The 72089-nt window shown below is 26.5% G+C and overlaps 3 protein-coding genes and 2 long non-coding RNA genes across 8 annotated transcripts; 3 read left to right on the top strand and 2 right to left on the bottom strand.

The window, feature by feature from the left end:
* Positions 1-15245: 15245 nt before the first annotated feature.
* On the top strand, positions 15246-15959 carry LOC122851979. Of its 2 annotated transcripts, XR_006373781.1 has the most exons (4): positions 15246-15315; positions 15390-15472; positions 15632-15714; positions 15875-15959. It is a non-coding gene; the product is annotated as an uncharacterized LOC122851979 (long non-coding RNA). The 2 variants fall into 2 exon arrangements; XR_006373780.1 differs by lacking the exon at positions 15632-15714.
* A 571-nt stretch (positions 15960-16530) lies between these two features.
* On the top strand, positions 16531-17520 carry LOC122851978 (acylglycerol kinase, mitochondrial-like). Of its 3 annotated transcripts, XM_044151520.1 has the most exons (4): positions 16531-16562; positions 16704-16969; positions 17058-17176; positions 17241-17520. In XM_044151520.1, the coding sequence occupies exons 1-4, from the start codon at positions 16559-16561 to the stop codon at positions 17413-17415; spliced, it is 564 nt and encodes a 187-aa protein (XP_044007455.1). In that variant the 5' UTR covers positions 16531-16558; the 3' UTR covers positions 17416-17520. The 3 variants fall into 3 exon arrangements, with proteins under 3 accessions (XP_044007455.1, XP_044007454.1, XP_044007453.1); XM_044151519.1 differs by lacking the exon at positions 16531-16562 and having other exon boundaries at positions 16614-16969; positions 17265-17520; XM_044151518.1 differs by lacking the exon at positions 16531-16562 and having other exon boundaries at positions 16614-16969.
* A 1650-nt stretch (positions 17521-19170) lies between these two features.
* LOC122850916 (transcription initiation factor TFIID subunit 11-like) lies at positions 19171-19596 on the bottom strand. The gene is made up of 2 exons (XM_044149966.1): positions 19421-19596; positions 19171-19344 (listed from the first exon to the last, which is right to left on the bottom strand). Exons 1-2 carry the CDS (start codon positions 19577-19579, stop codon positions 19171-19173), a joined length of 333 nt encoding a protein of 110 aa, XP_044005901.1. The 5' UTR covers positions 19580-19596.
* Positions 19597-26095: 6499 nt separating this feature from the next.
* On the bottom strand, positions 26096-29321 carry LOC122851977. The gene is made up of 5 exons (XR_006373779.1): positions 29203-29321; positions 28954-29043; positions 28711-28793; positions 28228-28550; positions 26096-28068 (listed from the first exon to the last, which is right to left on the bottom strand). It is a non-coding gene; the product is annotated as an uncharacterized LOC122851977 (long non-coding RNA).
* A 13264-nt stretch (positions 29322-42585) lies between these two features.
* LOC122850914 (uncharacterized protein F54H12.2-like) lies at positions 42586-44437 on the top strand. The gene is made up of 4 exons (XM_044149965.1): positions 42586-42907; positions 43126-43133; positions 43184-44015; positions 44094-44437. Exons 1-4 carry the CDS (start codon positions 42586-42588, stop codon positions 44435-44437), a joined length of 1506 nt encoding a protein of 501 aa, XP_044005900.1.
* Positions 44438-72089: the final 27652 nt, after the last annotated feature.

Here is a 72089-nt window from a genome sequence, read left to right as displayed (position 1 = left end):
ATATCTATGTGACATGCAAGTAAAGCAGCAACTGACTTCTAAATTCATGCGCACGCACTTAAAAAAGCATGAACAATATATAGATATACTGTCACTGTAGTATAAGGCATGGGGACCCATATGGTTGTTTACATATTTTTGAATGTAGAACACAAGTGTTTTAAAATATTTTTATAAGAGTTAAGACATCGGTAAATGACACTTAACATTAATAAGATATTATTCAATGATATTTTGAATACTTATTATTAAGTTTTCCAAACTCGTAAAAGTTATCTTTTTAACTGGAGCTATAATTTAAATATAACAATTACTATATATGTAATATCATTTCAATATTTTTCAATTTATTATTTTATTATTATTATTATTATGATTATCGTATTTTCACTTTTATCAATGTAAATATGCGTATAAATAATGTTATTTTTATTTTGAATACATTGGAGTTGATTATCATTTAATATTATTATTATCATTATTATTGATAGTATTATTATTTATAAGCATCAAAGTGAGCTCTTTATGAACTAAGTCTATAATTCAAATATAATAATTATGTTATTATTATTTTGATATTCTGAAATGCTTCATCATTCAATATCATTCAGATGATTATTAATAGAGTTACCTCACCAAACTATATTTTTCATTTAGATAAAATAATTATTACATATCTGATATTTTTTTATTATTTTAATATTTTTAAATTCTTATCATATGACTTTGTGTATATGTGCCATCCCTCACTCAAGTCGGAAGATACTTGTACACACCATGCGACGAAAAACACAACTAAATGTCTATAGTAGTTTATGAGAGGTAAGTGTTAGTGTTCAGGAGTGTATATACTGTGTAGTGAGGGGGCGTACATATAGCAGAATGTACAAATTAATGTTTTTCATTATCACTTTCATATAATTCATGTATAGATGTACTTACATACCTATGGTTAAATATATATTTTTATCCCTTTCAACTAGATGAAATTTAATCTGATACTGAAGAATGTGATTGTTATTATATATTTGAATATTCTTAATTATTCTTTTTAACAATTATTTTTTCTTTTCTGATAGATATGTATGGGAAATATTTACAGACACACACACACACACACACACACACACACACACACACACACACACACACACACACAACGTGTATTCACTTGTTTGAATTTTTGAATAAAATAATTTTAACAATTTTTATTTATTACTAATTATTAAAATAAATTGCTAAATATTTTTCAAGTAATTAAAAGGTGAAAATAAAATTCACTACGATTATTTTTTTGTTATATTATATTTATTGTTATTATTATAATTGAAATATATTTATTATCATATCTACAAAATTCAAAATGAAATTAATTCTTATATTTGGAAAAAGAATTCACTGTTTTTACTTCATAAATTTCTTAATTTAAATGCTTTATAAAAACTTGAATAGAAAAAAAAAAAATTTGTTATTCTTAAAATGACTCATCTTTACATGAGAGAAATTGATATTATTTTTATGTAATGAAAAATTAAATAAGAAAAAACAATATTCACACTTGAAGGAAATCGATATTATAGACATGATATTTTCATAGATTAATTTAAATTTTGAAAAAAAAAATCAAATGAAGAAAAATATTTTCATAAACTACTTGTTAAGAGAAATTAATATTACCAACATAATATTCCATATATTAATTTAAATATTTTACAAAATGAAAAACAATAAATTATTATAAATTATTACTCTCAAGAGAAATTGATCTTACCGACATAATACTTTCATACCCTAATTTAAATGTTGTACGGAATTCAAATAAAAAACAATAAATTTTTATAGATTAATTATCTCAAGAAAAATTGATATTACCGACACACCGATTTTTATATATATATAATCAAAAAAGTAATACAAGAATTAAACCAAACACAATAATCATTTAAAAATAAATTCCTTATTTATACGTTAGAAATAAATATGAGCATTTTATCTGAACATATATTGAAAAAAATTGAAATATATTTATAAATATACCAGCGTAAAAAAAAAAAAATTATTATACATTTCTATTTATAATACCTTCTATTTGAATTTGTTAAAAAAAAAAAGTCAATAACCAAAATAATGATTCGTTAAAGAACTTATGTCGAGCAGCTGTCATTGTTTGATTTAATATCAAACATGTTTCATTATTTTATGATTCTTCAGGTTTATTATTTACAAGTTTAAAATCAAACAATTATTTTATAATTGTTATTTCACTTGTATTACTTTATTATCAACAATTGTTCAATTCATGAAATGTTTATTATGTAATTGTTTATTTGTTCAAATATATTCACTTGAAACTTATAATTTTCAAAGTATTAAAAAATTAGAATCAAAACATATTAAGTTTTTAATATTCAACATTGTAAACTTTTATTTCAATTTTGTTCTTACTTTTTTAGTAAAATCGTAAAATATTTATTCTATAATTTTCATAATGAAAAACCATTCACTAATAATTTTTGAAGGAAGAAAGAATTTATTATATTTATAATTTTTATTTTTACTTTTTCAAAACAATTTTCTTTCAATTTTTAGAAAATAAATTTACTATAATTATAATTTTATTTTTCAATTTTTCAAAACCATTCACTAATATTTTCAGAGAATAAATTTACTATAATTATAATTTTCTTTTTTAATTTTTTAAAACCATCCATTAATATTTTCTAAAGAATGAATTAAATATATTTTTAATTTTTAAAACAATTCAGTAATAATTACCAAAGAATAAATTTAGTTTTTTATTTATTTATATTCAAAAATATTATTTCTAATATTTTAAAAACATATATTAATATCTTCTCGAAACGATTTACTACCGCGATAATTTTTATATCTTTATTTGATTTGAAAACATTTACTTATATTTTTTGAAGAAACAATGAACTACAATTGTAAGTAATCTAGTTTTACTTTTTTATAAATGAAAAATTTATTTTCAAAATAAAAAAAACTACAAGTTATATTTGAAAAAGAAAACAATTTACTACAGTTATAATCTTTATATTTTTATCTGATGATATCAAAATTATTTTTAATATTTTAAAAACATTATTAATACTTTTTTAAATACAATTGTAAAAAAGTTTATTTTTCTTTCTTCACATTAAAAGATATTTAATATTCGAAAAATCGTTCACTAACATAATTCCAAAAAAAACTATTATTAAAATAAAAAATAACTAAAATAACAGTAAACAATTTACTACAGTTAATTTTTATATCTTTATTTGATATCAAAATTATTTTCAATATTTTAAAAACATTATTATTAATATTTTTTCAAAGATAATTGTAAAAATGTTTATTTCTCTTTCTTTACATTAAAAGATATCTAATATTTGGAAAATATTTCATTAACTATCACTAACATATTTTTAAAAAAATATTACTAAAATAAAAAATTTTTAAATGACAGAAAAAAAATAATGAAACATTTTACGATAATTCATTCAAGCAGATACATTTTAATCTGATTATGCATTTAAATTCAAATACTTGATAGGTATTGGAGGTGGACAAGGTTTTGGTTCTTGATTTAATTTTTTAATTTTTGTTAATGCTAAATGAGCAGCTTTTCTTTTTGCTTAGTAGTTTTAGTCTTGCATAGTAACTTGATTAAGTGGATAACGGATCGGATAAGTTACTTTTATTGTAAATAATGGATCATGCTGTGGACCTTCACAATTTAATTGTTCATATTTTGGAAATGAGATTTTTTTATGACAGTATTCGTTCAATACTGAAACAGGATTATACCCCAAGTAACTATCATTTTCATTTCTTATTGGGTGTTGATTTTCATTTTTGTCTTTATTAATTAACATCTTTATTTTATCCATCATCTCTATACTGGCTTTTTCCATTACTTCTTCTGTTGTATTTCCAACCACAGTAACTTCTATTTTTCCAATGGGTAACAAACATATAGTTCTTTTACTTCCATTACGCATTGCTTCACCAATCTCCTTACGTAATTTAATGTTGTTGAATGAGCGAAATTCTTTTAATAGGTTCCAGCGTCTGTTGTTGTTGTTCATCTATAACAAAATAATAATTAGTACTACGTCTTAGTATAGCTTACAGTGATTTTATTATTTTTACAAATGCCATGCTCATGAAAAATATACAAGTAAACTGAACTAGAAAAATAAACATTACCAAAAACTACGCTCAATTTAACATTCTAATTTATAACAACTATTGGATAACTACTTTTTCATTTATTTAAATATGTAACGCTCAAAGAGAAAATATTTTAATATTAGCGATTCTATTGTAAATATGAATATATTTCATATATAATTAAATGAGTAAATTATTTTTATAGTTGAAAATATAGGTAGTGAATAAAATATTCACTTTTTTTATATATTTAAGTATAGCAATACGTAACTGAACGAAGTATCTTTATTGTTACATTGATATTTTTATAAATAAAAGTTGGATTCAACAATTAATTTTTAAAGTTCAAAGAATATACCTACTGAATCAATAATTTTTTATATCATAAATATTTTATAATGAGAACAACTTTATTATATTATTATATTCGAATATACACAGTCAAAGAAGAAATGATTTTGAATGTTACTGTTCTTACATTAATATATTCCATATACAATTTATTTGAAAAAATTAATTCTTAAAGTCAAATGATTGACACTTGTAAAAAATATTTTTCAATAGAATTATGAACTAAACGTATATTTATTATAAATAAAAAAATAGAAATAAAAAAACAATTAATACTTTACATAAAAATAACCTATCTACATTCAAACTTATAGTAGTTTTCGTATGTTTCGAATCTACCTTCCAGCATTTGAATTCTAAAGTATAACTATTATAAGTGGTATACTTTTATTTTATTTTTTTTTATTTCAAATATGATTAAGTTTTTTAGACTATTATTCTTTATTTTAAAATCATTTTTGTCTAAATTATTATATTTTATTAGAGCTATATACTTAGAATTATAATTTATTCATAATTATTTCTTTCAATTCATTCACATATTTTCAACCGATTATTATTTGTTACATTTCTTTTTCTATTTTAATTGATTTTAATTTCATAAAAAATTTCCTTTGGTACTTATTCATTTATAATTATAATTTAACTATTATAATACTATAAATTTATTTTCTTGTAGATTATTTTGATTCAAAAATTGCAATAGAAACTTTTTTATTTGAGAAATTTTATAACAATTTTATATTTATAAAATTTTATTTTATGCAAGTAATCATAGTATTATTTATAATAAATTATTATGTCATTTGATTTTAAATTAAAAAATTATTTTTTATTCTGAAATATTTCATTCAAAAATTTTCTAAACTTTTATTTCAATCGATTAATTATTATTTGGTTAATACTGATTAGAATTATTTATAATTTATAAAAAATTATCTTTAAAATATTCTTTTTATTTGAGAAGTAATAATTTAGTTATCTTTTATTAATTTATCAATAATGTTATAGTAAAAAGATTTTCTCGTTATTTATAGATTAAATTTTAAGCAATACGTAACTGAACGAAGTATTCAAGTGTTTAAAAAACTGATAAATTGAAAAAGATTTTGTATCTGTTTAGTTTTAATGATGGACCACATTAATTTATAATAGTTAATATTTTGAGTGATGCTTTCGCGAATAAATAAATATTTCTAATAATATACATACAATCTACGTTATAGCTACTACATGAAAATTTATTCAGTATAAATTGATAACAATTCAAAAGTAAATGTAAAATATATCTTGTAAATTATATTTAAAGCTAGCAACAAAAATTTCATTCTGTAAAATGCTTTACTCAAAAAACAATTGACTAAAGAATCGATTTTTAATTTGTATTATAACCAAACAAAATGCAGTGCAAGTTTATTCTTAAATATTTAATTTTTTATTAATTGTTGATAATATTTTCATAAAACAATCGAATAATTTTTGTTAATCATTATCTAATACCTTATACTCTGCCACTTTTATTATAATTATAATCCTACTATTAAATTTATTACAGAAGACCATTATGGAAAAATATTTTTATGAAGGTAATACTTTTTAAAATAATAATATTTCCAGCAAAAAAACTTGAAAAAAAAAGTTTATAAATAAAAACACTAATCCTATAAAAATTTTTGAAAATAAAAGAAAAAACATTAAAAGTTCCCGAATGTCATTTAATTGAAAAATAGATACATTCATAAATGTCAAATGTAAAAAATTAGTACTTACTTTTGATAATTGAACTTTGTACGATAACACACTGATAACTGATAGTAACTTTTTATAATTAAGTTAATAGATATATGAAATAAATTAATTGATATTTAGGAATTTAAAATAACTTTGAATTTACGTGTGATTTCAAGTAAGGATAATATGTGACTACCATAGAAAGGTCAGTTACGAAGTGCAATGTAAATTGGGGCAGGTAGATAGGTGAGTAGTGGGAAAAGGGTCTAGCTTATTGAGACTGTTTTATTGGAGAGTATACAATACTTTTTTCTATGATTGGATGGGATCTACCATTGAATTACACGCCTTCATCACATGCTTAGTATATTTCTCATGTTTTCGCAAAATAAGTTCAATTTATGTTTTAAGAATTTGTCATTGAAATTATTTTAACGTTGAAAATAAGTTGATCTATTCCGATAGATTTTTATTATACCTTTTGTTTCATTTTTGTATAAAAATTATCATAAAATTTTTTATATGAATTTTATATTATAAGTTTTTTTATTATATTCAATTATTAAAATTATTATTACAATTCATTCTTAACATTAACTATTTTTTTAACTTTTGGTTGAGTGTTAACTATATCAATACATTTTTTATTTTTTTATTTATAAAATTATTATTTTTTAATATTTTTCTATACAAAATATCATTTCTATTTCTTTTATCAAAAAAATTATTATTATTATTATTATTATTATTATTATTATTATCTGATAAAGATTTTCATTTCTTGTTGGAATTTTTTAATATGTGATTCGTTGTAAGCTTTTAGCTTATTACGAAAATTAATGATATATATTTAGTTACTTTTAAATAATAATTTTAGCTTTTGGATATACATTTATTTCATTTAGTTATTCAATTCCAGTTTTTTAATGAATAATTTTTATTATCGTGAATTCAACGTAGCATTTTAGATATTTACATTATTGCTACGGCCCTTTACATTAATATCTTTCTTTGTATATATCTATATTCTTGTGAATGAGTGTCGATTTTTCTATGTATAATTTAATTATGTAACATAGTTGATTTTATTATGCTAACTATTATTTGATAAAAATTATATCACACAAAGATATTTATTCAGTTTTTTAATAATAATATAACAAAAACTTGTACATTTTTCACGATCAAATAAGCTACATAATTCCATAAATATATTAAATTATTGAATTCATTATATATAAATATATTAATCATATTAGATTATATTATATGTTATACAGAGATGAAAATATACTAATGATCGGAAGGAAAATATCACTTTATTACTTTTTAAGAAATTTTTAACAATAAATATATTGTTACGTCTTGGTATAAGTTAGAATTAATAACCAATAATAAATAATAATTTAATAAATTCAGTAGATGCAAGATGCCGAACAAGCAATAAAATTTTTCTTTTTTTATAATAAATTATTTATTTTTATTTTCACACGGAATAAAAACTCATATTTTGCATTTTTATAAAACAATTTATTTTTATATTTTTTATATAAATTTTGGTAAGCAGTTTTCAAAGTCACCTCTGCAACGCGAGATGCCACATCCGTTGAAGTTGCTAAATTATTATTTATTAAATGTTTAAACAATTAGAATATGCTGACTACTATGGGAACCATTGTATTTCATTGGTGCAAGAAATGGTACCACTTTTCATCCCTACCTAACAATTAAATTTTTATGGGGATAATTTTATTTTTAATTTTAAGGAGCGTCACTCTCGTGATAACTTTTATTCGGCCAACATCTAACTGAATTTAAAATCATTCTAATTGAATTAAATACTTAGTAAAATTTCATAAATTTATATTAAAAATTATTGATCATTTTAATTGATAAAAATATAAATAAAATAAATTTAATTCATTTAAAGAAATTAATAACAAATAAATAATATTATCAGTGCATTAAAACTTAATTAAATAACTGTGACAAATAATTATTCCTACAAATTTTACCTTTCCTAAATCCTAACATTGACTGTGAAATTTTCCGGGGTGTTATTTTTCTGTGCTACGAGTTGTGTTACCTATTGGATTATTCTAAATTATCAACATCATCAGGCGACCATCTGGATTGACACGCTCTCTATACTTTAATTTTGGATAAACCACAACAACAAGGTAGAATCTACAAAAATTACACATTCCCTCCTAACCCGTTACCCTGTAGGGAATAACAAAACAAGAGGATTATAAAAATTACGTTAAATATCAGGCTCATTAATTTGTATTATTGCTGAAATATTATATTATTATTTTTGTTGTTTAACATTCTTTCTTTTATTTTGTTATTTCATTAATAATACAAATTAATTAACCTGGTACGTAACAATATATTAAAAAATATATATTCGATATATTTATCCACATAAAAATATAAAAATAGTTTTAATGGAATTTATTTACATTTAACTTTTTAAATTTTGTAACAACAATTATTTATAACAAATACACAAAACTAAAATATTAAAGTTTTAATTATATGTCTTTAATAAATTTAGATGAATAGACTGCATTGAAAAATTATATCATAAAAAAATGAATAGTTTAAATAATTTATATTTTTATTATTTTGATAAAATATACAAAGTGTTATTTAAATATATATATATATTTCTAATAGAATAGGTATTTAAAAAACCTAAAAAGTAGTGAAATAAACTATCTCAAATATAGTACAGAAAACCAAACGTTGTTAAGTCTTTTCTAAAACACATCAAGAGATGTCAGAATAAAAGACTATTGTTCAGAAAGCCATAGATACGTAATTCTAAGCCCACCATGAATTTCCACTGAATTTAGCATTTCTAAATTATTCATATAAAGAAACTGAATACATCTTTTTATGATTGTATTTTATAGTTTGTTACATTTTTTATTCTTAATGGAATATTAATACTAGAACTATTATTCTTTTTTTTCATCTCTATATATTTATGTAGTATTTTTTGTTTTATATATACAGAACATTATGAAAAAATAATATTCTAAATTTTTTTTTATTATACAGATTTTATAAAATTATATACACATTATTATTATATTTAACTTTTATTTATTTATTTATATTTTTAGGTATATTTAAAGATTTATTATATATATACATCTTATATACATTCTATTATACAGAGATATTCATACTTTTCTTATACTAGTGTAAATCTGAGATGTAAACAAGTTTCATAAATAATTGTAACAGTTGCTTTACAAGTGTGTGCGTGTGTGTGTGTGTGTGTGTAATTGGAGATATAGAATAGACTCCAATAGCAGGTGTTGAGAAATATATACAATGTATATAATATGTATATATGGGGCATTCCAGGTCAAATCACCGAGTCATTGGCCTGACCCCTACCAATTCACTTGGAAATTTTTTTCTAGGTGTATTTTGGACCAAAAAACGACCTTATTTTTTTTCAATTTTTTTCCACCATTTTTACACCATAAAATAATTTTTTTTTTCCTACTATCGAGTATTTCTCAAATTAGACCAGGTTTAAAATTCTGAAATTTTTCCTATATCATCTTGAGGTAAAAACAGGTCACCCATAAAAATTTGGGAATGGGCCGAGAATAATTACTAATTTTTTTGCAAACTATCTAATTTTAGAATAATCTAATAATGGTTTCTTGTAGAGAAATCAAAAATAAAAATAAATGATATCTGGGCAAATTTTGGTTCTTTCCATATTTCGAGGTTAAAAGCTTCAAAAATTGAATTTTAAGCGACGCAGTTTTTCTATCTTTCCATTCTTAAATATAGGGAAAAACAAAATTCATCAAAATATCATTTATTTTTACTTTTGATTTCTCTACAAGAAACCATTATTAAATTTTTCTATTTTTAAAATTCGTAAAAAAAATTTTTTTTAATCAGTTATAAAAAAATTAGTAATTATTCTCGGCCCATTCCCAAATTTTTATGGGTGACTTGTTTTTACCTCGAGATGATATGGGAAAAATTTCAGAATTTTAAACCTGGTCTAATTTGAGAAATACTCGATAGTAGGAAAAAAAAAATTATTTCATGGTGTAAAAATGGTGGAAAAAAATTGAAAAAAAATAAAGTCGTTTTTTGGTCCAAATTACACTGTAATGTCCTGCGGTAAGCGCCGAACTTTTTTATTTTAGATAAATTGTATTTTATAAAATTATATATTCAGGGTCCAATTGGATACCCCTAGCTCCATCTTATGAATTATAAGGGTAACATTTAAGGGAGCAAACGCATCCCCGAATATTCCCGACCTACCCTACGGTCAGCTTGTGCCATTGACCCAGGATATCGATCAGTTCACTGGAATCTCTGATCCTGTGACTACCAGCTCTAACTGCTTTAACTGCTTTAATAAGTGTTTTACAAAGTCTTAGAATAATTTTAAGAGTCACCAGCCGAAAACTGTAAGTTACATTTATCCAATATTTCATTGATTTATTTTGCTTAAATATTTTTAATTATCTTTACGTAATATTTGGTTACGCAAATTATTAATTTAAACTCATTAAAATCATACTGGATATAACTGGTAATAAATTCAGACCGCATGGTCTAAGTTGTCTTGTTCTTTTAAATTAAATTCAAGTGCATACTTTTTGTGTTAAATTATTTAATCAAATAAATATTGAATAAGGTAAATTATAGTTGGCCGATTAAAGCAAGAATTTGCTTGTTAAAAATATTTAATTATTTTAAATATAACAATCAACGACCTCGTGGTCATGAATTTGGTCTTAACTACGACCTGTAAAGTATAGTAAAGCGTTTTATGTAATTATTAAATCAAACAAATGTAAAAGTGAACTTCGTTATAATTTTTATTGTAAATTCAGTGTTACACAAGTGCGTCAATTATCTCAAGGTCCACGTCGGTCCAAATTTGAATATGTTATACTCAACATCAATACTATTGGTAGACTCGTGGTATTTTCATAATAAATTTACCATTTTATTTAACATTATATGTTTTGTGTTTGACTCAAGTTCTTATAAATTATTTGTGTTTAATTTGTGTACTATTCTCGCGTATTTTTCAGGTTCCTTTGTACCTCAGTAGAGTATAAGGAGAGATAGCGGGTGGCGTAAGGTTAAATGGTATACGATGCATGAGAAAACCGGTTTTGGGAGTCGTTTTTTTACCTGCCCCCTTTCCCTCTGTGCCGCTTGCTCGCGTTTCCCCCTCGAGCACCTACAAACTCCGCGGGGCCCATACGAGACTACCCTGATAAAGTACCCTCAAAATAACTACCCTTAAAAACTACCCCTATTATTTTATTTATTATTATTATTATTATTCTTATTATTTATTATTATTATTTATTATTATTATTTATTATTATAATAATTATTTTTTCTATTATTCCATATATATATTGTAACTGATTTTTCCACCGATAAAGTAGAAGCCTCAGTTACTATGGGATCAACGAGGATTTCTCACCATCCTCCTCTCTTACCGCCAGGAGGGAGCCAGCTGGTATATAACGGCAACCAACGGACCGTGGGGTAATTTCGGGAGCAATGGCCGCCGACGGCCATTTCGGTAGCGACTAGTTCAGTAAGGAAATGGTAGAGGGGCGCGGTCCACCATATTAGTTCCAAAACGTCACTCTGGCACCATTACTAAAATGTATATTGTTTTTAGTATTGGCCGGGAGCGTAATAACCTCACCCCGCGGCGGCGGTTATTACCGTGATCATTAACTTTGGTTTAACTCACTCGCACAACCTAAGTCAATACGAGAACGAGGATATTCGTACCTCACAGGCTTTACCAAATATCCTCCTATTGTCTACTCACTCTAGTGCACCAAGTAGTCGAACATAAAGTCCATCCGCAGCCACGCTGGTCTTACGCCGGACCACTCTATGCATCTGACTACTCGATTATAGGTTACCCTGACAGTAAGTAACCACACTAGAGCGAGAGAGCGAGTGATATACAACGTCCTACCTATACAGCGTAGCGACATCGTAAATCACCCCCGAGAGCATGCACCACGCATCGGGAGCTTGGTTGGACTCATCAGTGACATCAACTAGTTCCAACCTAGGACCCAGTCGACGTCATCGTCTAAGTCGGCTAACTCCACCAAGGAGTCATGCCAGCTTCACCAATGATGTCAACTAGCTCCTCCATAGGAGCATGTCGACATCACCAAGTCACCAGCCAACTCCACCAAGGAGTCAGCTAGCTTCATCGGAAGCCAACCACGGACTGTCACCAGTCCCGGTGCCATCAGCCAGCTCCGAGAGCCGGCCGACGACTGGCAGTGAGATGCCAGCGATCACCAGTTTTATGGACTCTCTATCCCCACTCCCGTTTGACCCACTCCATACGACCATCTGTGCGCACACCTCGATGCGACTCTCCGGTGGGAGTGTCGAAGTAGGGGATACGAATCTGTCGTAGCCAGGGTAGGAATCCGGATTATCCACTCGTGGTGGATGTCTACCAAGTCAACACTGACATTCAGGCGAAAATGGATGTCACTACCGAGGCCACTCACAAACCGGTGGTATTAATTAGCGTCTTAGTCGATGAAACCCCTCAGACCAGACCTCTTATTATTTTCGGGAGCGCGAGATCTGCCAAATCTCGTTACAATATATATATATATTATTTATAATTATTATTTCTTTATTATTTATTTATTGTTATTATTATTTTTATATGTACGTATGTATATATATGAATAATAATATTATTTTTTATTTTAAATATTATTTTTTTAAATATTATTTTGTGATGTGTGCGTGCGCATAAGTGCAAGCAGACTGCAAGCAAAAGTGTCAGCAGAAGTGTGAATGGAGAATGTGTGTGAGCCAAACAAGTGTTAGTGTAGGGCGGGTCTTGTTTTGTTAGTGTAAAATGTTTATAGCGCTGCAGCGGCAGCAAAATTCCCAGCAAAAGTTCGAATGGAGAATGCGTGTGAGTCAAATAAGTGTTAGTGTAGGGCGGCCATGTTTTGTAGTGCCTTAGCACTACACTTATGTCTATAGCGCTCACTCTCTTGAATTAAAAATGCGTACTTGGTTATTTAACAATAACAATTGTTATAATTAAAAAAAAAATTATTTCAAGTGTTTTTATAATAGATAATAATATTCTCTACCGCATCCATTGGACGATCGCTATTTTTTTTCAAATAATTACAAAGTTATAATGATATTTTTAACGTAGCGCTCTTGGATTTGAAATATGTACTTGGTTATTTAACAATGACAATTGTTATAATTAAAAAAAAAAATTATTTCAAGTGTTTTTATAATAGATAATAATATTCTCTACCACATCCATTGGACGATCACTATTTTTTTTCAAATAAATAAAAAGTTATATTAATATTTCAAGCGTAGGGTCTAGCGTTCGAGTCAGCCCAGGTGTAATTTTTTTTTATTTTATTTTTAATTTTTTTTTTATATTATTACATTTATTATTTTATTATTTAATTTTTAAATAACATTTCAATTATGACTCATTTGTATGCAGCTGGGGAATATAGGAAAATAATTAAGACATAGGTTATTGACATTTATTTTTATTTGAACATGTGTTTTCTTTTAATATTCATTTCCGTTCGACATACTTTTCTTACAATATTTAACCAGTTTCGTCAACACTACAATTTTTATTTGAAGACATTTTATTTAAAAAATATTTTTTTATTCGTCTAGCATGTACAAGTGCACACTCATGATATGGTAAATTATTATAAATTATACATTTAGATTTAGATGTTTCTGTTGCTACAAATATAGTCCATTCATTCATATTTTCAGCGTTTATAATATCTCGACCAAGAAGATTCTGTAAATACATTACAGATGTAATAATTAATTTACTTTGTTTTGCAATTCAACGTAAAATATCAAGTACTCTTCCTATGTCGCTCTCTCCATCAAACCAATGTAGTCCATGTATTTCTTTGAGTCGTCGTTGATTTTCAACTTTGACAGTCATAGGTAGTTCTGAATATTCACAGGGCGGAGTGAGAATCCAATGATTTACAACGTTGCCAATTACACTAGCAACAGCAATTTCTTTTGGTATATAAGTATAGTCTTTATTAATGTATCCATTCGTCGTAATAATCCAATCGTACATGATGTAGTATTACTAATTACCAACGGTTTGTAAAAGCTTTTTCGATGTCAATGTATAAACGATCAAAATTATATAATATTACTTCAAATAAAAATAATTTATATGACAAAAGTTTACTTGTTTTTAATGTACTTTCAATATCGTCAGAAATTTTGTAGAAATTTTTTAATAACATTTGTTTTAAAAAATCAGATGTTGGAAAATCAAGATTATCTTTTCCTATAGTCTTATGCATATACAATATTGTTGCATGATTGTAAATGTCGACAGGAATATTTTCCAGACTCTCTATGCAGCAATCAACCCACGGTAATTTATTCACAATTTCATTCATCGACACTTCATGTAAAGTCAAATTTACCAAAGATAATTTGAGAGCTATCCCCACTATACTGGAGAAAGGAGAGGGAGAACCAACACAATCAAACTTTTCTTATTCGGCCAGCTTCGGAAAAAACAAAATGACATCTGGTTCATTCCAAGTTCCAGATATAATTATATAAAACTATAAATGTGAATCCTCATGTCGGGTATAGAACGATACAAAGTAAAAAAAAAAATAATAATAATAATAAATAATATTTGAAGTTATCTTGTGACATTTGAATTTTGATGTGGGATGACAGCTGACATCATTGCCTGGACTTGGGTATCCTGGTGATTATGTTCATCATCAAAATATGTGTTGTGTATAATTTTTATAATATAAAATAATATTTAAAGTTATCTCGTGACATTTAATGACAGCTGACAGCATTTCCTGGATCTGGGTACCTGGTGTTCATGGTTCTCATCAAAATGTATGTTGTGTATGAATTAAATAATATAAAATAATATTTAAAGTTATCTTGTGACATTTGATGGCAGCTGACATCATTTCCTAGACCTGGGTACCTGGTGTTTATGTTTATCATCAAAATATGTGTTGTGTATAATTTTTATAATATAAAAAAAAATGTTTCAGGTTATCTTGTGACTTTTGATGGCAGCTGACAGCATTTCCTGGACCTGGGTATACTGGTGTTTATGTTCATCATCAAAATATGGGTGTGTATTATTTTTATAATATAAAATAATATTTAAAGTTATCTTGAGACATTTAATGACAGCTGGGAGCATTGCCTAGACCTGGGTACCTGGTGTTCTTGGTTCTCATCAAAATATGTGTTGTGTATAATTTTTATAATATAAAAAAAAATGTTTCAGGTTATCTTGTGACACTTGATGGCAGCTGAAAGCATTTCCTGGACCTGGGTATACTGGTGTTTATGTTCATCATCAAAATATAGGTGTGTATTATTTTTATATTATAAAATAATATTTAAAGTTATCTTGAGACATTTAATGACACTTGGCAGCATTGCCTAGACCTGGATACCTGGTGTTTATGTTTATCATCAAAATATGTGTTGTGTATAATTTTTATAATATAAAAAAAAAATGTTTCAGGTTATCTTGTGACTTTTGATGGCAGCTGACAGCATTTCCTGGACCTGGGTATACTGGTGTTTATGTTCATCATCAAAATATAGGTGTGTATTATTTTTATATTATAAAATAATATTTAAAGTTATCTTGAGACATTTAATGACAGCTGGCAGCATTGCCTAGACCTGGGTACCTGGTGTTTATGTTTATCATCAAAATATGTGTTGTGTATAATTTTTATAATATAAAAAAAAATGTTTCAGGTTATCTTGTGACTTTTAATGGCAGCTGACAGCATTTCCTGGACCTGGGTATACTGGTGTTTATGTTCATCATCAAAATATGGGTGTGTATTATTTTTATAATATAAAATAATATTTAAAGTTATCTTGTGACATTTAATGACAGCTGGCAGCATTGCCTAGACCTGGGTACCTGGTGTTTATGTTTATCATCAAAATATGTGTTGTGTATAATTTTTATAATATAAAATAATATTTAAAGTTATTTTGTGACATTTAATGACAGCTGGCAGCATTGCCTAGACCTGGGTACCTGGTGTTTATGTTTATCATCAAAATATGTGTTGTGTATAATTTTTATAATATAAAAAAAAAATGTTTCAGGTTATCTTGTGACTTTTGATGGCAGCTGACAGCATTTCCTGGACCTGGGTATCCTGGTGTTTATGGTTCTCATCAAAATATGGGTGTGTATTATTTTTATAATATAAAATAATATTTAAAGTTATCTCGTGACATTCAATGACAGCTGACAGCATTTCCTGGACCTGGGTACCTGGTGTTCATGGTTCTCATCAAAATGTATAATATAAAAAAATATGTTTCAGGTTATGCAATTGATGTTGCTGGTAGTGATGGTACATTGTCAGATGTTCTAACTGGTCTTATGAGAAAATACAATGGAAATTCAGCATATTCAAAACAATTTCCAATTGGAATTTTACCACTTGGTGAAACAAATAGAACAGCAAATCATTTATTTAATAAAAAATATGATAATTTATTACTAGTTCATCAATTAGCTGATGCAACAATTGCTACAATGAAAGGATCAACTAAATATATTGATGTTGTTGAGCTTGAATCACTTGAGGTTAATTTATTAATTATTTTTACAATTTTAATAATCAATTTAACAATTAATCAGTGTTTTAATAGTATTTTAAATTTTATTCGAGCAGAATCCAGATCCAGAAAATCCAATAAAACCTATATATGCAGTTGGACAAATTGAATGGGGTGCTTGGGGAGATGCAAATGCTCAAAAAGATAAATACTGGTATTTAAGATCACTTCGAAGGTATAATAATCATAAAATTAATTTGATAATTGCATTTTACATAGTTGTTTTGTTTTTTTTATAGATATGCATCATTTGTATTTTGTAGATTGAAAAATAATTTAAATTGGCGTATTGATGGTACACTTAAATATACTGATCCATGTAGTGGATGTTCTCGTTGTTATCAAGATAATAGAAATCTACAAAATATAACATCTTCTGTAAAAGAAGGCTGGAGACGAATAAAAGGTGAATAATTGACGTATACTTTTTGTTACTTTTTGTTGTCCAATTAAACATGTATATTTCTAAATACATTGGAATTGGAGTTTTTTTCCAAATCGAAAAACTTGTTGACGATTCACTCAATATTAATTCCTTTAAAAAAAATTATAAATTATTAAGGATTGTATTTAATAAATATCAACAAATTTAACTTACATGTTTGACAATTTTTTTGTATATTGAATCCCACATAAATACACCTGTAAGACCAATGGCAATGGCAATAACACCAATTCCAGAAATAATTCCTACCTAATAAATCAATCGTTGATTAAACTAGTTATGTACAATTAAAATTTAAAAATTAAAATACAATTATATCATATTAAACATCATCATGTACATAATAATACAGGTAAATAAAAAATAAATATATATATAATATTGCTTGATATAATTGATGAACTGAAGTATACAGCAAGTATACATATAAAATTTACATTGTAATCTTTTTCCTTTTTCGTTTTGTTTTCTTTTTTTTTTTTCTTTCTAAGAACTGACAATTATTTATTGTTTTTCTTGAAAAAAACAAAAGGACTACGTCGATAGTTAACAATATTTATAAGTTTAATTTGATCGTCGTTTTTTTTTTCTTATTCGCGTTTTTCTATAACTTTTTTTTCAGTCTCGTGAAAAAAGTGAAACGTTGATGTGTTTTTATAAATAAATATTAAAATAAATAAAAGTTTACAAAAAAATAAAAAATATATTACCTGTGATATTCTAATTAAGCTTTTTTTTTTTTAAATGAATTATTAATTGAATTGAATTATTTTAAACAACAATAAATGAATAAAAGTTCATTAACGATTAAGTAAAAAAAAAAAAATATAACAATGAAATACAAAAAAATCCAACTAACACCTGAACGACCAAGACGGTCCAAAAATATGTACCCTGCAAAGGCTCACGACCGAAAAAATGGAAGAAGTGTTAATCGTCAAGCACAAGCTGTATTTTTTTGTGTTCATAGTTTTTTTTCTAAACAGATTCTAGCTGGAATGCCTTTAGGCAATTTCAAGAATATATGGTGAGTTATCAATTTATTTATATTAGTGTATGCTTTCAAAAAAATTTTTTAATTTTCAAATATAATATCGACGGGTGGGAAGGGGGTGGAAGAGAAGCTTAAAATTTCTATGATTAATTTTTAGGCATTTCGACGAATATTATTATCTGGAATCTTCTTTTTAACTTTCAACCTTAAAAAATTAGCTAAAAAAAAAAGAAACATTTTCGATTTTTTATTGATAAATAATACTAGTATATTTTGTCAAGTGTTTATTATTATTTTTATTAGTCCATTTTGCCCCACGTTAAAATTCTTAGTTTTAAAATTCTTAACTATAAATATTGCTTATAATTGTACAAATTTTTAATTTCTATCTATAATGAATAATTTAAAAAAATTATTATTTAACATTTAATTATTATTTTTAGTTAATTTTTATAAAAAAAAGATTATGATTGTTGCTATTCGTTGATTTGAATAACTATATAAAATCTAAATTTGATATAATAAATAACGAGTGCTGCTTGTTGGATATTTATATAAAAAAAAACAATTTCTTCTAATTTAAAAGTTGCTAAATAATTAATATCGTTATTGGTATGTCTAGTTTCAGTTTTTAAATGTCACAACTATTCAATGTTGTTTAATATTTATTAAACTTTCGTAGTACTGGTGATTCAGACATTAAATTTGTGTAGACATTGATACGCCTTTGTCAATGGGGATCACTGTCAATTTCAGTTACTGGTAAATCATCATCATCATCATCTTCATCATCGTCATCATGAACATTATCACGTTTTTGTAGCTTATGAGTTGTAGAATCTTCTGTTGAATCAAGTAGTGGTGATAATTTTTCAGCATCACTGTCGTCATCTTGACATTGTGCCTTGGAAAAAATTATATACAAGATTAATATACATGTTGTTTGTGTTTGATACTGAAAATAAATTGATTTTTTTTATCTCATAATGAGTTGATGATGGTTTTTCATTGACAAGTCTAAGTGTATCTCTAACACGTGCAGTACTTTTATCTCTAGATGTGCTTGTATCACTAGAATGTTTAATTTTTGTACTTGGTGTACGAGAATGATGATCTTGTTTTGCCATTAATACAGACATACGAAATTCTGGTGTTGGACATGAGCATCACAAATATATTTACTTAAAAATTTAATTTGTTTATTCATTATTATTATTAATTTATTAATTATTATTTTAATTATTACTCTTGAATAAAACATTCCCTTATGGTCAGGTGGTTAATATCCCCCAGTCCAGTCTGTTAATTTAACACATGATCATGCTCATGCACAAATGGATGTCAAGCTACGTTCACTAATTTGTCTTGGTTTAAATGAACAAGTTTTACAAGTTTTTTTTTTAATATTGATAATATTAATTATATTTTAATGAAGGTATCAACCATGGAGTTTTATCAACAGTCCTGGATGGGTACAATTTAAATGTGAACTACGTATTCTCAGTCAGTTTGCATTTAATTTTAATCCAGACTGGGAATTACCACCAAAAAAAGAACAATCACAACCACTTAAAGATGGAGTTAGATATATGCTAGTGAAGCATCATTTATTCAGTTGGGATTTATATATACTAAAAAAAAACATTGCTAAACATTGACGTAAAATTTTATTTTCTTTGTATCAAACAATCAATTTAGTTGAGTAAAAAGTATTTGATTCAATTCATACTTTTACAAAATTATTCTTTATAATTCAAACCATTTTATTTTTATATTGATAGTTTTAACTTTAACTTTTTCTACTGTCGTATTCGTTTTATTAAATTACTACTTGACGACAGTTTGCAAATTTTTTAATTATAATCTATTAGACATCATTAATACAGACATACGAAATTCTGGTGTTGGACATGGTGATGTGCCACTTACTCGTGTTGATGTTGATGATAATTCACCATCTTTTGAAGTTACGTGCTTTCATACTGGTGTACGTTCTGATGATCTAAAAACAAAATATCGTATTATTTTTAAAATTAATTTTATAAAATATTTAAAGACATTGAAAAAGGTCATTCACATCAAGGTGTTTTTGTTTTTTTTGTTATGAATTTTATTTAAAAATTAAAAACATGCCATAACAAATAAAGTGAATGAAATTATTGGTAAAGAAATTAGAGTAATTCAACAGTTTATAAATTAAAATTTTTAATTTGTTAAATTTATTTCGTTCACGTGTTAAAAGAAAAATGAAATAATTTACCTGTTGAGTACTTCAACAGCGTATTAGTGTATGCTTTCACTTGGGTTTCGTTCTTTAATAAATATTTTCAGTGTATTATCTAGGGGTTGCTTTTATTCGATAATTTGTCTTGTCAAATTCTGTTATTTTAATTTTCTAAAAAATACAAAAAAGAAGCAATAATTATTCAAGTGTTGAATATTTTTAAATGACAATTATTTGGTCTTACTTTTGCAATTAAAAATGGTTTAGCACTAAACATAAATAATAATTCATGTAGATAATTATACAATAGACTGTCAAAATCATGTCCTTCTGATTCAATATCATATTTTTGTAATATTTCAACATCATCTATCGGACTCATGTAATTGAACATTGCAATTGCACATTGTTCAAATGCTTCTTCGAGTGATCCACCCCATGAATGTAATCTTTAACATGAAACTTATTATTTTTCTATTTAATTTAATTAATTTTATGCTCATTAAATAATTTTTTTATTTAGATATTTTACTCACTGAATATCTGTAGATAAATGAACATTTTTTTTTTTTTTTAAATAAATATAATAGGGCAATGGTAGGCGCAGCTGTTGGCTGGAACCCGCAAACAGTAAAACGTCATGTTGAATCTGCTCAAGCAGGCGTTGAATTTTCGACTCCTGGTAAAATAAGGAGCCGAAAAAAACTGAAGCAGGATGTGGATGAAATTGTAAAACAACAAATAAAAAATATTATATATGAATTCGCCGCCCTTCGTTAGTATATAGCCAATATATATTTTTAATTTTTTACCCTGATATAATATTTAATAAAATCCAAATTCTTTAGGTCAGTCTATCACCGTGTCGAAGCTTCTCGAATTAATAAGGTACGTTTTTAATTATACTTCATGGGCACTGAGAAAAATAATAAATAAATAAAAGTTTTTTTTTTAAATAAAGTATAATATTATTATCAACAGATAATAAATGCTACAGCTTTTCCAATATGTATTATTTATTAATTTATTTTCTCGGCAATTAAGAAAATCAAAATAATTATTTAAATTTATTTGTTGAAAAAAACATTTAAAAAATTTGAAAGTATCAATTAAATTTTAATTAAATCACCAATAAAATAAGGACTTAATCTTGCAAAATTTTTTTCATTTTAATTAAATAATGCACTTGATATTTTATTAATTTCAATAGTAAGTAATGTTATTTTATGTTGATTTGTTATATCAATGCTTAATTTATTTATTGTATAGCTAATTAGATTTTTAAATAATGTTAAAAAATATTGACAACACGTGTTTATTTTGTTTATCAAAAAACAAAAAATGCCATTTTATTTAATATTCATTATCTGTAACTGGTTGGTGTGTCTTATTAAATTTAATAACTTTGTTTTTAAAAAAATAGGGAAAAAAAAATTAAATTCGATGGCTCGAATAGTACTTTACGTAAATTAATAATAAGGATGGGATTTTCATGGAAGAGAAGGGATGGAAGACGGTATTTGATTCATCGCAAAGACATCGCTATCAAAAGAATTCAATTTCTCTCTGCATATATGGAGCTAAAAAAAAAAGGCTTGGATTTCGTTTTTGTGGACGAGACATGGATTTTTAGACAAGGTGCAATGAAGACAAAAGAATGGCAAAATAAAAAAACTGAAAGTTGCTCAAAAAAAACAATTAATCCTGGTGCAAGATATATAATCCTTCATGCAGGTGGAAAGGAAGGTTTTGTACCAGGAGCTGAATTCATCCTCCAAACAAAAAAAAAACCAAAGATTGATGATGATTATCATGATGAAATGAATGCTGTGAAATTTCAAGAATGGTTTACACAGCAATTACTGTCAAACTTGAAAAAACCAACAGCAATAATACTCGATAATGCTCCTTATCACTCAGTACAAGTAATAATTTTTATTTTTTTTTATTGTTATTCTTTTTATTCAAGTTTATAAAATTGTATAATTTTTTTTTATTAATTTACAAATGTGTGTCAGCTATAATTTTAAATTCAAACTCTGCGCATTCACACACACGCACACAGTAATCACATCTATATGCATTTTATTGATTTGCGCAACGCCAAAGTATTGATTTTCTCAAAGTTCACACAAAACACAAGGGAGGCGCTGGTGTATATAAGGTACCATGCAACAAGTGTTTTATATACAACAAGTGTTTTTTAATTTTTATAAGTTTTTAGAAAACACTTGTTGCATGGATTGCTGTATATATGTAATAATTTAAAAATAATTTATTCGTGAAGTTTATTTTTTATTAAAGAATAATTTTTTTTACCTCGTAAGATTGATTTTATTTTCGTTTTAAAAATAGATTTTTTTTTTTTAATTCAGTCAAAAATATAGTATTATTTTTATTTAAATTATATATTTGTGTATATAAAAAAATATAATTAATTTAAAAAAATAATAATAATTTAATTTCAAGTATGAAAAGCTCCCAAGTTCAAGCTGGAACGTCAATGAATTAAGAACTTGGTTACAACAAAAAAACATTCCACACGTCGAAGGTTCTAATAAAGAACAACTACTTCGACTGTGTGGATTATTAAAAGAAAATCAACAAAAAAAATACATCATAGATGAATACGTTAGAGAAAATACAGTGCACACAATATTAAGATTACCACCATATCACTATAAGTATAATGCGATAGAAATGGCTTGGGGTATTGCCAAATGTTATTTCGACAAGCACATTGGTTTTAATCATACTTATAGTGATAAAATAGTCAAGGATTTGTGGCAACAATCATTAAACCAAGTGACACCGATTGTATGGAGTAATATGTGCATCAAAGTTGAGCGAAAAATTACTCGACATTACAATCACTATGTCCTTGGTTTAAGTAAAGAGCAGAGGAAAAGTGGAGCTGGCATCTTTGAAGAACCATCCACTTCATCATCTGAAGACGGTATGTCATCTGGAAGTGACAGTGAAAGTGACTCAAATGAAAATGTAGAAAAAAAAATAGGAAATGATAATATCCAAGATCTCATGGATGAAGTAAGCACCGTTTATGATGAAGCATGAAATAAAACTGTAGGATAATAATGTTTTTATATATTTAATAGTTTGGAATCGAGTACATTGATAAACACGTTGATGACACAGCTCAACCGAGTGCGCTTTCGAGTTTTGAAAATGATGAAGTGGTGAGTATGAATATATATTTATCAAATAGTAATATTATTTAGATTTTTTCTTGTCACTTATTGTTAGTAAAAAATATTTATTAATTACTACATTTGTTTTTAAATTTTCTTTATTATTTTTTATGTTTTTAAATACATCTATGTAGCCATGTATACATATAATTATAAAAATAATTTGTGTTATTCAGATGCAGGTGGATATTCCACTTGATCATTCACCACCATGTATAAGTATAAAAGAGAACCAATCACCACAGAAACTCCCTCTTACACCGGTTTGTAGTCTTTTCAAAATTTATTCGTTGTACAGACATAATTGAAAATTTTCTCAACTTTATTTAACAAACAGGATTGGTTGAAAATGCATGAAGAACAGCAAGTAAAACTTGGTAGTAATGAAGATTTATCAGTGGCTGACCTGGCAACTTTGAGACCAACGAGATGGCTGAATGATAAAGTAATAAATTTAAATAATTAAAACAAATAATACTGTATAATTTTGATTAATATTTCGTCTGTCTCTAATTTTTATTTTAACAATTTTCCATAGATTATAAATACATATTTCAAATTGATAATGGAAACAGATCCATTATTAATTTATTCGACAAATTCATTTTTCTATCAAAAGCTGCAGAGTTGTCAATATGAAGAAATAAGAAGATGGACCAAAAATGTATTATATTAATATTATATTTTTAATTTGTATAACTTTATTTACTATTTTACAAGAAAAAATTATTTTTTTAGGTCAATATTTTTTCTAAAAAATACATGCTGATTCCAATACATTTACGTGACCACTGGGCAGTTTGTGTTGTAAATTTTGAGAAAAAAATTGTATCATATTATGATAGTCAAGGTCGTGAAAACCAAGGAATTCTAAATGTAAGTATCTTTGTTTTTGTTTTTAATTTACTTTTTAAGTTACTAAAAAAAAATTAAAATATCATAAAAAATGATTTTTAAAAACAGTTATGACTCGAAAAAAGAAATATTCATTTATACAGTATTTATTTTAAAAAATTAATAAATATAATTATCTATTTGCACTCACACATTATAAACTATTTCAACTATATTCATTTATACAATTAAAATGTATACAATAATTATTTATACAATTTCTTAAGTAAGGTATTATTTCAAAAAAAAAAATATTTATATGCACAATTCATTTGCTTTTAGTCTATTTTCCAATTCCTTCGTGATGAATACTATGGAAGAAACGAGAACACTTTGGTCCCTTTTTCAGGCTGGATGACTGAGCATGTGAAAGTAAATTAAACTATAAAATAATATATATCAATACATTAATTAACTGTATATTAAATTTTAGAATATACCATTGCAAAACAATTTTTGGGATTGTGGAGTTTACACATGCATGTACGCTTTGTATGCATCAAAGAATCGTCCTTTTGATTTTATGGACAAAAATATGCCTGACAAACGACTACAAATGAGTGCAGAAATAGTCGAAAAAAAAATTAAACCGTTTCCTGCTCCAATTAGAACTTCAATTTTAATCCAAACAAGTCACAAAGATGTGCTTCTATATGAATCCTCTGATTACAGTCAAACAGCCCAGCCGGAAGATCGGAGAAATGCCCAATGCATGGCAATTGCAACTTTTGCCATTGCAGCTTTGAGCATTTATGATCATGTAACCATCACCAAGGCAATCATGAATAAAATAATACAAGTAGGTGATGATTATTATGTAAAATGCCGAGAGAAATTCCCCAACAGCCATTGTCATCTGGCTTCAGATGAACTGGTAACGTCTTTAATTATTGAAAACGAAGCTGTTAAAGTAAATATCAATCAAATACCTATGCAGGGATATTTTAATAAAGAATGTTTCAATAATCTATTAGTAAATATACAAGAATGTATTAATGAATGCAAACTTGATATTAAAAAATGGGGTTTTTTATTTGTTGGTCATTCTAAAACAGTAGCATTTACAGTCAAATCACTTTCAGGTGGTTTCCTGAAAGGACCTACTTTTTTTTTATTCAATTCTCACCGTGTAGACAGAAATAATAATTCCATAAAATCATCCAATTTAAAATCAGGCTCAGCCAGGCTATATTTATGTCGTTCAATAAATGCACTCATCAAATTATTGCTAATTGAACATCCATTAGATAATACAATATGGCAAATATATTCAGTTAAAGTTGAAAAAGAATAGAAGATTTTAGTTCATTAATTATCAAGCAATATTATATATACATATATTTATTTTTTATTTGCCTGTATTATTATGTACATGATGAAGTTTAATATAATATAATTGTATTTTAATTTTTAATTATTAATTGTATATAACTAGTTTAATTAACGATTGATTTATCAATATTTTAGATTACAATGTAAATTTTATATGTATACTTGCTTATAATATATACTTGCCCGTATTATAATTAATATATAATAAATATTATCAACAGTTTGTTGATGTAATTATTATTTATTTATTGTCATGATTAATAGTGTGTTGATTTTACTTTATCAAGTGATTTTTAAATAAGTATTTTCATTATTGTCTAATAATTGAAATTATATAAAAGTGTGTGTTGATTAAACAATATTTAAATAATTAATTCATCAATAAGATATCAATTAGATAATTAAAAATAATATATTCAAGTAAATTTGTGTGTCAAAGGGCAAAGCTAGACTTTTTAAAATCATCATTGGGATTAATGCCAGCTGGCTTTAAATTCTTAGTGAATAAATTTATATTAAGTAAATTAAATTTCAAACTTTCTTTTTATTATTTATTAATATATATATTTCATTTATTAATAAAATATATATGTATAATACTATAAAAATGAGTATACAGAAAAAGTTTTGAAATTTCATGTGACGAAATGTTTTTGTGTCATGTTTGGATCATCTAGAAATAGCCACTCGACAAATGAAACATTTTGAAATTATAATTACTTATCCCACTTGAATATAGATCTTCTGTTTTTTTAATCTTTTTTCAACTTAACAAACTCTATTAAATTCACTAAAGAAAATAAAAATAAACGAATACTTTTTATAAATTTAATAAATAACATGTAAATGAAAACCTGTCTTGAAAAAAAATAAAGTCACAAATTGTCGTTTAAAGAAATGTATCAATGAATTTTTCATTAAATTAATTTTGATATAAATAAAAATGTGTATTGATTCATTTATTTAAAGCAAAAAAAATTTAACACATACGTGGAAAAACCTGTAATAATAAAGAATTAAAAAAGCTTTAATTTGGTGAAAAAAAAAATGAAAAAAAAAAAAAATAATACTAGCAACAGCAACAGAAGCTGTACCTTGAATCTCATCATTAAATGTACAATAATTGTCTCGATATTTATACAAAAATCTGAAAGCATTATGATTTCTAAAATCTTTGAACTAAAATAAAATAATAATATTGAAATTATAATACATCATTTTTTTTACATATAAATATATAATTAAACATGCTTAAATCGAAACATTCTTGATTTGTCCATACTTTTTAACACAAGCAGCCATAAATTCATCAATTAATCTATCATAATCAGCAACTTGACCAATATCATCACACCAATTTTAATTGGAAGACATTGATGTGATGTTAAATTACCAACTGGTATGCCCATACCAGAAAAACTCGAATCACCAAGACCAAGAACAATATCCACTATAACATGCTAATACAGTAATAATGTCACAAGATAACTTCAAATATTATTTCATATTATAAAAATAATACACAACCATATTTTGATGAGAACCATAAACACCAGAATACCCAAGCCCAGGCAATGATGTCAGCTGTCATTAAATGTCACAAGATAACTTTAAATATTATTTTATATTATAAAAATAATACACACCCATATTTTGATGATGAACATAAACACCAGTATACCCAGGTCCGGGAAATGCTGTCAGCTGTCATTAAATGTCACGAGATAACTTTAAATATTATTTTATATTATAAAAATTATACACAACACATATTTTGATGATAAACATAAACACCAGGTATCCAGGTCTAGGCAATGCTGCCAAGTGTCATTAAATGCCTCAAGATAACTTTAAATATTATTTTATATTATAAAAATAATACACACCCATATTTTGATGATGAACATAAACACCAGTATACCCAGGTCCAGGAAATGCTTTCAGCTGCCATCAAGTGTCACAAGATAACCTGAAACATTTTTTTTTATATTATAAAAATTATACACAACACATATTTTGATGATAAACATAAACACCAGGTATCCAGGTCTAGGCAATGCTGCCAAGTGTCATTAAATGCCTCAAGATAACTTTAAATATTATTTTATATTATAAAAATAATACACACCCATATTTTGATGATGAACATAAACACCAGTATACCCAGGTCCAGGAAATGCTGTCAGCTGTCATTAAATGTCACGAGATAACTTTAAATATTATTTTATATTATAAAAATTATACACAACACATATTTTGATGATAAACATAAACACCAGGTATCCAGGTCTAGGCAATGCTGCCAAGTGTCATTAAATGCCTCAAGATAACTTTAAATATTATTTTATATTATAAAAATAATACACACCCATATTTTGATGATGAACATAAACACCAGTATACCCAGGTCCAGGAAATGCTGTCAGCTGCCATCAAAAGTCACAAGATAACCTGAAACATTTTTTTTTTATATTATAAAAATTATACACAACACATATTTTGATGATAAACATAAACACCAGGTATCCAGGTCTAGGCAATGCTGCCAGCTGTCATTAAATGTCACAAAATAACTTTAAATATTATTTTATATTATAAAAATAATACACACCCATATTTTGATGATGAACATAAACACCAGTATACCCAGGTCCAGGAAATGCTGTCAGCTGCGATCAAAAGTCACAAGATAACCTGAAACATTTTTTTTTTATATTATAAAAATTATACACAACACATATTTTGATGAGAACCAAGAACACCAGGTACCCAGGTCTAGGCAATGCTCCCAGCTGTCATTAAATGTCTCAAGATAACTTCAAATATTATTTTATATTATAAAAATAATACACACCCATATTTTGATGAGAACCATAAACACCAGGATACCCAAGCCCAGGCAATGATGTCAGCTGTCATCTGACATCAAATGTCACAACATAACCTGAAACATTTTTTTTTATATTATAAAAATTATACACAACACATATTTTGATGATAAACATAAACACCAGGTATCCAGGTCTAGGCAATGCTGCCAGCTGTCATTAAATGTCACAAAATAACTTTAAATATTATTTTATATTATAAAAATAATACACACCCATATTTTGATGATGAACATAAACACCAGTATACCCAGGTCCAGGAAATGCTGTCAGCTGCCATCAAAAGTCACAAGATAACCTGAAACATTTTTTTTTTATATTATAAAAATTATACACAACACATATTTTGATGATAAACATAAACACCAGGTATCCAGGTCTAGGCAATGCTGCCAAGTGTCAGTAAATGTCTCAAGATAACTTTAAATATTATTTTATAATATAAAAATAATACACACCTATATTTTGATGATGAACATAAACACCAGTATACCCAGGTCCAGGAAATGCTGTCAGCTGCCATCAAAAGTCACAAGATAACCTGAAACATTTTTTTTTTATATTATAAAAATTATACACAACACATATTTTGATGATAAACATAAACACCAGGTATCCAGGTCTAGGCAATGCTGCCAAGTGTCAGTAAATGTCTCAAGATAACTTTAAATATTATTTTATAATATAAAAATAATACACACCTATATTTTGATGATGAACATAAACACCAGTATACCCAGGTCCAGGAAATGCTTTCAGCTGCCATCAAGTGTCACAAGATAACGTGAAACATTTTTTTTTATATTATAAAAATTATACACAACACATATTTTGATGAGAACCAAGAACACCAGGTACCCAGGTCTAGGCAATGCTGCCAGCTGTCATTAAATGTCACAAAATAACTTTAAATATTATTTTATATTATAAAAATTATACACAACACATATTTTGATGATGAACATAAACACCAGGATACCCAAGTCCAGGCAATGATGTCAGCTGTCATCCCACATCAAATGTCACAAGATAACTTCAAATATTATTTATTATTATTATTATTATTTTTTTTACTTTGTATCGTTCTATACCCGACATGAGGATTCACATTTATAGTTTTATATAATTATATCTGGAACTTGGAATGAACCAGATGTCATTTTGTTTTTTCCGAAGCTGGCCGAATAAGAAAAGTTTGATTGTGTTGGTTCTCCCTCTCCTTTTTCCAGTATAGTGGGGATAGCTCTCAAATTATCTTTGGTAAATTTGACTTTAGTGCTATTTTTCCAGAGCCCTGATCAAATACAACAGACCTCGTTTTGTATGAATAACTAAAAAATATTTTAATGTCTTCACACTCAATTGGAGAATATTTTTTTTTTAAGTCGTCTGTTTTTTCACTAGCTGAGTACCAAGATAATATAAATTCTAGTTTATCCAAAAAATTTTTCCACCTATATACTGCAAACGAAATTTCTTTTCTTGAAGTATTGTCACAGATTTGAATATTAATTCGATAATCTTCTCCAAATCCAACACGTAGGTTTTTCGTTTTAGACTTATTAAGTGCAACTGAATGTGACAGAAGAAGATTACTAGTTGACTCCATCGTTAACTTTTAATTTTACCTATCATTACATCGTCTTTTATACAATTAGATAATAAATAGTGGGGAAATTAATAAGTAGAGGGATAAGATATTGAGGTGGGGACGGGCTTCACATCTATATGACACTTTTCTTTTTTAAAGAAAGATAAAATTTTTTTTATAATAATTACAATTGGTGGAAATGAAATTATGGAGGTTAATATTGTAGCCATAATAATTTCACTAAGAATAATTTTAAATATAATATTTTTTGACTGATTTTTTTCATTTATTTTTTCTTTTTGATCTAATATCTCTTTTCTTATTTCTTTAAGAGATATATCATAAATCAATACCGCTGGGTTTGCTGATGAATAGTTTGTTTCTCCTATAGTAAAATCAACAATTTCAGGCAATAGTTTTGTAACATTCAATGTTGCTGTAGTTTTAAATTCATATATGGTATCAATATTGACTACCTGTTGACCAAAAATTGTTCCGTAATTTATGCGTGCGTGGCAACCTGCTTGGATCCGTAGTATACCAACACCACGAATAACAATAGTTTTTTTTTTCTTGTTTCCACACAGTATATGTATTTCTTGTTCTCCTGGTAAACTATATAACCATCCTCTTTCATTACTTAATTTTTTCCAGTACGGTGTGAAATGACGAGAAATATTAATGTCACAATTAAGTAAAGGCGATTCATTAATTTTTGTAATTAGAGAAATTTCACAACCAGCTTGATGTGAGCTCTCATACATTGGATATGATAATGATTCACATATATGTATATTTACACTTGCTTGACAAAAAGGTAAATCAATTTTATTTTTTACAAGTGTATATTGCGATTGATCTGATGACAAAATCAAATAATTAGCTCTTGGTTTTATCCACGCTGATCCTATTGTATTATTCCCTAATTGTTGAGCAATAGGATACGATCTTAATTTATGTATATGATGAATTTTTTCTTCAGTCAATGGAATTCTCATTAAAACAAATAATCTACCATTGTCATAACCTATATCGATTTGTGATATTTTACTCAGATGACCAGCTACTGCATCTCTTATATTCATAGGTAAATTAAATTCACCACTATGTTTTGCAAAAAACTCAAGTGAGCCTTCTAATTTTTCTGCTGATAATATTTCAGGATGAAGTATATTTAGCTTTGATAAATTAATGGAATCAATTACAATTTTTAAAAAAAAATTATATCCATCTACAACATTCCCAAAGTCATCTAAATAGAGAATTGTTTGATAATACAGCTCCCAATATGCTCGTGTTCCTTTCTCACGATCATAACCAAACCATTTTTCAAAATCTTCATATATTATATAAAACGAGCCAAGTGTTGAATTTCCTATAGTTGAATAATCTATTAAAATTTTATTAAATCGTTCTACTTCAGCTGGTAATATATGCGTAAGATTCTCAAGATCTGATACAAAATTTTTTTTTTCTCTCAACATGTTATCAATTTTATTATTGTATAATGCAGATTCTTCATCACTCAAAGATGTGAAAAAAGACTTGTCTATAAAAGTATTTCTATCATTAAATACATCACGCTTTTGTCTTATATCTTTCTCTATTTCAGGTTGCGTAGAAATTGCTTTCAATTGACGTACATATTCTTCTGTAACATTTAGTTTTAATTGTACCGTATGTTGCCTTTGTATTACTGCGTCACACAGGGAGTGCGTATAATGCATCACATGTGTACATTTGTCTTTTAATATTTCTACAGCCTTGATTACGTCATCATTTAAATATGTTTGTTGTTTTATATACCAATCTAATTCAATGAATGTAATTAGCTTCCAGTTATTTATTGAAAATTTAAAATCGTATAAATAATCGTAAAATAATCCTGCACCTTTTTGTATTTGTTTGACTGTATAGTCATTTTTACTTGCAGCCGAAACACTTAACACGGAAAAAATTATAAATAGATACATTGTACCTTTTTAATAAACTAACATGAAATACTATTTATCAGCTCTATTTATACTTATTTTACCGTAATTACCGCCACCTGTACTTGAAATATTTATTACAATTATTATTTGAGTGACATACTTGCATGAAATAGCGCATATTTACATAATACAATGACACACCTGAGGGTCACAGCTGGATAGAAAGAGAGCAACGAAAAAAGCAGGTATAGGAAAAAATGCAAATGAAAATAGAAACTTCTCTATTCTTTATACAAAAATATATTTTTTCTTTTGACTGCAATATTTTTTGTTCGAAAAATAATTATTTACTGTCTTGGTATTTTTCAACTATATTTATTTTTAATGGAACTGTTTACTGCTGGCGCCGTATTTTTTTTTAAAATTCAGGGTGAATACAGGGGTCTAAAGATCTATTATGCGAGAAAAAAAATGTCCTTTTGATTATTTAAAATGTATAAATTAAAATGCTAGAATATAAAATTAGTTTGAGTTTATTTTTTCCAAAGAAAATTTTTTTTTTAAATAGAAAACTTTTTTGTTTATTGACTGGCAGCACTATTATTCAATTTAAAATTGTACCCCGAATGTTTAGAAAGAATATAGATCTATTAAATATTTAACAACGATCTTCATTAGCTTTTTTGGAAGATATCAAAAATTTGAATTTCAAGTTACAATAGATTATGCAAAATGGCAACTGGTAAATTATTTAAAAAAAAAAAAAGAGAAAAAATTATTTAAAAAAGATAAAAAATTATTTAAAAAAAGAAAAAACTAAAACGTAAGTGGGGAGTGCTTTTCCGACATCTTTAATCCTAATTTTCGAGTCAGTTGCACATCGTCTTCAACACCTTTAACATGAACAACTTATGTGAAAAATTTTTAACCAAATCTTTTAAAATCATATCACCGGGAGTCGTACAAGTTACGCGCAACTATACATTTAAACGCCCAAAGATAATTCAAAAAATATGGTCACTTAAAATTGAAAAGTAGTATGAAGGAAATATATTATATCATAAAATATATAACTTTGATTGATAATTTAGCAGAATCAGTTGAAGATTTTGAGGGTGATTTGAAAATATTCAAAGACGATCTCGATGAAGATCGCATAAATGAAATACTTTCAAAAGATAATGCAGTAAAAAAAATTTTATATGGTTTTTTAAAAAGATGTACCAATGCTATCAATAATCGGAGCTTTATCAAAAAAATGTTACGTAAGTATTTAAATAATATATTAATACAGTGAAATAAAAAAGTAAAAATAATACAGTGAAAATAATACAGTGGAATAAAATAATAGAGTGGATTTAAAAAAAGTGAAAATAGAATAAAACAGTGAATTTATATATTTTACAGGTGAGCGACAATTACGTATTCGGCAAAAAAAAGCAAAGATCATAAGAAGAAATATGATTAGAAGGATGGTTGTTCAGGAGCGTTGGCGTATCCAACGTCTCAAAAACCTTGAGGAATGGAAAAAAGAAAAAGAACGTGAACGATCAGATTCTACGTCATCGAGTGATAATTGGATATGTAAGTGTTTTAGAAAATTATTATTTTTTAATTTTGCTTTTTGTTTTTAAAATGATTTCTTTTTTAATTTTACTTTTTGTTTTTCAAATTATTTTTTTTTTTTTTTAATTTTACTTTTTGTTTTAAAATTTTTCAACTTTTTTTTTTTTCTGAAAAAAAAATTTTTTTTTTTTAATTTTACTTTTTTTCTTTTAAAATTTTTTCTTTTTTTGTTTTTAAAAGTTATTTACATTTTTGTTTTTTTAATTTTTATCTAAATTTTTTTTTCTTTCAATCAATATTTTTGCATTTTATTTTTTACCGTTTTTCTGATGACCTATTTCTCAAACATTCATTCATTCATTGTTGAAGCGAACCCGAAAAAATGTCATTCATCCGAGGGAACGGGAGTTTCTTCACGGGAGGGATTCATCGGTGTACCAGAAAGCAGTGACTCTGACGTCACGGATTTTGAGGAGCCCCAATGCATCGAGGTTGGACAGTGTTACGTTTGTGGGAAAGACATAAACGTAAACAAACAAGGCTGTGACGCTTGCCGGAACGAAAAAATATAGTATGTTATTTTTTTTTTATTCGATTAAATTTTTTTTTGTCAGTTTAATAGATTTTTAATATAACAAGTGCATGCAATGTAAATATAAGCTAGGTGGGAGTACATATGGAGTTTCACCGAGTCATCGCCCGATTCACTTGGAAATTTTCTAGGTGTATTTTGGACAAAACGACCTTATCTTTTTTCCACCATTTTTACGCCAATAATTTTTCCTACTATCAGTATTTCTTTAGACCAGGTTTAATCTCTTGAAATTATATCATCTCAAGGTAAAAACAAGTCACCCATAAAAATTTGGTAAAAAAATTTTTTTTCAATCAGTTATAAAAAAATTAGTAATTATTCTCAGCCCATTCCCAAATTTTTATGGGTGACCTGTTTTTACCTCGAGATGATATAGGAAAAATTTCAGAATTTTAAACCTGGTCTAATTTGAGAAATACTCATGATAGTAAAAAAAATTATTTTATGGTGTAAAAATGGTGGAAAAAAATTGAAAAAAAATAAGGTCGTTTTTTGGTCCGAAATACACCTAGAAAAAAATTTCTAAATGAATCGGTAGGGGTCAGGCCGATGACTCGGTGATTTGACTTGGAATGCCCCATATATATTCGGGAAATTTATCATTTTTATTTAGTAAATTTTTAATATTAATCATGGATAATTCAAGTGAAGACGAATGTCAAGACGGTGGAAGTGAAGATTGTATAGAATTACTCGATGAAACGCGTGAAGAAATACCTAAATTTTCACTCACAAGTACGACGTATACATTCAAAATAAAAGATGTTCCTCATAATCGCGGGCTTGTTGAGTTTATTGAGAGTGCTTTTCGACAAGTATATAAACGTGTTATGTCTTTGTCTAGCAATAACACTGACCGAATTATTTTTAATTTCCGATCAGAAAATATGACTAGTGATTCATTTACAAATTTAACACCAATTAATGAGTTTACTTTTGATCGTTTATGGACAATAATAAGTAGTATACCTCAAAGTGCTGGCGGTATAGATGCGACGGCTGCATTTAATATAAAAGTTATAATTTTAAAACGAATTGTTGGTGGATGTGGAATGCCTAAAAGTGAAAGATCGAGATGTGGTACACTAATAATTAATAATAAAGATAATTTATGTTTACCAAGATCAATCGTAGTAAAATTATCTGAATTAGAGACAAATAAACTTGACGTGGCTAGATTAAAAGCAGTTCGTGACGCTCGATATGAATTACAAAAAACATTGACTCTTGAATTTATAAATAAATCTGGTGTTGTTATTCCACCTGAGGGATGTGGGTTAGAGCAAGTGAGACAATTTCAGATGTATTTAGCAACATGCCCAATCAAGCGTGTTTTAAAAATATATAAATATGTTTCTAATAATATCAATGGACATGAATTAATATTTGATGGTACAGATTTAGTTGAGGGTTTTATTCGTGAATAACAAAATTATATACCAATTGCATATTATGAAAATAGTCATCATTATAAACCAATAAATAATATAATAACTTTTATGCATGGTACAAAAAAATATTGTTTAATTTGTGATAAAAGATATTCATCACCTGAAACGCATTTGTCATGTCCTGGTCGTTGTGACCGATGTTTAAATAATTTGTGTGAGATAAATGTAGATTTAATCGAGTGTCGTGATTGTGATCGGAGTTTTTATGGACAACAATGTTTAGACAAACATAGGACAGCTCAATCTTATAATTCAAAGCATTCAGTGTGTGAGGCAATAAAAAAGTGTAAAAAATGTTTTAGAAAAGTTTACTTAAATACGCGTCATTTATGTGGATATTATTATTGTTCTGCGTGTGAAGAACTTCAACCACCATCACATTTATGTTATTTTAAAAGTAAAATGAATTTTAAAAAGAAAAAAGATCTTTGTGCTTATGTTTTTTATGATTTTGAGACAATGCAATCTAAAACAGTTAATAGTCATAATAAAATTTATAAAATTCATGAGGTTAATTATGTAGTAGTTCATCTTGTGTGCGATAAATGCGACAAGTGATTTAGATGAGCCTAATATACCGATCGAGAATAAATGTGATTCATGTACTACTCGCGAATTTATCGCTGAAGGGAAAGACACTGTAAAAAAATTTGTTGATTTTTTATTTGGAATAAAAAATAAATATAGTGAAATTATTGTATTAGCTCATAATCAAAAAATTATGATGGTCAGTGGGTTTTAAAAGAATTAATTAATCGTAAATTAGAAGGAAAAATTAGTACTATAATTACTGGTACAAGTATTAATGTTTTGTCAATTGAAAATATTAAATGTATAGATTCACTCAATTTTTTTCAAGCACCTTTGAGTGCTTTACCTCGTATGTTTGGTCTTGATGAAAAAATTTCAAAAGGTTATTTTCCACATTTTTTTAATAATGAATTAAATCAAAATTATATCGGCGAGGTACCACCACCAGAAATGTATGGTGTGCGTGCGAAAAATAAAAAAGAAGCTGACAAATTTGATAAGTGGTATAAAGAAAGAGTAGACTCTGGAGAATTATTTGATTTTAGAAAAGAAATGAAACTTTATTGTACTCTAGATGTAATTGTTTTACGTATGGCATGTTTAAAATTTATAAATTTAACCTAAAAAATTACTAATGTTAATCCATTTCGTGAAGCTTTGACTTGTGCTTCATTATGTATGCGTGTTTTTCAACGTAATTATCTTACTAAAGAAAAAATCGGAATCGTTCCCAGGTCTGGTTATAGATTAAGCGACAATCAGTCAAAAGAAGCTCTTCAGTGGCTGGAATGGTTAGCATATTCAACAGCAAGTAATATTCGACATGCTGGTAACTCTCATGAAGTCAAAATAGGTCCAAAAAAAATTAGAGTTGATGGTATAAATGAAAGACGAAAAAACATTTTTCAGTATCATGGTTGTTGGTGGCATGGATGTATCGAGTGTTTTATGTTTAATCGTGATCATGTACAAAAAGATGGTACAACTTTGAATGAACGTTATGAACGTACGCAAAATATTACAAAGTATTCAGAAGATCAAGGTTATGATGTTATTGAAAAATGGAGATGTGAAATCAAAAAATTGTTGAAAGATGTACCTCAAGTAAAAAAATTTGTTGATTCTATCGATGCTAATTATTACACAGCATTGAACCTACGCGATGCTTATTTTGGTGGTAGAACGGAGAATTTCGTCGAGTCATATACAGTACAACCCGGGGAAACTATACAGTATGTAGATTTCACAAGTCTGTATCCGAGTGTCCTTAAGCAATCTGCATTTCCATTAGCTCATCCTAAAGTATATGCTGGTCGCGATATCGAGAAAGAATTTCCAAATAATGATATATCAAAAACTGATGGATTAATAAAATGTCGTGTACTTGCACCGTCTGATTTACACATGCCTGTTTTGCCTGTACGTTCAAAAAATAAAAAACTTTATTTTCCACTCTGTCGTACATGTGTTGATACAATGGAGCCAGGTTTTTGTAATCATAATAATGATGAGAGAAGTTTAATCAGTACTTGGGTGTCGTCAGAACTAAAACTTGCTTTAACAAAAGGATATGTCATAGAAAAAATATATGAAGTTTGGCATTGCGATAAAATGTCGATGAATAATAAAGAAACTAATGAAGTCGGTTTATTCACAGGATATATAAATACTTTTCTTAAAATAAAACAAGAAGCCAGTGGGTACCTATCTTGGGTCAAAACTGAATCTGATAAAGATCAATATATCGAGGAATATTTTCAAGCTGAAAATATTAAACTTGATAAAGAAAAAATAGATTTTAATCCAGGTCTCCGTACATTAAGTAAAAATATGCTCAATTCGTTATATGGTAAATTAGGACAAAGAAGTTCTTATGTATGCAAAACAATTTGCAGTGATTTACAAGAATATTATGATATAGTAGATAACGAAAAAAATTTAATTCAATTTATCGAACCAATAAATCAAGAAACTGTCTTAATTTCGTGGAAATTAATTAATGAAGAAGAACCTTTAACGAAAACAACTAACGTTGTATTGGCGGCTTTTACGACAGCGTACGCTCGGGAAAAATTATATTCTTGTATTCATGAAAATAGTAAACAAATTTTATATGTAGATACTGACTCTATTATAAGAATATGTAAAAATGAAAATGATGAATTAATTACAGGGAGTAAATTGGGAGATTTAACGGATGAGCTAGAAGAGTATGGTGAAGGTTCATATATATAATCTTTTATATCGGATGGGCCAAAATTTTATTCTTTTATTGTACAAAAACCTGATGGTGGTCAAGTAGAAGTCTGTAAATTGAAAAGTGTACGACTTGACTTGGAAGCACAAAAATTAATAAATTTTAATACTGTTAAATCATTCATTAAGCGTGAAATAGATCCTTTTAAAATTGAATGTAATTCTATCCGTAGAACAAGAGATCTACAAGTGTACTCTACTATTGATAAAAAAATGATTTCTGTTACAGGACCTAAGCGTAATCACTACGAAAATATTACATATCCTCTGGGCTATAAAAGACAACGTGTGTAATAAAAAAAAAATTTTTTGAAAATGTAATTAAAAATTTTGTGTAATAAATAAAAATTTACTGTCAAAAAATATTTTTATTGTCAAAAATAAAAATTTTGTTTAATAAATAAAAAAATTTTTTAATAAATAAAGATAAATAAAAATAAAAATTAAAAAAAAAATTTGTCCTATTAATAAAAATTTACTGTCTAAAAATATTTGTTTTGTCGAAAATAAAAAAATTGTTTTGTAATAAAAAAATTATTTTACCAATCATTTTATTTTTCAGATTTCTATATAACTCGATTATTTATTTATTTTTCTCAGTTGTTAAAATGTCTCTAGTGTGTCAATTTCGTTTACTATGCTTCTTGCTGGAGCATCAGGCTGTGGTAAGACTACTTGGTTAAAAAAATTTTTAAACGAAAATATCACCGATGTAAAATTTGATAAAGTTTATTTTTTTTATGGGCAATGGCAAGACAGTTTTAAAGAATTTTCTTCAGTTGAATTTGTAAAGGGTCTACCAAAATTAAAAGAGTTTAATGATAATATTTAATGATTATATTGTTTTATTTAAAAATCCTCGAGATCGTTCGCAAGTATTTTTTTTAGCACGACAAATATACCCTGAGTATTCGCGTTTTCTTCAAGAGGCTTATTTTAAAGCGACCTCTGTACCTCATGGATATATTTTACTTGATTTGAAACAGAGTACCCCAGAAAATCTCCGTGTTCGTACGTGTGTTTTTCCAAGTGATACACATAATTTTGTTGACATTCCACGAAAAGATATAAATACAATAACGTCATCTGATAACATACCAGTTGTACGAATATAATGGCAGTCGGTACGTGTAATCCGTTTAATAAAAAACATAGTGTTCTACTACAAGCATTAGTACATGCTATTCCAAAACAACGTCAAGCAATTTTAAAGCATAGTAACAAAAATCTTATTCGCTGTATTGGTGAATGTTCATTAAATATTTTAAAAGGTACAATAAATATTAAAAAAACAAAAAAAAAAATCAAAAAATCATAAATCAATACTACGTTCTCTGGCCTCTCCAGGAAATATGAAAACAAAAAAAAAAATTTTAATTAATCAATCAGGTGGCGGCTCCTTGTTACCTTTATTACTTACTCCAATAATTACAGCTGTAATTACAAAATATTTTAAATAATGGAACATGCAAGAAAAATGGTTTTAATTCCTGAAGACTCGATTAATAAATTGAATACAAACAATGACGTAGGTACTGTTCAAACACCCGGAGATGTGACGTCACGCCTTGATAATCAACTACATAATATTTTAAATTCAAATGAAAATGACGGAGAAAAGTGGAATGAGTATAAAGTAGTTTTAAGACGATTTTTATTTCTCAATAATAATAATTACAATAATATTGACTACAGAAATTTGAGTAATGATAATGACACAAAATATCCGGAAGACTTGATTATAAAAGCAGTTCCAAAAATTTTTCAAAAAAAAGCACAAAGTTTAATAAATCATATAACCAGAGCAGATAACGGAAATCGATTAAAATGGAATGATAAAGGTTTGGTTAGTATAGACGAAAAAATTATTCATGGTTCTAGTATTATTGATTTAATTAATAAAGCGTTACGTCATCGTAAAAATATTAAAGCAATCAGCCATGATCAGTTTGCACGATTTTTAAAAGATATTCATGCGCCTAGAGATTTTGTTAGTAATATTAGTTTCTGGGAACAAAGCGACAACGATGATGCTGAAGAAGAAGTAATTACACCAAATTTAAGACCACCACCAATTAATAAAAGAAGATTGAGCAGAAGAGAATTGTCTTTTTCTGATGAAGAAATATCTACTGTACGTAAAGATAAAAAACCTCCACAAAAAACTGTAAAATCAGCTACATCAATTTTGCGGCCATCAACAAGGTCATCACAATGGTTGAGCATAAAAAAATAAATTTACCAATCATTTATTACAAGCCTACAAATCCACTATCATTCTCGGGTGCACGAAATATATTTAAAAAATACCCAAAGTCAAAAAAAGAAATTGAAGATTGGTTAGATTCACAAAATACTTATACACTTCATGAACCACTCCGGAGAAAATTTTCTCGTCTACATTATACTACAAAAAATGTAGATGATTTATAGGAAATGGATTTAGCTGACTTGACCTCATTACAAAGTTATAATGATGGTAATAAATTTTTATTAGTTGTCATAGATGTACTTAGTAAGTATCTTTAGGTTGAACCTTTTATTAATAAATCAGGAAATACTATATGTCAAGCACTTGAAAAAATTTTTTCAACTAGTGGACGTCGACCAGTAGTTTTACAATCAGACAAAGGTAAAGAATTTTTAAATAAAAATGTACAAAAATTATTGGATCAAGTCAAAATTCATTTAAACGGTGATTTAAAAGATGAAGATATTTCAGGTTATTTTTATAAACAAGAAATAAGTAAAGTAAATCGAAATATAAATGAAGAATATTGTGATGTTGAAGAAATTCTTGACACACGGGGAAAAGGACAGAAAAAAGAATATCTTGTTAGATGGAAAAATTATTCTAGTGATTTTGATGAATGGGTACCAGCAAAGAATTTAAAAAATCATGTTTAATAAAGATTTTTATATTACACTTGTTAGTAATAAAAATAATCAATATTATCCGAATAATACAACAGCTGCATTTACAACACAATTACATCGTGCATTTAATCTTGAAGGAAGCTGGTCAGTTGGATTGAGTGAAATAGCGTTCCCAAATGCTTTTTTACATATAAATAAAAGTGAAGGAATAATTAATATTGATCTTGGTAATAATAATTTCAACGTAAATATCGAAAGTGGTGTATATCCAAATACAGATAGTGTCATATGGTCATTTAATGAAGATAAAAATTTTATACAACATTTTGAATTAGTATATAATACTCGGACACGTTTTGTTACTATAATAAAAAAATGTAGTGGAAAAGATTGAAAAAAACATAAAATAAAATAAACCAGAAAAATTGCAAATATTCTTGGATATATATACCAAGCTGAGGGTCTTGTTTTTACTGAAATTCAACACGTTTTAAAAGCAAATGCACCGGCAAGCATATTACGTGGGCTTCCGTCAGCTTTATATGTACATTGTGATATTGTTTCTCCTCATATTATTGGTGAATCTAATAAGCAAGTACTTCGAGTTGTGCCTTTTGACTCTAGTAATTATGAATACGGCTCGTCGTTAATTGAAAAATTACAGCCATATTATTTTTCCTTATTACGTCACTCATTTGACACTATTATGATAGATATAAAAGATAGTTTTGGTGGCCCTATCTCATTTGCATACGATCCATTATTCGTGACACTTCGTTTTAAAAAAAATAATTAAAATGTATATTCAATATTATGAAAATCAAGTTGGTGGTGGGGCACTGATCCATCAAGTACATTTAAATCAACGTGGTCAAGGGATAGGAGGGTTTCTTGGTGGTCTCTGTAGAGGAATATTACCACTAATTGGAAGTGCATTGAAACCAGTTGGGAAAGAATTATTATCAGTTGGAATGAATGTTTTGGGTGATGTCATCACTCGTCAGAGCAATTTAAGAGATTCTCTTGATAATCATTTGACACAATCTGGTAATAAATTAAAAAGAAAAGCTATGGATAAACTAGATACATTTTTAAGTGGAGGTGGAGTTGGCTATAAGAGTAAACGACAAAAGACAATAACCAGTCAGAAACGTATAACTTCTCGAAGACAACGTTCCAAGAGAAAAAAAAATCAAAAAGGTCGTGGCATTGTCAAAAGAAAAAAAAAAAGAAAAAAATTCAAAAAGGTGGTGGGAAAAAAATTAAAAAAGTTGTAAGAAAAAAAAAAAGAAAAAAGTCAATTGATATTTTCTCGTCATAATGTCATTTCTTCATAGCCATTCTTGTGAGTGTAGTAAATCTGAATTGGATTTATTCACAATACTACCTACTCAGACTACTGTTGAAGAGTCTCATTGGGTTTATTACAATCCAGTCACAACACTCACAGAGGATTCACCAATTGAATTTCATATTCCAGCTAATGGAGAAGAATATATTGACCTGGCACATACGATGTTAAAAATAAGATGTAAAATTACAAAAGAAGATGGAACTGCTGTTGCCGCTGATGCTGTGGGTGCAACAAATAATTTTTTACATACAATGATTAGTCAATGTGATGTTTTATTTAATCAAAAGTCAGTCTCTGGATCTAATTCTTCATATCCATACCGTGCATATATTGAAACATTATTAAACTATGAATCAGATGCATCAAACAGCCATTTACAATTGGGACTATGGTTTCTAGATACTCCAGGTTTTATGGAAGCACCAGTAGGAGCTGCTGCTGGAGCACAAAATAAAGGATTGCAAGATCGATCACTTTTTATGACTAATGGCAATCAATTTGAGATGCTTGGGCATTTACATGTTGATGTTTTTAATCAAAATAAATTTTTATTGAATGGTGTTGAGATGAAAATAACTTTAACACGATCAAAGAATGAATTTTGTTTAATGGACAACACAGAGGATGGAAATTATAAAGTAAATATTTTAGAAGCAACACTCATCATACGTCGTGCTAAGCTCAATCCAAGTGTACTTGTAGCACATTCAAAAGCATTGGCCAAAACGACTGCAAAATATCCTTTGACTAGAGTAGAAGTAAAGAGTTTTATTTTAGCTCAGGGTATATTATCAAATACACTTGACAATATTATACTAGGAAATTTACCTAAAAGAATTGTTGTTGGTTTAGTTGATAATAGAGCATTTAATGGTCATAGAAAATTTAATCTATTTAATTTTCAACATTTTAATTTAAATTTTTTGGCCTTATATGTCGATGGAAACCAAGTTGGTGGTAAAGCATTATCTCCTAGTTTTAGTAATAATATTCATGATGCTGAAGCCTATCAGACATTATTTTCTGGAACTGGAATACATTTTGCTGATCATGGAATGAAAATTTCTCGTTCTAGTTTTACGAAGGGCTATACTTTATTTGCATTTGACTTAACACCTGACCTCTCTGCTAATGATAGCATGTACTGGAATTTAATAAAAAATGGAAGTCTCAGAATTGAGATAAGATTCGGTGTTGCACTTGCTCAAACAATAAATTGTATAGTATATGCCGAGTTTGATAATATTATAGAAATTGATAGTACACGTCAGGTGTTATTAGATTATAGTAATTAAGAAGGGGTATACGTATATATAGAGCTACTTTAGTTTATGTTATTCAGTCATAAATATGTCGGAAGTTTTAATCATTGATATTCAGTGTCTAGTTGGATCTCGCAATGAATACTACCCGAAAGAAATTTCTGTCTTGACATTACACGATAAATTTATAAGTCATTGGATAATTGGACCACCTTTTAAGTACTCGAAACTTGGAAAAGGAGCTCGTCGACAAAACAATTGGTTAACAAAAAATTATCATAAAATTGATTGGGACGCATCTGAAGTACCTTACAAAAATCTACAATCATTAATTGAAAAAATTGGAGAACTTGGTAAAAATATTTATGTGAGAGGTGAAGAGAAACGTATGTTTTTACAACAATATTTGCGAGAACATTGTATTATTAATTTAGAAAATATATCACCACGATTTGGTTTATTACCAGCAGACGAACATTATTGTTTATTTCACGGAGTAAATTATCCTAATTATACTTGTACTCAACAAAACGTTTATAAATTAAAAAATTGGTTAATTGGAAAAAAATTAATTATACGAAGAGGAAAAAGTGAAGACGACATTGAAGTAGATGTAGTCTTTAATTCGTTTTTCAATACAGTCAAAGAAACATTGGTATGAATACTATCCAATTGGTTGACGCATTACCACTTACGGATTTGACACGTGCAGGAGTATACGCTAGTGACCGATTACCTCATATATGGCCGAAACCTTGTGGAATTATTGTTAATCTTGATAATCATAATCAACCAGGATCTCATTGGGTGTGTTTTTACGTCAATAATTTGGGACATGGACTCTTCTTCGACAGCTTCGGACGACCTCCGAGAGATCCCCGTTTCCTTTACGCTCTCAAAAGAAATTGTGTCATCCACGAGTACAACAATATACAGCTGCAAAGTGTTACGAGTAATTGTTGCGGTCATTGGTGCATTGTTGCTCTTCATTATTTCACGAATGGTGGGAGGCTCGACGGATTTCTCCGATTATTTACGAATGATGTTGAACGGAACGACCGATATATTTTAAGAATGTTTAAAAAAATTGTTAGTAGACGTAAGAATTATAAACATAAGAAAAATTTTCATTTCCTTACTGGTAGTGGATCTAAAATACAATCATCTATTTGTAATCGAAATTAAATAAATAAATTTATAAATAAAACATGTGTGGAATTTTTATTGGAAAATAAGTAGTTTATAAATTGGGGAATTGCATCCATTGGTTCAGGTGAAAACTCCCCTCCCATATTATCAAAAAATGTACCCACGTCGTCTCTTACGACAATTAGTTTTAAAAATGACGTCTTCAGTAGAGGATAGAAAACGTAGATATAATAAATATATTTATCGTGTAGAAGAAACTAGACAAAAAAGTATAGAGCTATCACCGATAGCAGATATTTGTGATCCTGTAAGATTTTCTGCTGCTGGATTTTATTATACTTAAACATTTTTATTCATGACAATATTGACAATTGAAAAAGTTGCTATGTCCCTGTATGATAATACACGGGTCTGACTCGTACACTTTAAATGCTCGTTATAAATTAATTTAAAATTATCTGCGTCAATTCCGATTGTTAGTTTAAATATCAAAGAATAATATAAAAGTAAAAAAAAATTTTTAACATTTTTATTCATGACAATATTGAGCATTGAACAAGTTGCTACGTTCCTGTAAAAAAACACGGAGCCTGACTTGAACACTAGCACTACAAACATGGCCGCCCTACACTAACACTTATTTGACTCACACGCATTCTCCATTCAAACTTTTGCTGGGACTTTTGCTGCCGCTGCAGCGCTATAAACATTTTACACTAACAAAACAAGACCCGCCCTACACTAACACTTGTTTGGCTCACACACATTCTCCATTCACACTTCTGCTGACACTTTTGCTTGCAGTCTGGTTGCACCTATGCGCGCGCACACATCACAAAATATTATTTAAAAAAAAAATAATATTATTATTCATATATATATACATACGTACATATATAAATAATAATAACAATAAATAAATAATAAAAAAATATATATGTAATAAAAAAATAATTATTATAATAATAAATAATAATAAATAATAATAATAATAATAATGAATAATAATAATAATAATAAATAAAATAATAGGGGTAGTTTTTTAAGGGTAGTTATTTTGAGGGTACTTTATCAGGAGAGTCGCGTATGGGCCCCGCGGAGTTTGTAGGTGCTCGAGGGGGGAACGCGAGCAAGCGGCACAGAGGGAAAGGGGGCAGGTAAAAAAACGACTCCCAAAACCGGTTTTCTCATGCATCGTATACCATTTAACCTTACGCCACCCGCTAACTCTCCTTATACTCTACTTACCTCTCCCTACATTACGCAATTTATTATCTTCCTACCTTTCTAATGTACCTTTGCTGGGCAGGATAAACAGGGTTAATAAAAATACATATCTAACTGGGTTATTTTATAGGGCAATATTGATTGTCTAATAAATAATCCGGCTACGATATTTCAACAGCTAGAAAAAAATTTCCAAGTGAATCGGTGGGGGTCAGGCCGATGACTCGTAAAAGTTAAATATAATAATAATGTGTATATAGTTTTATAAAATCTATATAATGCAAAAAAATTTAGAATAATAGTTTTTTAATAATGTTCTGTATATATAAAACAAAAAATACTTGTTACGTACCAGGCTAATAAATTTGTATTATTTATGAAATAACAAAAAAAAGAAAGAATGTTAAACAACAAAAATAATAATATAATAATTTAGCAATAATACAAATTAATGAGCCTGATATTTAACGTAATTTTTATAATCCTCTTATTTTGTTATTCCCTAACGGGTTAGGAGGGAATGTGTAAATTTTGTAGATTCTACCTTGTTGTTGTGGTTTATCCAAAATTAAAGTATAGAGAGCGTGTCAATCCGGATGGTCGCCTGATGATGTTGATAATTTAGAATTATCCAATAGGTAACACAACTCGTAGCACAGAAAAACAACACCCCGGAAAAATTCACAGTCGATGTTAGGATTTAGGAAGGGTAAAATTTGTAGGAATAATTATTTGTCACAGTTATTTAATTAAGTTTTAATGCACTGATAATATTATTTATTTATTATTAATTTCTTTAAAAGAATTAAATTTATTTGATTTATATTTTTATCAATTAAAAAGATCAATAATTTTTAATATAAATTCATGAAATTTTACTGAGTATTTAATTCGAATGAGATTGATTCAAAATTTAATTAGATGTTGGCCGAATAAAAGTTATCACGAGAGTGACGCTCCTTGGGAATTAAAATTAAAATATTCCCATAAATATATATCCTAAAGTAGGGATGAAAAAGTGGTGCCATTTCTTGAACCAATCAACTTCAATGGCTCCCATAGTAGTCAGCATTATTCTAATTGTTTAAACATTTAAAAAATAATAATTTAATAATTTCAACGGATGTAGTATCTCGCGTTGCAAAGGTGACTTTGAAAACTGCTTACAAAAATTCGTATAGAAATAAATTGTTTTGTAAAAAATGCAAAATGTAGATTTTATTTCGTGTGAATAAAAAAAAATCATTTATAATAAAAAAAGAAAAGTTGTATTGCTTGTTCGGCATTATTGTATCTGTTGAATCTATTGAATTATTATTTATTATTGATTTTTAATTCTAGATTATACCAAGACGTAACATACTACATAAATATATGGAGATGAAAAAAAAAAATAATAATTCTAGTATGAATATTCTAATAAGAATAAAAAATTTAACAAACTATAAAAAACAATCATCAAAAGATGTATTCAGTTTCTTTATATGAATAATTTAGAAATGCTAAGTTCAGTGGAAATTCATGGTGGGCTTAGAATTACGTATCTATGGCTTTGTGAACAATAGTCTTTTATTCTGACATCTCTTAATGTGTTTCAGAAAAGACTTAACAACGTTTGGTTTTCTGTACTATGTTTGAGATAGTTTATTTCACTACTTTTTAGGTTTTTTTAATACCTATTCTATTAGAAATATATATATATATATTTGAATAACACTTTGTATATTTAATCAAAATAATAAAAATATAAATTATTTAAACCATTCATTTTTTTATGATATAATTTTTGAATGCATTCTATTCATCTAAATTTATTAAAGACATATAATTAAAACTTTAATATTTTAGTTTTGTGTATTTGTTATAAATAATTGTTGTTAGAAAATTTAAAAAGTTAAATGTAAATAAATTCCATTAAAACTATTTTTATATTTTTATGTGGATAAATATATCGAATATATATTTTTTAATATATATTTATTGTTAAAAATTTCTTAAAAAGTAATAAAGTGATATTTTCCTTCCGAACATTAGTATATTTTCATCTCTGTATAACATATAATATAATCTAATATGATTAATATATTTATATATAATGAATCAAATAATTTATTATATTTATGGAATTGTGTAACTTATTTGATCGTGAGAAATGTACAAGTTTTTGTTATATTATTATTAAAAAACTGAATAAATATCTTTCTGTGATATAATTTTTATCGAATAATAGTTAGCATAAAAAAATCTACACTCATTCACAAGAATATAGATATATACAAAGAAAGATATTAATGTAAAAGGCCGTAGCAATAATGTAAATATCTAAAAGGCTACGCTGAATTCACGATAATAAAAATTATTCATTAAAAAACTGGAATTGAAGAACCCAATGAAATAAATGTATATCCAAAAGCTCAAATTATTATTTAAAAGTAACTAAATATATATCATTAATTTTCGTAATAAGCTAAAACCTTACAACGAATCACATATTAAAAAATTCCAACAAGAAATGAAAATCTTTATCAGATAATAATAAAAATCTTTCACTATAACATTATTAATAAATTAATAAAAGATAACTAAATTATTGATTCTCAAATAAAAATAATATTTTAAAGATAATTTTTTATAAATTATAAATAATTCTAATCAGTATTAACCAAATAATAATTAATCGATTGAAATAAAAGTATAGAAGATTTTTGAATGAAATATTTCAGAATAAAAAATAATTTTTTAATTTAAAATCAAATGACATAATAATTCATTATAAATAATACTATGATTACATGCATAAAATAAAATTTTATAAATATAAAATTGTTATAAAATTTCTCAAATAAAAAAGTTTCTATTGCAATTTTTGAATCAAAATAATCTACAAGAAAATAAATTCATAGTATTATAATAGTTAAATTATAATTATAAATGAATAAGTACCAAAGGAAATTTTTTATGAAATTAAAATCAATTAAAATTACCTACCTATATTTTCAACTATAAAAAAATAATTTACTCATTTTAATTATATATGAAATATATTCATGTTACAATAGAATCGCTAATATTTAAAATATTTTCTCTTTGAGCGTACATATTTAAATAAATATGAAAAAGTAGTTTATCCAATAGTTGTTATAAATTAGAATGTTAAATTGAGCGTAGTTTTTGGTAATGTTTATTTTTCTAGTTCAGTTTACTTGTATATTTTTCATAAGCATGGCATTTGTAAAAATAATAAAATCACTGTAAGCTATACTAAGACGTAGTACTAATTGTTATTTTGTTATAGATGAACAACAACAACAACAACAACAACAACAACAACAACAACAACAACAACAACAACAACAACAACAACAACAACAACAGACGCTGGAACCTCTTAAAAGAATTTTACTCATTCAACAACATTAAATTACGTAAGGAGATTGGAGAAGCAATGCGTGATTGAAGTAAAAAAACTATATGTTTATTAATCATTGGAAAAATAGAAGTTGCTGTGGTTGGAAATACAACAGAAGAAGTAATGAAAAAAGCCAGTATAGAGATGATGGATAAAATAAAGATGTTGATTAATAAAGACGAAAATGAAAATCAACACCCAATAAGAAATAAAAATGATAGTTACTTGGGGTATAATCCTGTTTCAGTATTGAACGAATACTGTCATAAAAAAAATTCATTTCGAAAATATGAACAATTAAATTGTGAAGGTCCACAGCATGATCTATTATTTACAATAAAAGTAACTTATCCGATCCGTTATCTACTTAATCAAGTTACTATGCAAGACTATAGCTCTATTGCATCAGCTCAAACAAAAAATGAAGCAAAAAAAAAGCTGCGCATTTAGCATTAACAAAAATTAAAAAATTAAATCAAGAACCAAAACCTTGTCCACCTCCAATACCTATCAAGTATTTGAATTTAAATTCATAATCAGATTAAAATGTATCTGCTTGAATGAATTATCGTAAAATGTTTCATTATTTTTTTTCTGTCATTTAAAAATTTTTTATTTTAGTAATATTTTTTTTTAAATATGTTAGTGATAGTTAATGAAAGATTTTTCGAATATTAGATATCTTTTTATGTGTAATGTCCTGCGGTAAGCGCCGAACTTTTTTTATTTTAGATAAATTGTATGGGGAAGTAAAAGGAGAAATTGTTCAAAGGAGAATTTTGAAAACGTGGGAAATAAAAAAAAAAAAAAAAGAAAAATACAAGAGATAAAATAAATAAAATAAATAAAATAAATAAAATAAATAAAATTGCCATTGTGATAAAGAGATTTGCACAAGCGTGCAGGGCTTACAACAATAGAATTTAATAGGACCTTCGGGAAAACATTAAAATTTTATTTTTCTTAATGTTTCCGGTCCCTTCTTTTAATTTTCCTTACCTAGCTACCTGGGGCGTTGTCGGGTTTTTCCCAATTTTTAATGGTTTGTTACCACGGTCAAATACCCCCCTTTCACTGAAGCGATAGCCGGTAACTGGGCCTAACAAAAAAGAGAAAGAAGAAAGAGAAAGGAAAAGAGAGAAAATAATAAAATAAAATAATAGCATGAAAAATAGTGCATGAATAATTTTAAAACTCTGTTTGTTTTTAATTAAGTTGTTAATTTTTTTCCTCTTATAATTTATAATTAATATGGAATGAAACATACAATAATAACATCAACAAAACAAACAACGTAAGTGAGTGAGGGGAAAATAAATTAAATGGGGACAATTAATTATTTATGAAATAATAATACAACAACATTTCAATTTTATTTAAATGATTAATTCCCCTTTTTGATAATTACTACGAATATAGTAATAATTAATAGTATTTGGATTTTACATAAATAATTGGAAATTAATATTCCCATTTAAATAATTTATTATTTGACAATAATAATACAACAACATTTCAATTTTATTTAAATAATTAATTCTCCTTTTTTGATAATTACTACGAATATAGTAATAATTAATAGTATTTGGATTTTACATAAATAATTGGAAATTAATATTCCCATTTAAATAAATTATTATTTTACAATAATAATTCAACAACATTCCAATTTTATTTGAATAATTAATTCCCCTTAATGATAATTATTACTAATAAAGTAATAATTAATAATATTTTGATTTTACATAAATAATTGGTAATTAATATTCCCATTTAAATAATTTATTATTTTACAATAATAATACAACAACATTTCAATTTTATTTAAATAATTAATTCTCCTTTTTTGATAATTACTACGAATTTAGTAATAATTAATAGTATTTGGATTTTACATAAATAATTGGAAATTAATATTCCCATTTAAATAAATTATTATTTTACAATAATAATTCAACAACATTCCAATTTTATTTAAATAATTAATTCCCCTTAATGATAATTATTACTAATAAAGTAATAATTAATAATATTTTGATTTTATATAAACAATTGGAAGTTAATATTCCCATTTAAATAAATTATTAGTTTACAATAATAATTCAAAAACATTTCAATTTTATTTAAATAATTAATTCCCCTTAATGATAATTATTACTAATAAAGTAATAATTAATAATATTTGGATTTTACATAAATAATTGGAAGTTAATATTCCTATTTAAATAATTTATTATTTTACAATAATAATACAACAACATTTCAATTTTATTTAAATAATTAATTCTCCTTTTTGATAATTATTACTAATATAGTAATAATTAATAATATTTCGATTTTGCATAAACAATTGAAAACTAATATTCCTATTTTTAATATTTTGACTAAATAATCGATTTTATTTTAATAATCGATATATTAAATTCCCTTTTTAAATATTTCAACATTTTTACAATTTAAATAAATAAATAATCGATTTTATGGAAATAATCGATATATTAAATTTCCCTTTTTAATATTTTGACATTTTTACAATTTTAATAAATAAATAATCGATTTTATTTAAATAATCGATATATTTAATTTCCCTTTTTAATATTTCGACATTTATAAACTTTTAATAAATAAATAACCGATTTTATTTAAATAATCGATATATTCAATTTCCCTGTTTAATATTTCGACATTTATAAACTTTTAACAAATAAACAATCGATTTTACTAAAATAATCGATATATATTAAAATTCCCTTTTAATATTGTGACTTTTATACAATTTTAATAAATAAATAATCGATTTTATTTTTATAATCGATATATTAAATTCCCTTTTTAAATATTGCGACATCTTTACAATTTTTATAAATAAACAATCGATGTTATTGAAATAATCGATATATCAAATTTCCCTTTTTAATATTTTGACTTTTATACAATTTAAATAAATAAATAATCGATTTTATGGAAATAATCGATATATTAAAATTTTTTTTTATATATATTTCAACAGTTGCACATGTTTAATAAATAAAAGATCGATCTTATTTAGATAGTCGATATATCGTTGGACCACTTATAACATTTTAACAAATTACTCATCGTAGGTTAATACGATTTCGATGTTGTGGTAATAATCGATAATTTGATAATATTTTTTTTTTTATTTAAACAATCTAAATAATAAATTATCGATGCATGTTCAATAATCGATAGTTAATACCTACGCTTGAATATTTTAATTTTTTTTTGTTTATTATTTATAATATTCCGAGTTTGTCCGAATATTTTAAATTTTTTTTTGGTTATTGTATTTCGTGTTTGTCCGAATATTTAAATTTTTTTTTAATTGTTTATAATATTTCGAGTTTGTCCGAATATTTTAATTTTTTTTTGGGTTATTGTTTATAATATTTCGAGTTTATCCGAATATTTCAATTTTTTTTATTAAGCCTTTGTTTATAATATTTTGAGTTTGTCCGAATATTTCAATTTTTTTTTTTAAGCATTTGTTTATAATATTTCGTGTTTGTCCGAATATTTAAAATTTTTTTTGGTCATTGTTTATAATATTTCGTGTTTGTCCGGATATTTAAAATTTTTTTTTGAATTGTTTATAATATTCCGAGTTTGTCCGAATATTTCAATTTTTTTTATTAAGCATTTGTTTATAATATTTTGAGTTTGTCCGAATATTTAAAATTTTTTTGGTCATTGTTTATAATATTTCGTGTTTGTCCGAATATTTAAAATTTTTTTTTGAATTGTTTATAATATTCCGAGTTTGTCCGAATATTCCAATTTTTTTTATTGAACATTTGTTTATAATATTTCGAGTTTGTCAGAATATTTTAATTTTTTTTTGGTTATTGTTTATAATATTTCGAGTTTGTCAGAATATTTTAAATTTTTTTTTTGGTTTATTGTTTATAATATTTCGAGTTTGTCCGAATATTTCAAATTTTTTTTTGGTTCATTGTTTATAATATTTCGAGTTTGTCCGAATATTTCAATTTTTTTTATTGAACATTTGTTTATAATATTTCGAGTTTGTCAGAATATTTTAATTTTTTTTTGGTTATTGTTTATAATATTTCGAGTTTGTCCGAATATTTTAAATTTTTTTTTTGGTTTATTGTTTATAATATTTCGAGTTTGTCCGAATATTTCAAATTTTTTTTTGGTTCATTGTTTATAATATTTCGAGTTTGTCCGAATATTTCAATTTTTTTATAAACATTTGTTTATAATATTTCGAGTTTGTCCGAATATTTCAATTTTTTTTATTAAGCATTTATTTATAATATTTCGAGTTTGTCCGAATATTTCAATTTTTTTTTATTAAGCATTTGTTTATAATATTTCGTGTTTGTCCGAATATTTTAATTTTTTTGGTCATTGTTTATAATATTTCGTGTTTGTCCGAATATTTAAAATTTTTTCATTATTGTTTATAATATTCCGAGTTTGTCCGAATATTTCAATTTTTTTTATTAAGCATTTGTTTATAATATTTCGAGTTTGTCCGAATATTTCAATTTTTTTTATTAAGCATTTATTTATAATATTTCGAGTTTGTCCGAATATTTCAATTTTTTTTTATTAAGCATTTGTTTATAATATTCCGAGTTTGTCCGAATATTTCAATTTTTTTTATTAAGCATTTGTTTATAATATTTTGAGTTTGTCCGAATATTTTAAATTTTTGGTGATTGTTTATAATATTTCGTGTTTGTCCGAATATTTTAATTTTTTTTTAAAGCAATTGTTTATAATATTTCGAGTTTGTCCGAATATTTCAATTTTTTTATTAAACATTTGTTTATAATATTTCGAGTTTGTCCGAATATTTTAAATTTTTTTTTTGTTTATTGTTTATAATATTTCGAGTTTGTCCGAATATTTTAAATTTTTTTTTGGTTCATTGTTTATAATATTTCGAGTTTGTCCGAATATTTTGAATTTTTTTTTGGTTATTGTATTTCGAGTTTGTCCGAATATTTTAATTTTTTTTTTAAGATTTTGTTTATAATATTCCGAGTTTGTCCGAATATTTTAAATTTTTTTTTTGGTTTATTGTTTATAATATTTCGAGTTTGTCCGAATATTTTAAATTTTTTTTTTTTGGTTTATTGTTTATAATCCTTCGAGTTTGTCCGAATATTTCAAATTTTTTTTGTTCATTGTTTATAATATCTCGAGTTTGTCCGAATATTTTGAATTTTTATTGGTTATTGTATTTCGAGTTGTCCAAATATTTAAATTTTTTTTTTGGTAATTGTTTATAATATTTCGAGTTTGTCCGAATATTCTAAATTTTTTTTTGGTTATTGTATTCCGAGTTTGTCCGAATATTTTAATTTTTTTGGATATTGTTTACAATATTTCGAGTTTGTCCGAATATTTTAAATTTTTTTTGGGTTATCGTTTATAATATTTTGAGTTTGTCCGAATATTTTAAATTTTTTTTTTGGTTATTGTATTCCGAGGTTTGTCCGAATATTCTAAATTTTTTTTTGGTTATTGTATTCCGAGTTTGTCTGAATATTTTAATTTTTTTTTAAGATTTTGTTTATAATATTTCGAGTTTGTCCGAATATTTTAAATTTTTTTTTGGTTCATTGTTTATAATATTTCGAGTTTGTCCGAATATTTTGAATTTTTTTTGGTTATTGTATTTCGAGTTGTCCAAATATTTAAATTTTTTTTTGGTAATTGTTTATAATATTTCGAGTTTGTCCGAATATTCTAAATTTTTTTTTGGTTATTGTATTCCGAGTTTGTCCGAATATTTTAATTTTTTTGGATATTGGCTACAATATTTCGAGTTTGTCCGAATATTTTAATTTTTTTGGATATTGTCTATAATATTTCGAGTTTGTCCGCATATTTTAATTTTTTTGGGTATTTGTTTAAAATATTTCGAGGATTGTCATAATATTTTTAATTTGTTTCCTCAAAAGGCATTGGGTACGTCTCGAATATTTTAATTCCTTTTCTTTTAAAAAATCAGTGGTCGATAGTAATTTTCGAGTGTATTCCAATTTCCAAAAATCATTTGTCGAAATTTTTTTTGTTGAATGAGTTTCAGATATTTTAAATTTTTTTTGGTTATTGATAAAATTTTGAATGAGTTTCAAATATTAAATATTTTCTTTGGCTATAGATAATATTGCGAATTGGTTTTGAATATTTCCATTTTTTCTTTCATTTTGTTGAGAATATTTTGAATGTGTTTCAAATATTTGATTTTGTTTTAATCGTGTGTCGATTTTACTTTGAATTTGTTTCGAGTATTTTAATTTAAAAAAAAAAAAAATCGTGTGTCGATTATATTTCGAATGTGTTTCAAATATTTTGTTTAAATCGTGTGTCGATTTTACTTTGAATTTGTTTCGAGTATTTTATTTTTTTATCGTGTGTCGATTATATTTTGAATGTGTTTCAAATATTTTGTTTTAATCGTGTGTCGATTTTACTTTGAATTTGTTTCGAGTATTTTATTTTTTATCGTGTGTCGATAATATTTTGAATGTGTTTCAAATATTTTGTTTAAATCGTGTGTCGATTTTACTTTGAATTTGTTTCGAGTATTTTAATTTTTTTTAAAAAAAATCGTGTGTCGATAATATTTTGAATGTGTTTCAAATATTTTGTTTAAATCGTGTGTCGATTTTACTTTGAATTTGTTTCGAGTATTTTATTTTTTTATCGTGTGTCGATAATATTTTGAATGTGTTTCAAATATTTTGTTTAAATCGTGTGTCGATTTTACTTTGAATGTGTTTCAAATATTTTAATATTTTTTTTTTTTAATCATTTGTCGATAATATTTTGAATGTGTTTCAAATATTTTGTTTAAATCGTGTGTCGATTTTACTTTGAATTTGTTTCGAGTATTTTATTTTTTTATCGTGTGTCGATAATATTTTGAATGTGTTTCAAATATTTGATTTTGTTTAAATCGTGTGTCGATTTTACTTTGAATTTGTTTCGAGTATTTTATTTTTTTATCGTGTGTCGATTATATTTTGAATGTGTTTCAAATATTTGATTTTGTTTTAATCGTGTGTCGATTTTACTTTGAATTTGTTTCGAATATTTTAATTTTTTTTTGAAATCGTGTGTCGATTATATTTTGAATGTGTTTCAAATATTTTGTTTAAATCGTGTGTCGATTTTACTTTGAATTTGTTTCGAGTATTTTATTTTTTTATCGTGTGTCGATTATATTTTGAATGTGTTTCAAATATTTTGTTTTAATCGTGTGTCGATTTTACTTTGAATTTGTTTCAAATATTTTAATTTTTTTAAAATCATTTGTCGATTATATTTTGAATGTGTTTCAAATATTTTGTTTAAATCGTGTGTCGATTCTACTTTGAATTCGTTTCGAATATTTTATATTTTTCTGTTTAATCGTCTGTCGATTATATTTTGAATAGGTTTCAAATATTTGATTTTGTTCAAATCGTGTGTCGATTTTACTTTGATTTGTTTCAAATATTTTAATTTTTTTCAATCATTTGTCGATAATATTTTGAATGTATTTCAAAGATTTTGTTTTAATCGTGTGTCGATTTTACTTGGAATCTGTTTCGAGTAATTTAATTTTTTTTCTCTTGAATTATTTTGTCGATTATATTTTGAATGTGTTTCAAATAATTTTATTTTGTTTAAACCATTTGTCAATAATATTTTGAATTTGTTTCGAATATTTTAATTTCCTTTAATCGTTTGTCGAGTATATTTTGAATGTGTTTCAAATATTTTAATTTTTATCGTGTGTCGATTTTATTTTGAATTAGTTTCGGACATTTTAATTCTTTTAAATCATTTGTCGAAAGTATTTTGAATGAGTTTCAGATATTTTAATTTTTTTTGGTTATTAATAATAATTTGAATGAGTTTCGAATATTTAATATTTTTTTTTTTGGTTGTTGATAATATTTTGAATGAGTTTCAAATATTTAATTTTTTTTGTTGATAATATTTTGAATGTGTTTCGAATATTTTAATTATTTTTCTAAAATCATTTCGTTAATAATATTTTGAATGAGGTTCGAATAACTTAATTTTTTTGTTGATAATATTTTGAATGTGTTTCGAATATTTTAATTATTTTTCTAAAATCATTTCGTTAATAATATTTTGAATGAGGTTCGAATATTTTAATTTTTTTTGGTTGATAATATTTTGAATGTGTTTTGAATATTTTTATTTTAAAAAAAAAAAAAATCATTTGTCGATAATATTTTGAATGTGTTTCAAATATTTTTATTTATTTATTTATTTATTTATTTATTATTAATATCCCAGCGGCAAGAGGCCATTATTGGAATCAGGATAAAATTGCAGTAAGCAATTTAGTACATATTACATAATAATATTACAATCTATCAAAATATGAGATATAAATGTTATTTACAATAATTATATTATGGCATGGAAATAATTATTATTACAAAAGTATAACAATTAGATAATATTAGAATAATAGTTCAATAGTATATGAAAAGAAACCAGTCTTCACATTAATAATAATAATAATATAATATATTAGCTATCAGATGTGGTACAAAGCTAGTATAAGAAAGGGGTAATTACATATGATTATGTTGCATCAAATTAATTATCGTTAGAAACTTTTAAACTTAATCAAAAGGGAAAAATTGTTTTACATATCGAGATATCTGCCTTACTACTACACTAAATTTAACATTGATTTTTTATTTGATTTATAATGACAGTAAGGCAAAGAGGAGGACAGAGAACGTAAGAAAAAAGAGAATAGAAAAACAATTAGACCCTATTAAATTATAATATGAAGCAAGGTGATATGATAATCAAGTGATACAACAAATAACCCTATGCCATTACATTATAATACGATGATTGACACCATTTCAAATCAGTATGATGTAGCAAGAAGCTTGTAATTAGCTTGTAGCAACGATAACCAATATATAAGTTACATAACAAAATGAATAATAATATAACATGATAATATAACGAAATTAATAATATAACAATAATATTAATAAAATAGTAATTTAATAATTAATTATATCACAATGTTGGGTAAGTGTTGTTCATGACCCTGAAGACACCATTGATAAACCTGATCCTTGGATTTGTGATACCATTTTCAGTCAATTGAGATCTTAGTTGACGTCTTTGGGCTAGTTGAGCCGGTGTAAAGTCCTGAGAGATAGCCACTGTGGCCATCCAACCTGTCAGTGACTTTAATTTCTTCAACTCCATAAACCTCTGCACAAATACATCTTTATAGAAAATACTATTAAATTTCACCTTTGTCATTCTAGCCTTTGCCAAAGTTCCAGAATGAGGGTGAATACGTGACGAGGTCACTTTGACAGTACCAGCACTTGGTTGTGAATCAAAAACAGACTTTATGAGCTGGTCTACTTTACCTCTATCACTTACAATACGTTGATTAGTATTTAAATTATTATCTGGGTCTTCAGGTATGCCAAAAACAATGACGTTTGGCATACGTTCCAGTATTAATTTGCTATTATTTATATCATCACTCATTTGAGTGATACTCGTTTTATTATCAGCAATAGTTGATGTATTAATTTTGATTTGTGTTGTGTTGTTACCAATTGTTGTATTTAGTGTTTGTATGTTGTTGTTGACCTGACCTAATTCAGCATCAATCATTGCAAATTTTTTATTTACAGTAACTGTAAATGATTTAAATGTATCAATAATACTATTTAGTTTAGAATCAATTGATGCCTCAAATGATACAGTTTGTTGATCGAGAAGACACTTGATCTGATCAAGTGTAATGTCATTAGCCATTTGTGTACCAGTAGTTGAAGCCGATGTTGTATTTTTACGCGGACGAAGAGGACGTCTATCAGCCACAGAAATGGTTGAGCCAGATGTTTGTGACATAGTACTATTGGAGCTTGATTGTTGCGAGTTTATTAACATGAAATTATTAGCATCATCATTGAGGTCCAGAGATGTGCTACGTCTTGTTGGAGATCTCAATATTGACATTCTGTATTTATAATAATACAGCTGTACAGCTGATTGATAACAGCAAGTAGTGACGTCTGGTGTGAAAATTTATAACCTTGGTAGGTAATGTAGAGCAGAATGACAAAGTGCTGGTAGTGGTAAGATTAAGAACTATCTGCAGTAATTTAAGATAAGATAAGGCAGGGTGTTCAGAGGACCACACCCAAATCACCAGGTCCAGAAGATGATGTCCATGCAATGCAGCAACAATTATATGCCTGACATACACCAAAACAATATACACCACAAATTAAGGAACAACAAAAAAATGTTCGATAATTAAACAAAATTGTTTTATATTAACACACTTTAATTAACTTGATGTTCCACCAAAAATTAAATTAGCACAGAAATCTTGTTCTTGGCTATTATGCCTTTAATGTTTTTGCAGTTAATTAATTATACTGACACTTTATAAATGTTTATTCTTCTTATTATCAAGTTGTTAGTCACTATATAGTTTAAATAGTATACGAATATTTAATTATGTTACTAAAATTATGTGTAAATTTTCACTGAGTCAATGACAGCTGAAAGGTTATGTTACCAACCGACTCTTCAATTAATATATAAAAAAACTATTAATTATTAAAAATAACACTTTATATTATACAATATTATGTTTAGCTGGTGGATCCGTATTAACAGTATATAAATTGGCAATTAAATTGACTTTTAAAATCAAAAATTGTGAATTTGGTGAAATATGTACGAGAGAAGATGCGCATCGTACGGCGTCCACCACATTTTAATTTTTTATTTTTTTTGATAATATTTCGAATGTGTTTTGAATATTTTTATTCTTTTTAAAAAATCATTTTGTCGATAATACTTTGAATGAGTTTCGAATATTTAATTTTTTATTTTTTTTGATAATATTTCGAAAGTGTTTCGAATATTTTTAATTTTTTTTAAATCATTGGTTGATAATATTTTTGAGTTTGTAAGGTTAAAAAAAGGTTAATTAAAAAGATTTCCTAAATTTATTTCAAATAGTCAAACATGACTGGAACTATCGTTATGCGAACGGCTAATGTGGCTGATTTAGCCCATAGTCTATCAATTATTGACCAGGTAACTAGCCATATAAAAGTATATACCGGGAATAATCAAGAATTCGATAGATTTCGAGGAGATTGTGATGATGCGCGTATTTGTATACCAACAAGTTTAGAACCGGATTTAACAAAAGCTATTATGCGTAATAAAGTCGGTTGGAACGTCAAATCCCAATTTTTGTGTAGAAATTTTCATAAAATAGATGACCTAATGTCCGCTACTCAAAAATTACACAAAATAACGAAAACAGAAGCTATACTATTTGAAGAACTACGTAATATGTGGCAAAAGAAGAATGAATCTGCTCGGAAGTTTATTAAAAGAGTTGACTATAAAATCTTAGAAATAACCGACTCGCATACTAGGCGAGAAGACGAGCATTTTAAACTTCAATGGTTTGTAAACGACGATATCAAGAAAATAACGTTAAAGGAAGGTTTAGCAAGTAGAATATCGGACTTTATCGATTGGGAAAAAGACCTCGAACATATTAAGCGAGCAGTATTAATTAGGGAAGACGAACTAATAAGACGCGAAGTAACCCAAAAATTTAACAATGATAATACCGGAAATCTTAATAATAACAAGATTGTCACAGAAAAACGGGAAAAATCAAAACTCCTTTCACGAGCTCAATGTCGATACTGCCGATATACAGGGCACGAAACGAAGAATTGTAATAAAAAGAAACTCGGCGATTTTCGTAAACGAGAACAAAAACATGAGTTTAATGGCCTTTGTCAAAGCAAGTACCCCGAATTAAAACTAATTAATAAAAAAATAGGTAACAAAGCTCTTGACAAGAGCGAAGAATTAAATACGCTCACGAGAGCAAAAAGACAAATAAGGGCTCATAAATTACCCAAACATAATAAAGCTTCAAATTATCGTATGTTTCAGGATAAAAAGGAAATCAATATAATAATGTTTGTAAGCACCATCATAACAGCAATGACGCAATCTTATTGTTGGTCGTTACTGGGTATGCTAATCACAATGTTTATTTGGTTATTAAACCTGACTGTCACAATATCTTGCACCTACAACAAAAAGAAAATGTATTCAAGAATAAATACACTAAAAAGAAGGTTGCAAATATTGAGAGCTTATTGGTCTACTTGGCATCTATATTTCTTCATTTCTTACAAACCAAAGAAGGACCACAGTGAAGTTGTTGATAACTCAGAATCAAACATCACTCCTACTTCTTTAAATTTTTCTAGACCAGAGAAAGGTCAAAATGATACTGATTTATCAAAATCGGACATCACTTTTACTTCTTTAATTTCATCTAGACCAAAGAAAGGTCAAAATGAAACTGATTTATTAAAATCAGACATCTCTCTTACTGATTTTATTTCTTTTAGACCAAAGAAGGGTCACAATGACGCTGATTCATTAAAATCAAACAGCAATCCTACTTATTTGAATTCTTATAGACCGAATAAGTGTCACAATGATGCTGATTATTCAAAATCGGACCTTACTTCTAATTATTCAATTCCGAATAGACCGAAGAATGGCCACGACGATTTGGATGACTTAAAATCAAGCATCATTAATAATTACTCAAAATTTTATGTTCCACAAAACAGTCACACAAAATACGACTATTTAAAAATAGACATCACAAATAATTATGCAAATTCGTATAAGAGTGAGATGTAATTTTATAAAAGTATCAACGTGTCGCTTGGCGTAAGGCTTTGCCTCCCCCAAACTCACGCTTACTGTGGGGGGGAAGGTAGGACAAGATGGTAGTCAGCCAAGTTTACGACGATAGTCGATCCTAAATTTCTCTCTCTCACACTAGCCATCCAGTAGATAGGAGGTTATGATATTAATAATCTTATTTTATTTTTTTCAAGCACTGACCATCCAGCATAAAGGGGCAGTAGTCAATTATGGAAAATTTGAAAAAATCTTGAGAATCGAATGAGAATAACATTTCTAATCATCGTAACGATACATATTAATAATTTGTAATATTTTAAATTGTTATAGAACAGATCCAGTTGGAAATAAATTTAACTATATGATAAATTAAGGACGTGTACACGAAGAAATGCAGCTGCAGTTAATAACAATCATAATTTTTTTTTCTCTTTTATTATAAGAAAGGGACGTCCCAATAACCGAGCTCAATAATTACTAATGAAAATAAAACTATCATTGCATGAATATTCCATGAAATTAATAACTATTTCTTTTTCTCTCTCTCTTTTCCCAAAAAGGAAAAAGGTGGGCAAGCTCATGCTTACTGTGGGGGTGAAAGATGAAGGGATAAAAGTGTCTGACGAGACAACGGAGTCCTGGTTATCTTTAGAAAATATTGAAACAAGATGAAGGGATAAGACGTCTGACGAGACGACGAAATCCTGGCTATCTTGAGAAAATATTAAAAGAGTAGAAAGGAAAAACACGATTGTTGTTACTATTAGAAATAGTTCCTTTCTGTAAATTTTTTTGTGGTATCTCGAATAGTTGCTGCCTTCTTAGGAATGCAGTAACAATAAATATGAACGGTAATCAGGTTTGATAAACTCCCTGATCTTCAAGTTTTTTTTTTCTCTCCTTATAAATGAATAAATAAATAAAAAGTAGGTAAATAATAATGATAATGGCCAAGTAAACAGTTAACCAGTTGGGAGAATCGGGAAATTATGAAGAAACTAAAATAAATATTCGGAAACAATCAGACAAATAGGCAAAATATGAAGATAAATTGATAACTGAATTAGAAACAGAGTAAGAACCAAATTGAAGGAATAAATAATCATGAATTATTTATCCCTTCAAGTGGGATAATGTTACACAATAAAAAGCCTAAACATGGAAAAATAAGTATCGGATAATCGTAATTTTGAAGACAAGAAGTAGTCGTTAAGTAGGATAATAAAATTTATATATATGTTTAATGATAATCATCAGCATCAGTCAACAATTCATCAAACAACAAGAACGAGGTGACAACGAGATGAAGTCAACAAAATACGTCGAGTGCAGACGATGATATAGTCTATGCACCAGAGAGGAAGAATTTTCGAGTAAAGCAAGATATCGAAGGACATATACTAAGTCACCCACAACCTGACTCTGGAGGCGAATAATCACGACAAGGTAGACATTCATTGTGTACGCTATAAAAAGATGGTGGCAAAATTTCAATGGGTAAAGTTATGTATTTTGAGTATGAAGATAATGATTGGAGATTGAATATAAACCCAATCAAACGTTAACTGTCAACTCTGTGGTGCTGATCATACTGTTAAACATGAATAGCAGCTGCTAAATATAAAGCAAACCACGAGTCAACTCCAAAAAAAAAAAATCTACAAGAATGTTATTACCCAAAAAGTAAGGCCAACAACGTATCAAAATGACAATAAATCCAATTTTGCTAGAAAGAGCGCAGCTTGTAATCATAAAATAGCCATCCAACAAGTCAAGGTGCAAGAAAAAGTGGAGCAACTAGTTACCATTCGACTGCCAAGATATCATCAAGAAAAAGCAATCTTAATCAATGTGAAATCGGTACCATGGAATTCGTGACTTCTAATGAGTTAATATAAATGAAAAAGAAAAAAAATTTTTTTTTTCAAGAACGTCAAGAACTTCAAGATCTTCCAGAACTTCGAGAACTTCTAGATTCAACTATAGATACTAAAAAAAAATGTAACCTAGAATTAAGGTAAAATAAGGATGTAAATAATTACGGAATCGGGCGATAAGCCTTCCGTTTACGTACACTGCGTTCCCTGAACGAAAGGTTTTACTGTGGGGGTGTAATGTCCTGCGGTAAGCGCCGAACTTTTTTTATTTTAGATAAATTGTATTTTATAAAATTATATATTCAGGGTCCAATTGGATACCCCTAACTCCATCTTATGAATTATAAGGGTAACATTTAAGGGAGTAAACGCATCCCCGAACACCCCCGAATATTCCCGACCTACCCTACGGTCAGCTTGTGCCATTGACCCAGGATATCGATCAGTTCACTGGGATCTCTGATCCTGTGACTACCAGCTCTAACTGCTTTAACTGCTTTAATGGGTGTTTTACAAAGTCTTGGAACGGGTTTGGGAGTCACCAGCCGAAGACTGTAAGTTGCATTTATCCAGTATTTCATTGATTTGTTTTGCTTAAATGTTTTTAGTTATCTTTACGTAATGTTTGGTTACGCAAATTATTGATTTGAGCTCATTAAAATCATACTGGATGTAACTGGTAATAAATTCAGACCGCATGGTCTAAGTTGTCTTGTTCTTTTAAATTGGATTCAAGTGCATACTTTTTGTGTTAAATTATTTAATCAAATGAATATTGAATAAGGTAAATTATAGTTGGCCGATTTAAGCAATAATTTGCTTGTTAAAAATATTTAATTATTTTAAATATAACAATCAACGACCTCGTGGTCATGAATTTGGTTTTGACTACGACCTGTAAAGTGTAGTAAAGCGTTTTGTATAATTGTTAAGCCAGACAAATGTAAAAGTGAACTTCGTTATAATTTTTATTGTAAATTCAGTGTTACACAAGTGCGTCAATTATCTCAAGGTCCACATCGGTCCAAATCTAAATATGTTATACTCAACATCAATACTATTGGTAAACTTGTGGTATTTTCATAATAAATTTACCATTTTATTTAACATTATATGTTTTGTGTTTGACTCAAGTTCTTATAAATTATTTGTGTTTAATTTGTGTACTATTCTCGCGTATTTTTCAGGTTCCTTTTTACCTCTCCCTACATTACGTAATTATTATCCCCTACCTTTCTAATGTTCCTTCACTGGGCAGGATAAACAGGGTTAATTAAAATACATGTCTAGTTGGATTATTTTACAGGGCAATATTGATTGTCTAATAAGTAATCCGGCTACGATATTTCATATGTAAAGAAAGAGAAATAAACATTTTTACAATTATCTTTGAATAAATATTAATATTAATGTTTTTAAAATATTGAAAATAATTTTGATATCAAATAAAGATATAAAAATTAACTGTAGTAAATTGTTTACTGTTATTTTAGTTATTTTTTATTTTAATAATATTTTTTTTTTTGGAATCATGTTAGTGATTGATTTTTCGAATATTAAATATCTTTCAATGTGAAGAAAGAAAAATAAACATTTCTACAATTGTATTTGATAAAATATTAATAATGTTTTTAAAATATTAAAAATAATTTTGATATCATCAGGTAAAGATATAAATATTATAACTGTAGTAAATTGTTTTCTTTTTCAAATATTACTTGTAGTTTTTTTTATATTGAAAATAAATTGTAGTTAATTGTTTCTTCAAAAAATATAAGTAAATGTTTTCAAATTAAATAAAGATATAAAAATTATCGCTGTAGTAAATCGTTTCGAGAAGATATTAATATATGTTTTTAAAATATTAGAAATAATATTTTTGAATATAAATAAATAAAAAACGTAATAATAGTAAGTGTAACAATTTTTTTATTTTTGAAATATTAGTAAGTGTTTATGGAAAAGTAATAATAATAATAATTATAACTATCTTAAATTTATTCTTTGGTAAATATTACTGAATTTTTTTAAAAATTAAAAATATATTAAATTCATTCTTTAGAAAATATTAATGGATGGTTTTAAAAAATTGAAAAAGAAAGTTATAATTATAGTAAATTTATTCTCTGAAAATATAAGTGAATGGTTTTGAAAAATTGAAAAATAAAATTATAATTATAGTAAATTTATTTTCTAAAAATTATTAGAAAATTGTTTTGAAAAAGTAAAAATAAAAATTATAAATATAATAAATTCTTTCTTCCTTCAAAAATTATTAGTGAATGGTTTTTCATTATAAAAATTCTAAAATAAATATTTTACGATTTTACTAAAAAAGTTAGAACAAAATTAAAATAAAAGTTTACAATGTTGAATATTAAAAACTTAATATGTTTTGCTTCTAATTTTTTTAATACTTCAAAAATTATAAGTTTCAAGTGAATATACTTGAACAAATAAACAATTACATACTAAACATTTCATGGATTGAACAATTGTTGATAATAAAGTAATACAAATAAAATATCAATTATAATATAATTGTTTTTTTACGATCGTATATTTATAAATATATTTTAATTTTTTTCAATATATGTATGTTCAGATAAAATGCTCATATTTATTTCTAACGTATAAATAAGGAATTTATTTTCAAATGATTATTGTGTTTGGTTTAATTGCGCGCGCACCATCGATGCGATATTGAATACTGTAGTCTGTACTGATATAAAGGTCCTTTCACACCATTCTACTATTCTTGCTCAATTTTATTTTATAATGTTGTCGAATTGCTCTGGACTTGGGAGCCATATTGCTTTGATTTAATTTTGGTTTCTAATGTTTGTCAGAGTGCCCTGAGTTTTTAAGGAAATATCAAGAAAAAACGCAATTTCTGAAAATGATTTTGAAGTTTAAAAAAAAAGTATACATCTAAAAAATCCGTTTTTTTTTGTTATTAAAAAGCTTGATATTGATTTAATGAAATGATCAGAAAACATAATATTTTTATCTGATCAATCATATTTTAAAATAAATTCCCAAGGAATTAGAGGGTTAGGGTTAGCTCTATGCCGATAATATATAGGCACGGTAGTTAATCTCGTTTCTCCCACTTTTTTTTTTCTCATACTTGCCGCGAGGCACTACCGTGCCTCTTGATAAAAATGTGTCTTGAGGAAGTAGGACGGTCAAAATCTGTAAAAACATGCAATCCTTGGTATATTGGAAGTCCAAAAAACAAAAAATTAATAAATGATGACTTTCAATAAAACTACCCAGCCGTATCTCAAGGCAGCCTCAAGATATTAAAAACTACAAGCAATACAAAGGATCTGAAAGGCGAAATTTAGGTTATGTATTTCTCATATGCATAGAAGATATATTTCCGATCGAGGATCTGAATAATCTGGCATTATTATTTGAAATAGCTTATATATGTAATCAAGAAAAAATAACACATGATGAACTTAAGAGAGTTGAGAAACTAGTTCCACAATTTTTGAAATAATTTCAACGCAAACATGGAATCAATAAAATGACGTATAATATGCATTTACTAACTCATGTTATTGAAACCGTCAGAAACTGGGGACCAACATGGGCATATAACTCGACAGTATTCGAATCGATGAATCACAAAATATTGGAATGTAGAACAAGTGCTCAAGGAGTAGTAGATCAAATAGCTGTCAGATTTCTCATGAATAAATATATACAAAATTGTGCATACGATCCAACTATTAATGAAGGAACGCGTAATTTCATCGCTGAGAATTGAATATAAAATTGATTCATGAAAATTTGATTGAAACAAGTTCCCATGATAATGTCAGATTTATCGAAAAACAATATTAAAAACAGCTGATAAAGCTAAAATAGAAATATTGCAAAAAAATAACTTGTCGTGCCTCGAATTCAACAGTTACGACAAAGTAATAATCAATGGAATCGAGTATCGGACCTCAGAATATAAGAAACACAACTTTTTCGAATTGTACTGTGTTTTGTGAAGATTATGGTTTTGGTGATATACAAAAAATAATATCATTCAAACACGACGAAAAAGTCATAAAAGGAATTTTTCTACTTCATTTTGAAACGCAAGGAAATGCATTAAATACAACATCCCAGTGAAAAAAGTTTATATCTAACAATATATAGTTATATAGAACCATATAAAATTATATATGACAGTATTTAATCATATATTATTGTATATAAGAGTAGTCAAAAATTTTCTAAAATCATACAGCTCTATATAGAATTACGTATAACTATATATAGCGAGGGGCTATTTACGGCCAGATTTAGTGACACCATGACTACATAATGTAGTCAAAGAAGACAAATACTACACCTACTACACCTTATAATAACTACAATAACTACACCTTGACTACAACAACAAAATATGATGACTACAATACTACAATGACTACACCATTTACTACAATAACTACACTGTTCACTACATTTTTTGAGTTTTTATTATTATTATTGATATTTTTATTAATATTATTATTATAATATAATGGAATTATTTATGAGGGATTCCCAGATAACCAATTTCCGGTAGATTACTGGAAATTACTGGTAGCTAAATACGAAAATTACCGGTAACTAAATACGAAAATTTCCAGAAATTTACTGGTAATTCTTGTGGCAACTGCTACCAGTAATCGACTAATAATTTCCGGTAATCATTATAGTAGTCTCTACCAATAATCTACCAGTGATTTTCCAATAATATTTGTGGTAAATGTTTACCAGTAATCTACCAGTAATTTTCTGATAATCTTTGTAGTAAACGTTTACCAGTAATCTACCAGTAATTTTCTGATAATCTTTGTGGTAAATGTTTACCAGTAATGTACCAGTAATTTACCAATAATATTTGTGGCAAGGAATTAAGGTTGCCAAAGAATTATATTTTCAGCAACATTATTTTCTTGAAACATATTTCTTTGGTCACATTAATTCCTTAGCTACATCTTTTTCTTAGCTACTGCTTTTCCTTGGACAATAGAATTTTTAAAAAATAAATTTACATGTATTTTATTTATAAAATAAATAAAAATGTCCAAGGAAAAGCAGTAGCTAAGAAAAAGATGTAGCTAAGGAATTAATGTGACTAAAGAATTATATTTTAAGCAACATTATTTTCTTAAAACATATTTCTTTGGTCACATTAATTCCTCATCTAAATTTTTCCTTAGCTAATGCTTTTCCTTGGACATTAGTATTTAAAAAAAATAAATTTACATGTATTTTATTTATAAAATAAATAAAAATGTCCAAGGAAAAGCAGTAGCTAAGAAAAAGATGTAGCTAAGGAATTAATGTGACTAAGAAATTATTTCCTTGAAACATAATTCTTTGGCAGCCTCAATTCCTTAGCTACATCTTTTCCTTAGCTACTGCTTTTCCTTGGACATTTGTATTTTTGAAAAATAAATTTACATGTATTTTATTTATAAAATAAATAAAAAATGTCCGAGGAAAAGCAGTAGCTAAGGAAAAAAGTAACGAAAATATGTGACAAAAATTATATTTTAAGCAACATTATTTTCTTGAAACATATTTCTTTGGTCACATTAATTCCTTAGCTACATTTTTTCCTTAGCTACTGCTTTTCCTTGGACAATAGTATTTTTAATAACAAATTTTACATGTATTTTATCGATAAAATAAATAGAAATGTCGAAGGAAAAGCAGTAGCTAAGGAAAAAATGTAGCTAAGGAATTGACGTTGCCAAAGGATTACATTCTAAGCAACATTACTTTCTTCAAAGATAATTTTTTGGCAACCTCAATTCCTTAGCTACATTTTTCCGTTAGCGACTGCTTTTCCTTCGACATTCATATTTTTAAAAAATAAATTTACATGTATTTTATTTATGAAAAAAATAAAAATGTCCAAGGAAGCAGTAGGAGAAATACTAAGGGAAAGGTTGCCAAAGAATTATATTTTCAGCAACATTATTTTCTTCAAACATAATTTTTTGGCAACCTTAATTCCTTAGCTACATCTTTTCCTTAGCTACTGCTTTTCCTTGGACATTTGTATTTTTAAAAAATATATTTACTGAAATAATGTTCCTTAAAATATAATCTTTTGGCAACCTTAATTTCTTAGCTACATCTTTTCCTTAGCTACTGCTTATCTTTGGACATTTTTTTCTATTTTATCGATAAAATACATGTAAATTTTTTTTTTTTAAATGCAAATATCCAAGGAACAGCAGTAGCTAAGGAAAAAATGTAGCTAAAGATTATTTTTATGTATACATTATATTAATTATCAACTTATTCCAGAAATTTGTATAGAAATAGAAAAATTCATAAAAAAGATTTATTTATTCAATTTCGTAAAATAAATATAATATTGATTACTCGATATGCTGATTTTTTTTCGGAAATACGAGCTTGATAAATATTATATGTTTCGTATTCTTTTTTCTTTCTTCATCATACGCAAAGTGGAAAATCAAGATGAGCAACAAAAAAAATATGTTCGAAAAATATAATTTGATAAAGATCCCAAGATCTGGATCTGGAAATCTTTATCATTTTAGCTGCAATGATTACCGGAAAATTACTGGTAGATTACTGGTAAATATTTGCCACAAAGATTATCAGAAAATTACTGGTAGATAACTGGTGATTATTTACCACAAAGATTACTGGAAAATTACTGGTAGATTACTGATAATATTTTTGTTTGCCAGTAATCTACCAGTAATAATATTTGTGGTAAATGTTTACCAGTAATCTACCAGTAATTTTCCGTTTACCTGTTTTTTGAAATATTTTGTATTTACCAGTAAATTTCCGGTAATTTACTAGTAGCATATTGTCTTACCAGTTATGGTTATCTGGGATTATGATATAATGAAATTTAATTTATTGGAATGTATTTATTTTCTTTATCGATATATTTAATAAACTTTCAATAATATTAAATAATATTCAATATTAAATTAAATTAGAATATTCATATAAATATTATTCTATATATATATATAGATATATAAATATACGTAAAGAATATTATACTATAGTGTTATTATCAAGAAAATATATATATTTTTTTTTAATTTTCATTGAAAATATTGTTTTATTTCTAGAACTGTGATCTCATTTTTTTTTTTTTATTTTTATTTTATTTTTTTTTTATTATTATTTTTCTGGTGTAACTACGAATGACTACACAATACTTGGAAATACAACACAATAC

Source organism: Aphidius gifuensis, linkage group LG3, assembly GCF_014905175.1.
Source record: "Aphidius gifuensis isolate YNYX2018 linkage group LG3, ASM1490517v1, whole genome shotgun sequence".
In the NCBI taxonomy this organism is placed as follows: Eukaryota; Metazoa; Arthropoda; class Insecta; order Hymenoptera; family Braconidae; genus Aphidius; species Aphidius gifuensis.
Note: the sequence above shows the minus strand (reverse complement) of the source record. Positions and strands in the feature narration are given on the sequence as shown.

What these genes read in the sequence shown, in the direction of transcription:
- LOC122850916 (XM_044149966.1), bottom strand. Translation starts at nt 19,579, where the DNA reads ATGTCTGTATTAATGGCAAAACAAGATCATCATTCTCGTACACCAAGT. An exon ending in CATCATCAACTCATTATGAG is followed by an intron (nt 19,345 to 19,420) that starts ATAAAAAAAATC and finishes ATTTTTTCCAAG; the next exon opens with GCACAATGTCAAGATGACGA.
- LOC122851978 (XM_044151518.1), top strand. Translation starts at nt 16,661, where the DNA reads ATGGTTCTCATCAAAATGTATAATATAAAAAAATATGTTTCAGGTTAT. An exon ending in TTGAGCTTGAATCACTTGAG is followed by an intron (nt 16,970 to 17,057) that starts GTTAATTTATTA and finishes TTATTCGAGCAG; the next exon opens with AATCCAGATCCAGAAAATCC. An exon ending in TATTTAAGATCACTTCGAAG is followed by an intron (nt 17,177 to 17,240) that starts GTATAATAATCA and finishes TTTTTTTTATAG; the next exon opens with ATATGCATCATTTGTATTTT.
- LOC122850914 (XM_044149965.1), top strand. Translation starts at nt 42,586, where the DNA reads ATGTATATTCAATATTATGAAAATCAAGTTGGTGGTGGGGCACTGATC. An exon ending in TGATAATAGAGCATTTAATG is followed by an intron (nt 44,016 to 44,093) that starts GTCATAGAAAAT and finishes ATGGAAACCAAG; the next exon opens with TTGGTGGTAAAGCATTATCT.